Raw genomic sequence first — 72,089 nt, 5'->3', positions numbered from 1 at the left:
CAGGGGGTCTGGGGGGAGCTGCCGCCCAGCCGTGGGGGACCCGTGCTGAAGCAGTTTGCTCCTGACGCATGGACCCCCGTGGTACGGAGCCATGTGGGAGAACGGCTTCTTGAAGAGCTGCTGCCTAAGGGCAGTACCCGCAGGCTCAGTTCAGGAAGGACGGCATCCTGTGGGAGGGACACCACTTGGTGCAGGGGCAGGGAGTGACCGTGAGGGAGTGGCAGAGACTGACTGCAGTCCCCATTCTCTGTTTCCCTGCGCTGCTCGGGGGAAGGCGTGGAAGAGAGTAGATGGGGGAAAAGTGGTTTTAGTTAGCTTTTAGCTTCTCATTGCTCTACTCTACTTGTGATAGGCAATAAATTATATTAATCTCCCTATGCTGAGTCAGTTTTGCCCGTAACAGCAATTGGTGACTGATCTCCCTGACCTTATCTCAACCCTTAAGCTTTTCCATCATATTTTCACCCCCTTGTCCTTTGAGGAGGGGGACCAAGAGTGACTATGCCTAACAGGGCAAAACCACCATAGCATAGAAAGAGGAAATGGCCAGGTTAGGTTCAGGAACAAAACTGGAACGTTTATGATACTTCAAGCAATGCTGGCTCCAGATCTCAATACAATTACAGCCCACTCAGACACAATCACTAGTTAATACTGTGACTAGAGCTACAAAAAGTAAAACTCCGTATGTGGAATTTAAAAAGCATGGAACAAGCAAACACACAGATATCCTAATGCAGTTAGCAGGAATATCAGTAATACCTACACCAATAAACCTGTTTTTTTGCAGGAGGGATCTGTGGTTATCTCTTGTCAATTAAACTGCAAAAATACTGCTCTTTTAAAAAGGCAAGTGACACACTTCTCTAATATAGCACTGTTGTAAGTGTCTGTGTACATATGCTATGTTGAGAGTGTTGATGTGATATGACTTTGAAAAGTCTATTACACATAAACCCTCTTTAGTTTACTCCATGTTGTGGAAATAAAGCACTCCACTGATCTGAGTTATACAAACAAAGGAAAAAATAAGTATAAAGAAAATAATAATAATAATAATAAAAGATTACACATTTATGTATTCTTGGAGAATATAAATGGCAATATGGCTTTATGAATGCATGATTTTTTTTTTTTTCCCCACAGAATATATTCAAAAAAGAAGAAAAAAGTAAAGTAAAAATATGTAAGAAACATTTGGAAAAAACAGCAAATGAAATATAAAGAATTCAAAATGTAGGTAAGCGTAACAGATGTCTATTTGATTAAAACATAAAGACAACTAAAAAGCAGAAGGCCTTTAAAAATGATAAACAATATGCTGAGAACTCAAGATCTATAAAATCAGAGTAAATTAAATGTCTAATTAGTAGAGTTTAAAATAATTCTATCTCCATATGAATTGTGCAGGACTGTTCAACAAATGTTATATAGTTCTTCAAATTTATGGGCAGTAAAATGGTAAATAAAAGACCATTTGTCCACTAATGGGATACTTGGGAACTGATGCTTGAAAATGTTAATTGATGTGTAACAGTAAACTAATTATATGAATGAAGAATAATCCCTGTATTGAGTATTTTCCAAAATATATATATTTTTAAATAAATAAACACTTCAAAAGATCATGAATTATTCAATGAGGACTCCAATAGGTATTATATTACTATAAAATTAGTTGTAGTTTCTTTTCATCAATATGTAATATATCTTTTAAACGTATTGAAGCTAAGCAATATCCTTCAACCTATATTGCGGATTTCAAATAAGATTTTAAAAAGTCGAACAGTGGTAGTTTCTTTTGGATGTAGCTTATTCATAAATTTGTGCGTTTCTGTGTAACTGTGTTTCTAGGAGACTAGAAATTTAGTACAAGAATGTTACCTCTGTTTATACATGAAATTCTATTACTTTGACCTCATTTTGTCTAATATATATTTTGTCTATACATATCGTACTAGTGATCCATACATGTAATAGAATAATCTGTCTTTGCCTGTGTCTTTGTTCCTTTGTTGAACTCCTCCTAGACAGATTTATATATTTTTATAAATGAGGTATCAGCTGAAAATTTATAATCCACAGGTAACAGCTACTGAGACCAAAAAAAAGCTTATTGGTTTCATTAGTAGTGTGAAATGCACTGAGAATGCTTATAGATGTAGGGTGTGAGCCCTTCCTGAACACGCTGAATCTTCTCACTCTTTGCTCAAGGCTAGTAACACTGTTGGCCACAGTGATGTAGATGTAACTTCACACTGAAGGCATTTTCAGACTAGAGGTTCATAATTATGAAGTATATTAACATTTATCTCATTTAATCCCCACATTTTAAATTTCCTGTACTATTTGGTTTATATATTACATATTTTTGCCCAATCTAAGATTTTCTTTCTGTCTTTATATTTTAATTAAAAGAAGGGCTAAGAAAAAAAAAATAAAAGAAGAAAGAAAAAAGAAGTCACTACTCAATTTTCCATCAGTATGGGGAAAAAGAGGGAATGTGCCATGAGATATTGCTTTTATGTCATTCAGACAATTATTTTTGAAAAGAACACTTTACAGTGGTGAATGCTTGACAACGACCAAAATAGAATAGAAATGTCATCTGAGAATCCTTTGAGTTCAAGAGCTTTTCAGATAGGATTGACCATCCTTCATTATTACTGAGGTCAAGTACATCTAGGCAGTCAACAATGATTTGATGGAACCATGTCCTGCTTCCTGTTCGCGGTGTTCCTTCCAAACAGGTGTCCCTCTCTTATGGTGAAAATCAAATATTCATCCAGCACATTCTGCCAGGTTCCAGTAAGTGTGCCATGAGAGTAGCTGACTGCATAGAGCCAGGAAACTGGATAATTTCTGTAAACACTTGTAAACCACTAGAGAATATTACATCTTGCTATCCCATTCTATCTGTATTCCTGACTTGTGTTTGCTGTCTTCTTCCCAGGATTTAGTCTGTACCCTTGCTGTCTGTTGTAATGCTAAATTTGGCAGTGATACTTGCAGTGAAACAGCCACAAATACAGCCTGAAATACATCACAAAGACAGGAATATTGAAAAAATTAAATCACCACAACCAAGAAAACTAGTTTCTTTAACCATGGTTGACTAGATGTCTGTCAATACTCTAGTCTTCAAAGTCTTCAAAGAAAAGAAACAAGATACAAGATGTATTGATGTTCTTTTAATTGCTTTATTAAAGATATTTTTTTCCCCAGAGTTTCTATTAATCCTATCCATTTTCCCCATTCCCTGAATCAAACTTTCACCTTATAAACAACAAAATAGTTCAGAAGCAATTTTTACTACAATGGAGAGAAGTTATGGAATTATGCATGCTATTTCTGTTCTTCAGCTAGGTAATTCTCTCTACACAGTTTCTTTGGTTTGGCCTCGGTCATTACCGCCTTAGTAAAATTTACTGAGTTTTAGAAGATAATTCTAAGCCTATTTACAATTTGATGTGTTCAGCATACAGCTATATATGTTCAGACAGCATATAGCTACAAAGGTTCAGACAACTTTAAAGAAGATTTTGTTTCTATTGGTTAGGAAAAGGAAAAAAAAATTAACATTTTTTGACAAAGAGTATCAAGCTTTTGACAAAGAGTATCAAGCATCACATACAGCTTGGGGGCTAAATTTTGACAGAAGATTTGTGTTTAACTTTTTTCCATGAATAAAAATCAGACATGGCAACAAGGACTCCATTACCATAAGCCATAGGCACAGCAATACCCTAATTAAAATATTTAGGAGTTTCAGTCAATGGGAACTAAGTAAGCATGAGCACGTAGAGTATTGTTAGGAAATAACTAAGTCTCTTTATATCTCTACCTGAGCTTGCCTTGCACTAGATTTCAGCTTGACCATATGAGATATCCTGGTGGATATCCTAATTCAAATGGGTAATTGGTGAAAGAAGAAAGGTATAGCATTGCATTCAATAAAGAGCAGCCAGTGAAAAACAATCTTTTTAGAAGGCATTTTGTGGTGGTTTTACCCTCCTGGGCAGTTGAAAACCATCGTAGGCACTCTCTCACTCCCCCTCCTCAAAGGAAAAGGGGAGAAAATATGATGGAAAGGACTCAAGGGTTGAGATAAGGTTACTCACCAGATATCACAGGCAAAAAAAGCTCACTCACCATAGGGAGGTGCCTGATTTGGGCATTAAAATATACAGGAAGTCTATAAAATAAGGGAGTTGAGTAAACATGAAAATTATTGCTCAAGCCTCACAATGAAGTAGAAAATACTATCACTTTTTGAGACATTGGGGAATAACCTGAATATTTTCATTATGAGTGAAATGCATAGAGGCAAACAGAGGACAAAAATAATGTCCAAATGGATTTTCATTTAGAAATCTATTTTGATGCTGAAACATATCTCTATCATAATACTCCACAACCACTTTATCTTAAATTTCAAAATCTAAAATTGTTCAAAAAAAAAAAAAAAAAAAAAAGATTTGCAATTTGCAATGCAGTTCAGAGGCAAATCTCAAATCTCATTAATTCATCAAAAATAACCAAAATCATAAATTGAGGTTTTAATAAAATATGTCTGGTCCGTCTTTTAAATGTACACAAACACTTTGCATTGGATGTTGGTCTCCTCATGAGTGCATGTTCTGTTACTCTGATCGTTCTAAAATTCTTTATGTTCTTTTCATTTTATACTTTCAGCTTAATTTGTTTCCTGTCTTTTTCTTCTCCTGGTAAGGTCATCTAATATTGTTTCTAGATGTTAGCATATGAATTCAAATTTAGCTGAGATTTATGGAAAACTTCAGTGATTAATTATTGTTTTTATTTGCTATAATTTATGGATAACAATTTAGCAAAATTAAAGTGCATGATATATCATAACAAGCACTAAAATGACCCACTTTGAAGGATCAGAATATTTCAAGAACAATCCATGGGTGAATAGTGAAAATAAATCTTAACTTACTCATTTTTTATGAGTTTTTTGAGATGCAAAAATGTTCCTGAAGGAAATTAATATGGTATGTCATGTGGAAGACAAGATAAAGGTAAAACATGACTAAAGAAATTCCATAAATAATGCAATACATGACTGATTTTACTGTATAATTGGACAATGTTCTCTTACTCTTTTCTCTTTAGTTAAGAGTTTCTGACTCAAAAATCATAGAGAAGATGCTGGAAATTAATATTTATTTTTATGCCATAGCACCGTGGTTCATTTGCTTCAAGCTACTGATAGGAATTCGAAGGTGTACCAGATTTGCTTTACCTGAGACTCCTCTGATTTCAACAGATTTTCTTATGCTATCTGAGGATTGTATCTGTTTTGAACTTTAGTGCACTGATGCAGAAATCAATAGGTCGGGCATCACCCCATGTGACACACTTTTTGTAGATAAAATGTCTGTAGTACAGAATGTTGCCAGGAGCAAAAGAAAGATTTTAGCGAACTCCTAAAATGGAGTGCCAATCTTTCTCCTCACAGTGAGGGATATGCTCCTTATTTGCTATGTCAAAGCTCTAAATATGTTAGTACATCAGACACTTACACCAGCAAACTCAGCACAGGGTAGCATATGACGTACCCACAGGTGACTGTTTAATATAATTTCCTTCATTTTCAATCAAGACATATTCAGTTTAATTTAGGTAGCTGTTCCTTCTCTGCCACTGGGGCTTCTGTCAAACTTATACAGGAGATGCAGCAAGCTGTATTAGCATAGATATTAAAGTCGCTCATTACAAGTGACATAGTATTATGGCTTACCCTGGGCAGCAATTAAGCACCATACAGCCATTCGCTTACCCTCCTCCTCCCTCTCTGGGATGGGGGAGAGAATTAGAAAGAAATGAAAACCTGTGGGTTGAGATAAACACATTTTTTTAGGACAGAAAAGAAAGGAAAACAATGATAATAATAATAATAATGATGATAATAGCACTACTACTAGTAATGTGTATGAAAAAAAGTGATGCACAATGCAATTGCTCACCACCTGTTGACCAATGCCCAGCCTATCCCCAAGCAGCTGGTCCCCCCACCCTGGCCAGCCCCCCCAAATTAATTGTTCAACATGATGCCATATGATATGGAATACCCCTTTGGCCTCTTTGGGTTAGCTGTACTGGTTCTGTCTCCTCCCAGTTTTGGCTGTATCCCTAGCCTCACTGGCATGGAAAATGTGAGAAGCTGAAAAGTCCTTGGCTTAGTGTAAGCACTGCTTTGCAACAATTAAAACATCAGTGTAGTATCAACATTATTCTTATCCTAAATCCCAAACACAGCACCATACCAGCTACTAGTAGGAAAATTAACTATATCCTAGCTGAAACCAGGACATACAGTAAGAGCAAGCAAGACAGGACTTCTGTGTCACCAGGTAAACAGTGAAACAGTGTTGAACTTGATCTGAAACTGCATTTCTGTATCTGAAGATATAATAGCTCCTAAGTACTGGCATCATAACAGATGACTGATTTAAATGCATTATATGTATTTGTGCAGGTAATTTTATCTTTAGGTATATTAAATGTTTAATGATAGCTGCCTGTGTATTTCTAATACTTGCCTGTATTCTACCTTACTTAAAAAGAAAGGTACCTTCCTTACTCATTGCAAATCTCTTTGCCTCATCTAAGAAACTTTACTGTCATTGTGTACCATGGCAACACCAAGATATCCCAGACAAGATTAGGAACCTATTAACTTTGTAATATACCAGCATTAAGTGCAAATAGTGAGAGGCAGTCATATCCTTAAATAGTCTACAATTTCAGTAAGCAAAGCAGATAAATAGACAGGAGAAGAGCAGAGAATCAAAGTGGTGAAGTGGTGCCCATGGACATTGTAGCTCTGAAAGTAGTCTTTATCAAGTAAATTATCTATAGGGTAACCTAATTCAGAAAACAATCATATGTTTTAATATTTGAAACACAAATTTCAGTGAGGTTATTCACATGATTATCTTGAAGCTTGTGAAACATCTTTTGTTGGACCAGATAGAATCATTATAGAATCATTATGACTATAATATGCATGAGCACACACAAGAGTATATATATATAAATATTAAGAAAGAGAAAGACAGAGAAGGATATCATTCTCATAAAATTATAGGAATTTTCATTTTTAATTATACTCTTGTATGTTTTCAATGGAAATATGAAAATTTCACAATATTTTATAAAATTTGTTTCAACAGAGATGGCCTGATTTGGGATTCTGCTTAAAAAAAAAAAAAAATGCTGTGTTTTGGATTTGGGGTGACATTATTGCTGATCACACCTCGATGATTTAGTTGTGGCAGAGCAGTGCCTACACATAGCCAAGGGCTTTTCAGCTTCTGTACTGACCTGTCAGTGAGGAAGCTGGGGGTGCAGCAGAAGCTGGAAGGGGACATTTTTTTGCCTTTCAACTTCGCTTGCAACTTTGCCCTCTTCTGGGTTGCAGTGCCAGCGCAACAGAGGGAGTCTCTTGGAGGGCCCCTGAGGTCCTTAGGGCCTGGGGATGGGAGCCCCTCAGGCTGAAGCTCCTTGCCATGGCACCACGGCCATGTTTGGCTACAGGTGTGGGCCCCCGTCACAATGGCCATCACAGTGGCCTGCTCATGTCACAGTAGCCACCGGCACCGCGCCTTTCCTGCTGGGCCCTATAAATACAGGAGCCCCACAGGCGGCCCACCACTTGCGAGGCTGCGAGGCTTTCCAACGCCAAGGCAGAGCGGAAGCAAGAGGAGCCAGAGCAAGACGACGGGTGGGTGCCCATCATTGTGTGAGGCACTGAAGAGTCTGGTGGTGTTCTCAGACCCAAGGAGGAGTCTGCATCATCAGAAGACCAAGTGCAGTGGGAGACGAAGATCGGCTTTCTCACAAGAGTGATGGCCAGCATTCACGTCAACGGCAGAATGCAGAGCGCGGCTGTGAAGCCATCAGGGAGCAGTGCGAGGCCCCAGCATCCAGCAAACCAGACCAGGATGACGAATGGCTACTATGGCAAGAGGGCAATGGCCAGCGTCCACATGACCAGCATAACGCAGAGCGCGGCTCTGCAGGCAGCTGCAACCAACACAGGGCCCCAGAATGTCTGTAGAATGAACGGTGCGGGACAACGGCCCTACAATCATCCTGCCAAGAACCAGGGACAAAGGCACGTCCGTCTGCCAGCCAACAGGGTGGAGCCCATGGAGGTGGATCCACCTCGAGATGAGCAGGAGCCCATGGAGGTGGATCCTCCACACGATGTGGAAGAACCAATGGAAGTGGATTTACCACTGACACAAGCATGGAGATCCCCTGGCACATCTTTGGTGTCCGTCATCAGAGCCCGGCAAGACCATCGCAAGGGTGCCCGGACAGCTCCCTACGCGCGGCAGAGCCTGCACGCCCACCACTAACGTGGGCAGAACCGCCAGACTGGATGTCTTGCAGGCTTGCCTGTAAGACATTGTATAAATATACAGTTATTTTGATAAGTGTTGAGGCTTGTGTGAGCTCTTCTTACGGCATCATGCTTGGCAGTAAAAGCTGTGATAGAGATAGAGGAAGGAGATGTTAATGTGGGAGTGATTGTGTTTGCCTTCCCAAGAAGCACTTCTTGTCCAAGCCTCCATTCCTCAATTCTAGAAGGATTAATGTTTCCCGTCATGGACAAACCTACTACATGACCCAGGCCTTAAACTTACCATCTTCTTCACCAAAGTATATCACCATCAATTGCCTGAATCTTCTGCTATCTGAAACCAGTTTTGTAGTACCTTGGGTAATGCCAAAAGAACTCACACTATTTTAAATGTCAGAGTATTTGGACCGTGATGTGAAGATAATAGAGCACACATATTAGTACAGTTCATTCTTTTAGGGAGGAAAACTGTACATATGGGTGGAAAGGTAGAGGAGCCATATTTTCCTTCCTGTTAAAGTACATGTATATAACAAAAGCATACTTAAAAATGGCATAAGTATCTTGTAGCTTCTTTTATGTAGCTGCCATAAGGCTGGTAGATCCCAGTAAATGGTAAATAAAAACATACCTAACAATTGTTCTTATTTAAACTGGAAATTCAGTTCGCTATCACCAGCAGTAATATATATATATATATATATATACACACACATATATTTAGTTATATATACCTTATTCTAAGGTATATGTACTTTTGTTGCTGCTGTGTAAACATGCTCATGAAGAAACAGAGCTTAAGGCAAAAGTCATTTTGTCCCCATGAACCTCTTGTTGAAGCCCAAGATATATAAGGTGTATGTATATATATATATATGTATATATGTATATATATATAGTGTATTCTAGACATTCCATACATGCCTTATTGTAGGTATAGTTGCACTTTTATTTTCTTCTAGAGACAAACTCCTTATCTGCCCATAACAGAAGAATTGTTTCCATATTCCATATTTTTTCCAAGGTGTGAACCTAAAAATGAAAGGTGATAGATCTGGTCACTGTTAGAGTCTTATTTTCTTCCTCCCTCTCTGCAGTTCTCTCAGAAGTGAGTTTGTTGGCAGATATTACTTTGGTCAAGTGGCAGTTCTGTCCTTGCTCCTGCGAGATATTTAATTCTCTTGTCAGTTAGAGCAATTGAATGTCCGTTTCTCCTTCATGATGGAAGCGGGTTGATTGCCAAATTCATTTACTTCTTTCATGTCTCATCTGACTTTCTACTTTCTGTTGTCAGACGTGAGGGAAACACAGAGCTCAGTCCTGTTAAGACTAAACAAGTCCCCTTCTTCTCTGCAGTCTTAGACAAAGGTGCCAAGTCCTATAGAAGTGTATATGTGTGCATGTGTTTGTGTGTGTTTCCTGTAAGCAATCTGAAGGTATGACTAGATCACTGATCAGAAGTGCCTCATTCTACATATGGACTTGGTTCTTCCGCCCCGGTTTTTTGCACCATAATACATGCACAGTGATTCCACCAGCCACAGACTGCTATCCATTTTGCTGCAGAGAAGATACATTACTGCAGTAATTCCCACAAGCTGTGCCTTGGGGCTCTTGACAGAAAGGACTTGTGCTTTAATAGCAATCCCTCTGATTCTGCTTTAGCAGCTTATTATATGCATTAAATTCCTAGGGTCTTCTAGAAGTTCTGCTTAAGATCCCTTCTTGAAATGTTTTGTTTTGTTTTGTTTTTGGTTTCAAATACATTAACCAAATATAAAGAGTTGTTCTAAGTAGTTTAACAGGCCATTATAGTTGCTGAACATCCAGGTATATTGCTTTTAAAAGTAGCTCACAGAAAATTTTAATCATGAATCACTGAAGAAGTTATTGATTGCGTACTCTTCTCTGAACCATAAAGATGACTAAAGAGAGACAAAAATTTACTGAATATACAGTTCGATGAAACCCAGAATGATACAAATGTGGAATAATGATTATGTTGTATAAAATTCAATCAGTTACAGCCAGCAATACCTTTGAAATACCAGAGAGAACTAGTCTCTTCCTCCCACTGGATTCCTATTTAGAGACCATGTTTTCTGATTCATAATTCTTCCATGCAGCATTTGGGCAAATAAACTGGCTTATGCTCAACAGCTGAAAATGAGGAATTCTCAATTTTTGCTGATGCCAGTACAACATTCTAAATACCAATTCAGCTAATAAAGATTATGCTTCAAGTTATGGGTGATAGGAGAGAAATAAAGTGGAAAAGAAAAGGTTTCTTCCAGTGCAAAAAAGCCAGATCATCAAGATATATTTCAAATTGCATAGATAACAGTATCTCCTTCTCCAGTCAACATTATGTTCTAATTATTTGAGTATCTGCAACTATTTTTTTCAGATTTTTTTTTTTTTGGGTGAGAAATTGAGAATACATTAAATATCACTTCTGCAGATTTCCTTGATAAATTAAACCAAAATTTTACAGAAAGTGTGCTTTCCACAAATACTTGTTTTTTTTTTTTTTTTTTTTTTTCAGTGTGTCTGTAAAGAAAATATCTGTAGAAACTACAAAAGTCATGCCCAATCATGCACATGGGGCTTCTGAGTCTGACCCTCCCTACAGTTTTGATGTTGCATCCCAGTCTGTGCCATATTGCACTGACCTATAGTGGATATTTACTGGTGCTCCCGGCTGCATCCATCCCCATTCACCAGAGATTATGTCATGTCATACTCTCAGCTGAATTCAGGGAAGAAGGAAACTAGGATAAATGAAAGAAGTCAGATGCTGTTTGGTACTACCCCACTAATACTTTCATAGCCTGATCCACCTTAGTATATATTCAATTAATACTACTGTTTTTTTGAGAAGTAGGAAATTTTAACATGCTGGTTTCTGTTTGTTTGTTTGTCTAAATACCCTGCTTTAGAACATTTTTTTTTATTATTATTATTTTTAATTTTTTTTTTTTTTTTTAGATTTCAAATACACAGACATATTTGACACTTTTAAATTTCTCAGAAGAAACAAAGGCCCTGGGAATTGGGGACTTGCTTCAAAAGCTTCCATGGAGGCTGTAAGTCTGTACATTCTGCAAAACACCAGATTAGATTAGACGCTGGGACACCGCTGTTGGCATTGATTCAAATCCACATGGCTAAATTAGTTTTCTGGTTAAGCAGTATACCAAGAAAGCACATAATGACAACAACAAAAAAATTTCACTCCTATTGAAACTCTTGGAGTAAATAAATAAATAAATAAATAAATCGTGAACCCAGAATGGAAAAAAAAATATAATTTGCAGCCTAGTGCTGGATGGGTGAGCCTTAGAGAGGAGAGAAGGGTAAAACATCAACAATTTTCCTGTCTATTTTGAGTTATTGTCTGTTACTTGCTGAGGGACAGTCTTGAGTAATTCATCTGGTATGAGACATTAAAGTTTCTGTAATATGTAAACACTTCATAAAGAAAGTGAAGAAGGATAATACTGAAAGACTTAAAATGAGAGATCAGTGGGAACAGTCAAAGGACTTGACCTTCTTTAGCCTAATGAAATAAATACCACACATTCAAAATGGTAGCCACAATTTATGAAAGAAAAGTTGAGAGTGAAAGATTTATAATGGAGTAGGACAGGTAAATTAAAAGTTCAATTGAATAGAAGCATGTTAGGAGTGTAGGATAACTAAGAATATTTAGTATAATGGTATCCCAAAGGCCAGCAAAACAAAACTGAGCTTAGGAAAATGAAGCATGAAGACTGTCAAGGAGAACTGCAGGATCTGTCTCTCTGGAGGCTTTTAAACCAGATTAAAAAACAAACAAACAAACAAACAAACAAACAAAAAAAACTCTGAATATAACTATCCTTCCCCTAGGACATGGAGGAGTAGACTAGGTGACTTCGTGAAGTCCACCTGAAACTGTGTATCTACAATACTGTGGATAAGTGAAAAAGGACATGCAGTGATGGCCTCACAGCCCTCTTGTCACCCAGCTTCCTCCCAGCCATGGGCCCCAGGACCCATGGCTGCCCCATAGCAGGGTTACCTGGTCATGTGCCCAGGGCTCAGTAATTGATATTTTTGCTTGCTTTTTTGTAGTCTGCTTCCTTTGTGTGTTTTCTAACTCATATCATCAATGCCACAAAATACATAAAAACATCAACAGGATTTCAGAAAATAATAAGTGATTTATGATGATAATTAATCTAGTGGATGGATTAAGCTACAAATATTCCAAGATTGCCCTCAATGAATAATGGCAACAAGTAACAATCCTTTCTTTTTTCAGAATATATATTGACTGTTTAAGAAGCTAAGTAGAAAACTATCCACAGAACATTTGATGTTTGCACATCATGTGTTGAAGTCTAATGTAGTATGGCTTTTTTGTTTGTTTTATCTTCTAATGGCATAATCCTTAGATGACCTTTGTAAGAGAAAACAAAATGATCAATGGAAATCTTTTGCTTCAGCAGCTCCATTATATTATCATTATGATCCATGGACATATGATAAAATGCAGCCTCCAGAGTGCATCTGGGAGCCTTTTAATGAAGGCATTTGTAGCGTCCAAGATTTTCCAGGACTTGTTTTAGCCCTACAGAGTGTATCAGAACCAAAAAAAAAAAAAAGCCAAGCCTTAAATGCAATAGCAGAGTGATGTAGTAGGCTGCAACTTTATCTCATGCCTCTGAGGTTAATGCCTCTGCAACATCTCCTAATATTTTAAATAATTTCAAATATGTTAAAAAAAAAAAAAAAAAAAAAAAAAGTATATTTATATATTTTGTCTGTGGCATTCTCTGAAGAGTAAACATAAATTAATACTCCCAGAGCACCTATGAAACCTTTTCAAACTTAACAGCCATCACTTGCAGAAGTTTTAAGGGTGGTAACGTCTCCCTAAGTTAGTATTAAAAATATAGTACCTGAAAACTTCAAACCATACGTTAAATGAAATCTGACTTGGCAAAACACACTAAAGATCTGAAGTCAATTTAATACAATTCAACAATAGAACCTACATTTAATAAAACAGGATTTTCATGAATAATAGCTGTATTACGTGATTCAGAAGGAATCCCAGACTAGAAGATGGTATGTGAGGAAAAGCAATATTTCATATATGCCTCATTTTAATTATTCTTTTGCTTATCACCTGTCAGTGCTTCTGGTGAGCAAGGACTGAACCCCATAAATTTTTAATTCCACATCACTATAACAAATGTTATGTCTTGTATATCTAATGGTGGAATTAGGTTAAGAAGATGAATCCTTCCAAAGTTTTAGAACAATTCCTTTAAAAGATGATGGTAAAGATGTAGGAAAGAAGCTTCTCTAAAAACCTAATTACCTGTGTCATACGACACATAGTACTGCAGCTGTTAAAAATTCCACTGTAAATTTTTCAGCCTGTGCTTATCTCATTGAGCTGAAAAATTTACAGTGGAATTTTTAACAGCTGCAGTACTATGTTCAGTCACCAGTGCTGAAGTCTTACACAAATCTTATTGAATCATAAAAATATTGGAAAATATTTACATTTTTAGTTAATGGACAAAAAGAGAGAGTAGCGAAATGGAAATGATGCTATGACACATGCTATCAGGATTCTGGATGGCACCATTCCAGAGTATAATGACAAAGCACCAAGATTTAGAAATATAGATGTGACTGTTGAAGAAAGTTCAATACTATTACCACTCAATAGCAGAGTATGTCATGGTGTTTCTTATTGAAAATTGACTTCAAGCTATGTGGAAATAAATACATATCTCTTGGAACACAGAAGGAAAGAGAAAGAGAAACAAAGAAATCAAAATGCAAAGGCAAAATATCCAGCCCATACACATACTTGTATGTGTAATGATAGGCCATACAGACCCATTTGAATTAATTAATTAATTTGGGGGAAAGAAAGACCTTTGTAATGAAATACAGAATTTGAGAAGTTCCTGAATAGGGGAAGTAAAAGTTTTTTTTTTTTTTTTTTTTTTTTTGTTTTGTTTTGTTTTGTTTTGTTTTGTTTTGTTTTGTTTTGTTTTGTTTTTTTTAAACAGGAAGTTCAGAAGGCCAGGAAGCTTTTGCTGTTTTCCATATCTTTGATGGGGAGCCTAGAAAGCTTGAAAATGAGGACAATGAGTGATTTACTGCCTCAGAGCTCTGATCTTAGACCCAATTCTAACTGCAAGTATATGCATATGAGCACTCTTAAACCTAAAGTACTAGGGAACATTCTGTAACATTGAGTCCAAAGGGACATATGCAGGTTGCGGTCAGACTACCTAAGTCTCCAGATTTCCCCTGGGACATATGTTGTGTTCCCCAAGATAATATATATTTATTATTATTATTATTATTATTATTATTATTATTATTATTATTATTATTATTATTTCTTACTGTATTAAATAATGCTTTATGTGCTGCAGCTCAGCAGAGTAGAATAGTGGCTTTTTTTTTTCTTTTTATTTATTTATTTTTTTTTTTTCTTGGGGGGGGAGGGTGTAGGAGGCAGGAGTGTTATTTATTTATTTACTTATTTGGTTGGTCGTTCTGTTTTTTTAACAGTATGAATCTGAATGTATGCATTACATGCCTAGGGGCATTCAAAAGAGCACACTTGAATCTGCAAAATATAATAAGCTTTTGATGGATTACCACACAAATTGGAGGACAATAAAAATGTTATAATCGTGTCCATACTACCCATTATATTGGTCCCTGGAATGTGCCTCTCCCAAACCATTTATGGCCTCCAGAAATTTTAATTTGTGTGGGCTGAAATAGTGCCAGAAATTGTGGTCAAGGAATCTGTTGGTTGGCCCTATTAGCAGCACCATATTTAAGTTGTCTGTTCAGGGGAGAGGCTAGCACTACAAACACAGACACTTAACTCCATCCACAGGTCTGTCAGATGCTTCATCAAACTCAAAGGCTTCGCTGAAATATTTCACCTTCATAAGTCCAACTTTCCAACAGACCTTTTTGACCCCTGTTAAAAACATTCATTGTTTACTAGAAAGAGGAGCTTGGTGTTGTACAGAGCAAAATAATTTATCTCAGGAAACTAGAACACATGATGACTAAACAAATGACTAAAAAAAATGGAGCAGCTACTATAGCTTTCTCATAGAAAAACCAGTCAATTGCACAGGTGGACAATAATATATAGGTTTGCATCTAAGTTCTTTACTAGTCAGAGTCTGATAGTCTTACCATGCTGAGTGCTGTCTTACTTGTGTACAGTCCCACTCAGACAGGGAACCAAATTATCTGCTCTTTTAACTTCCTGTAGGTCAATAGAATTTATGATGGGACTAATTCATTTTACTAGGAATACATGCATTATAACAGACAAAAACGAGACAAATATAGAGTTATAGGATCCAGAGCTACCAACAGGAAGAAGAATGAAGGGCAGGGATTGTATGCAAGTCCTGTATCTCACTTCCAAAGATTTTTTCTGCCAGACAAAATATGAAGGTTCTGTAGCTGGAAGGCTGGAAAAGTAGTTCAACATGCAAGAAAGAAAGACACAGTAAGTGACTGATGTGCTTTTGCACTTGCAAAGAATAAACTGAATACTGATCAAAATAGGTTGGAAAGAAGGGAGGGCTTCATGTGGAGAAAGAAAGACAGAAAAATGTAGAAGGCCTGCCTGATCTTGCACTGATCAGGCATCTGAGGCTGCTGAAAAGGCCTTTTGGAAAAACACAATTTCAGAGAATCACTGAAGGTCTTCCAGCCACTTGAATGCAATGGGTACAAATTAAATGAAAGAAACATTACCAGTTTGAGTGTGTTGCTCTCTCTTTTACCTTTGGGAGAGAGTGAGTTTTAAAAATCCTAATTCCTTGTATTGCTGGAAACATCACAAAAAAAGGTAGCTGATCGTAAAGGCAGAACATGGCTTCATCCTTGAAACCTTCATGCTGTCTACTTCTGCTTACGTTCAGTAATAGAATTGGGAGTGGATGAAAAAGAGGTTACTACATTTTTTAATTTTTTTTTTTTAATCTGTCAGCACATTTTTTAACTGTATTGGTTCTTGCTGCTTGTCTTGTGAGTATAGGACTTGGAAGTATCTACAGAGAACAACTGAGTAATAAGAATTTAATCCATAAGTCTCCACAGAGCCTTACTTCCATACTATAAAATAACCTTACTATTTTTTTTTTTTCCCCTGAGAGCTTATTTATTTATTTATTTATTTATTGTATGCTTTTAAAGTACAGTAAGAGAAATGGGGGGTGCATTTGTAGACTCCCAACAGTCTTGTCAGATCAGTATATACTGTGCATGGAATGATGGAAGGGAGTAGAGAAGAAAGGCAACTTTTATCAATAATAAAGTCAACATCTTTCTCTTCAAGAGCCCAGAATATCAAAGGAGTCCAAGTCTATAAGCACACACAAAAACTTTTCAGACTAGGACAATACTACTTTATAACAGCCTGTTCTGATGAACTTAGGAGAACAGACCTTCCACATATAGATAGATTGATTCTGACCAGAACAGTAATAATAATAACCAGTAATAATAATAATAACAATAACCATAATAACCATAACAATCATAATGATGATGAACTAAATAATAATCTAATGCATGACATGTTGCATTTCTTTTCATGAGAATGATCAAAAAGCAAAATGTAAAGAACACCCTGAAATTCGTGAACTATTTGTTGGTCCTTGCTTGGGATAGAGTAAAAGACAGTTTGTGAAAATATCAATGGTTCCAAAATAAAGAATATTCTGTACAGCTATGTGGTATCATTTCCTTCTCCTCTACTTCAGCCTACTGCTTTAAGTCCTGTTTACTGTAAGGGTATGTAGAAGGAGAGCATTTTGTCCTTTAAGAGTGCCTGGTCACGGACCTTTTCCAAGGCATCAAGGGATAATAAGAAAAGGAGGCAGTGATGGTAACCAAGTCTTGTCAGTCAAACTAATCAATGAGGGCATGTGAGGATGTGGGTATGTGGATTCCAGCAGGACTCATTGAGGATGGCTTAGTTAGGAGACAATCACCAGATACAAACCTTCCAGTCTAACTAATTGGTGGGCTTTCAAACAGGCACAACTTAGAGAAGTAAGGTTTTTGCAACTGGAAACACAGATTGTGAAATGGGAATGGCCCTGTACTGGGAGGGATGTGGGAAAGTGGAAAGCTCTGCAAATCCATGGGCAGTGTGCAGGGAAAAGGGGGAGCAGGAGAAACAAAGTAGGGGGAATAGGTAGAAAAGGATATAAAAGGGACAGTCCCATGTGAAACAGGGCCAGTCAGTGAGCATGTCTCAATGAGCCCTGTGTCTGATCACACTACAGTCTGTCCTGTCTTATATTTATTCATTAAATCTTTTCTTAACTTTCTCTGCATATTCACACTCTCTGGCATGTGTTTGTGTGCTTGTGTTTGTGTAAGGACTATACATGCCAGCAAACGGTGGGACCTGTGTGTGCATGTGAGTGAAACCAGTGCTACCTACTAGAGTCAGGCCAGGGGTGTTAGGCCTCTATGTACTGTGGTGCCAGCTACTGGAGTGGGTAGGGGTCCTGGCATTGGTAGTTGGAGGGGACATAGCTCTGCACAGCTCTGCATATGGATCTGCCAGGTCCAACAGACTTTGTGCCCAGAGTGCCAGCTGCTGGGAAAATGGGAGTGAGTGGAATTTAGTGAATCCACCTACTGGATTCAAGTGAGGGGTGTAGGCCCTGCAGACTGTGGTGTCAGCAACTGGAACAAATCTCAATGCCAGCTACTGGAATAGGACAGGTCTTGACAAATGAGAGAGCTGGGCAATCACCAACCACATGAAGATTAACAAGAGTAGGTGCCAGATTCTGCACCTGGCAAAGGGCAACCCTGGCTACATGTACAGACTGGGGGACAAGAGGCTGAACAGAAACCCAACAGAAAGGGATGTGGGGGTTCTCATTGACGGCAAGTTGGGCATGAGTCAACAGTGTGCCCTGGCAGCCAAAAGGACCAAACATATCCCTGTGTGCATCAAGCACAGCATTGCTACCTGGTTGAAGGAAGGGCTTATCCCACTCTGCTCTGTGCTATTGCAATCTCACAGTGCTCTGTGCAGTATTGGACACCACACTATAAGAAGGACATCATGCTATTAGAGTGTCCAAAGGAGGGCTACAAAGAAGGTGAAGGATCTAGAGGGCAAGGCATATGAGGAGTGACTGAAGTCCCTTGATTTGTTCAGACTAGAAGAAAAGGTTCTTCACAGAGAGGGTCGTCAGGAGTGGTCACAGCACCAAGCCTGCTGGAGTTCAAGAAGTCTTTGGACAATGCTTTTAGACATATGGTTTGATATTTGAGTGATCCTGCATGGAGCCAGGAGCTGGACTCAATGATCCTTGTGGGCTCCTTCTAACTCAGGATATTCTATGATTCTGTGATTCTACTCCCAGCCATGGGTCAGGAGCGGTGTGTGCTCCCAAACGAGCCAGAGAGGAGGAAGGGAATTGGCTTCCTATACCATAGGGCAGCCGGTATGACTGGTGATGTCAGTGTACAGTCTTTTTGTCCATGTGTCTCTGGGATACATGTTCAGCTTTTCTACTGGCTGACCCTGTGTAGTGGGTTTACATGGCAAGGTTTTGGTAGCAGGGGGCCATAGGGGTGGTTTCTGTGAGAAAGATCTAGAAGCTGCCCCATGTTTGGGAAGGGCCCCATTGTTTTCCAGAGCTGAGCCAATAAGCGATGTTGTTTTGCGCCTCTGTGAGAGCATATTTAAGACAGGGAAAAAAACGCTGTGCCACACAGCAGCCGGGAGAGTGAAGGGAGTGAGAAACAGCCTTGCAGGTGCCAAGGTCAGCAAAGAAGGAGGGGGAGAGGTGCTCCAGGTGCCGGAGCAGAAGTCCCCTGCGGCCTGTGGTGAGGACCATGGTGAAGCAGGATGTCCCCCTGCAGCCCAAGGAGTACCACGGTGGAGCAGGGTTCCATGCTGCAGCCCGTGGAGGAGACCACGGTGGAGCAGGTGGCCTTGCACTGATGGAGGCTGCCGCCTGTAGAAGACCCCTGCCGGAGCAGATTCCGGGCCGGACCTGTAGCCCGTGGAGAGGAGACCACACAGGAGCAGGTGACCTGGCAGGAGCTGCTGCCCGTAGGGGAGCCAGGTTGGAGCAGTTTTCTCCTGAGGGATGGACCCCGTGGTACGGACCCATATCTGGAGCAGTTCTGGAAGAGCTCCTGCCTGTGGAAGCCCACGCCGGATCAGTTCATCAAGGACTGCATCCCGTGGGTGGGACCCCACAGCACAGGGGATGAGAGTGACCGAGAAGGAGCAGCAGAGAAGAAGTGCTGTAGACTGTCCATACCCCCATTCCCCCGTTCCCCTGCGCCGCTCAGGGGGAGGAGATGGAAGAGGGTGGATGGGGGGAGAAGGTGCTTTTGGTTTCTTTCCTTTGTTTCTCACTTCTCTCGCTTGTTAGTAATGAGCAATAAATCTCACTATCTTCTATATGCTGAGTCTGTTTTGCCTGTTACAATAATTATTGCATGTTTTTCTTGTCCATATCTCAACCCTTGAGCCCTTTTCACATATTTTCTCCCCATTCCTCTTTGAGGAGGGGGAGTGAGAGAGCGGCTGTGGTGGAGCTCGGCTGCCCACTCGAGCAGAACCATGACACCCTGCAATGAGGAAAATGGCAGCCACATCCCCCAGCCTGGGCAGAGATCTCAGGTTCCCTGGCATTGGGTTGGGCACCAGCAGCCAGAGAGAAGAAGTCCTGGGAGCGAGTGACTGGAGGAGGTGGCCACGCTCTTCACCTGACTTCACATTTACATTTCTACAAATCTACTTTTTCAGAAAAGCAGGTTATCCAGACCTTTTCTTAAAAAATTGTTTGCAGATGATACTCACTTTAATTTTTTTCTAAAGGAGGAGTAATATAAATAATAATAATAACAACAACAACAATAATTATTATATTTGGTTTTAATAGACTTTCATCAAGGTAATGTATCTGATTTTTACTTTTATTACCCTAGTAGAGAGGTCATCTTGAAACTGGACTCATTACTGAAGGTCAATTTATTGTACATATCATAAACGAATAGATTTTATTACAAAAAGAAAAAAAAAAAAAAAAGGCCACAAATTCTATTACATGTATTCTAAATATTCGATTGAGATAAATTGACTACGGAATATGGCGAAAAAATAAATCATCTTTATATGTTCACTCAGAATACTTATTTTTTCGTCATTCACTGACCCAAATCTTAGGTTATTTTACAGCCAAAATGTCTTAAACAGCATTACACAAATATGCAACAGTGAAACAATTTCACATCTTCAGTAGAATTTTAATACAATTTTATCAGAATAATATTATCACAGGAATCAATTTACAAGTGGGGGAAGTTGAGGATTTTTTGCTTGTTTGTTTTTTCTGTGTGTGTGTGTGTATGTTGTTTTTGTTTGTTCATTTGCTTTTGTAAGGAAAAAAATCATCCATATATCTTTCTTAAACAGCTTCCTATTTTTTTCCAAGGTTAAGAAAGAGTGAGGATAGCACACTGGCCCATCTGTGTTTAGTATAACCTATTGAAGTTACTAAAAAGCCTCATGCAGTTTCCCGACATTCTGCAATCTTTATCAACTACATTTACATTTCCCATCAGAGATGCACCCAATTGTGTGGAATTGGCAATCATTTTTAACAAATCTTTAAAAGTGAGATAGTGATGTTCCATTTATAAAATGAACATTTAGAGGCTGGCCCTGGATTATGCTTTGCATAATCAGCCTAATGGATTAAGAAGCTCATTTACAATATAAAGAACCTAAAATGTCTCTGATAAAACCTTGATTACAGTTATAGTCTGCAAAAGAGATGACAGCTGGTTTTGACTGAGACTAAACCTGTGATTTGGGCCCAGTGGGAAGATACTGTTAGTTCTAAGACAAATTATAATAAAATTTGAGGTTGCTTTCAGGTTCTTTCATGCATTAGCTCACAGCCTAAAGCATCTTCCAGGAAGAAAGAAAGAAAAAGAAAGAAAGAGAGAGAAAGAAAGAGAGAGAGAAAGAAAGAAAGAGAGAAAGAAAGAGAGAGAGAGAGAGAGAGAGAGAGAGAGAGAGAAAAGAAAGAAAGAAAGAAAGAAAGAAAGAAAGAAAGAAAGAAAGAAAGAAAGAAAGAAAGAAAGAAAGAAAGAAAGAAAGAGTTTGCTTCATTTATCACTTATCCTTCCAAAGAATTGATTTTTCTACTGATTCTCATTTGTTTTTTGTGGGAAAGTGAAAGGGCAGTGTAAACAAAATATTCACTTACGTGAAATAAACTCTGAAACATCCAAATAATATGCAGGGGAACTTGAGAATCTCTAATTGCTACTAATTATCCAAATAAAGATACTTTGATAGAAAAGGAAATATAAAGCACTTCATTTTCTTTATACAGTGTTTGTACAGAACACAGAATTTTATTAAAAAATAAAGCATAGCTTTCTGCTGGCATAATTCTGCTAACTTCAAATATTACCTTGAGCTTTGGGCTTCTATTAACACTAAGTCTCAAAGAAAGAGCAATTGCTTTAAAACATATGGTATTCATTTTGTTTGTCATTTTTTAAAACAAATTGCTGTAAATTGGCATACATATCCACAGTTCTGGGTCTGCATTTTCTCCAGAGGTTCCCAATATCAAGCTCCAATGAACACCCAGCTCAGCTTAAGGGTAAACTTTGGAATAAAATTCTCCTCTAGAAAATACTGCTACTCATATATAAATGTTAATTTGTATTTTAAAGTGGCACTACCAACTTTTAATCTTCTTTCTTTACCCAGCTCAGAACAATGGAACTCTGGCAGAAAAGAAAAAAAGGCTGTCATATTTCCATTTGGTTTGTTGTGAAATAAACAAGTGTAATTTTCCTTTGGGGGGAAAAAAATAAAAAATTCCAGCTACTCAAAATTTTTCTTTCAATATAACTGAAAGCTTTCTTTCTTAATTTATTAATTAATCTAGAATTAATTATCAGGAATTTAAAAAAAATAATAATAAAAAAGGTCAACCTCAGCTCCCAAGATGTTTTATTATTAAAAGTTTAAAACCAGCCATTTAAATTTAACATCATGGTTTAGGTGATTTTTCTTTTAGCCAGCACTCTCTTCCCAGAAGTTTCCAATTAAATAAAATTCAAGGGCTTTTTCTTTGTTATTTTTTTGTTGTTGTTTGTAAAAACAACAACAAAACAAACAAACAAACAAACAAAACTAATTTAAATTCTCCAGTAGTAGAGGTTTTATTTGTTGTCTAACCCTCAGACCAGGTTACTATCCAGACACCAGTCTTTGAGATCATAGGGCTTCTTCAGGCTAGACAGTCAAAATTCTAGACCAAGAGGTGGGATGTGCACATTATTTAGCTGAGTCCAGTCTTTCCTGCCCCTGTTGTTGCCTGAAAGATTCCCAAACTCATGATCGTATGAAACCTTTACAGTATGGAAGACAAATGTTTTATTGAAAATATTGAAAAAGCAGATGGACAGGACAAGATTCAGAGAGCGGGCCCCACCTTCTCTGTAAGGGAGAATTCCTCACAAGGCATGTAGCTGTGTCCCACAGCTGTCACTCTGAAACTCTGGTAAGGGCCCTACAAAGTGCTAGGGCTGCAAGAATGTCTGTGGTCATTTGGGGAACACAAGTACTTCACAAGTTAAAAATCTTTGGATCCTTTGAAATAAGTGCTGATGCTGATTTCTGCTGCTTAGACATTCCTTTTCTCTCCTCTAGACAGAGAAGACATAGTGAGAATGGCTGTCAAGCTCCAGTAGATAAAAAAGGATGTTGTCCAGTTCTGCCTGTCAGTCTTGCTATTCAGCATGGCAGCTGGCAAAAGGCAAGAGTTAGTCTCTCTCTGGTGCATCTGTCAAAGCAGTGGAAGAGCAGCTGCATACAAAAAGGGATGTCTGATCAAAGTTTACATTTTTAATGACCTCTGAAGAAAAATGGGAGGTAGTTGGAAGGATGATGTTCTTGCTTCTGGCCATAACAACTGTGTTGATCTGAATGCAAAATTTCAGTTGAAAAATCATAGGTCAGAGAACACACATACCACTGATAATAAAAAACACTTCTGAGCACAGCTAGCCTTGAAGCCACCATTTATTAACTAGATGTCAACTGGAGGCCTCCATCCCAAAGTCTTCACACCACTGCACTGTTATTCCTAGCTAGCCTTCACACCACACACGTCCACATGTGCCATATGAAGCTGTCCCACATTTGACCTTTAAAAAACATTCAGGAGAACCACATTATCTTGGGAGCATGTTATGACACTCTGTCCACGGTCAGATTTTATATACCCAAATCTCGTGTAAATCTTGACCCCGTTTTTGTATAGCTAATGCTCTGAAAAAGCCAGAGAGGTTTGAATGATTGGTATATGTTAGACCACAAATATTGGAAGATATGCAAGACTCCATTAAGTTTTATTTGTTGATGATGAAAATAAGAGGTGACTGTGTTCTTCTTGTACTTATTTTGAAGTGGTTATCTCTGAGTCTGCTGAAACAGGAAAGATTTACATATGGAAGCATTTTTTGTACCTATATATTTTTTCTATTGAAGGGAAGTGACTTGAATATATATTTTTTTCCTTTTCCTCTGAAGTGTTAGAATATTGAGTTACATGTTTTTTCACTGTTTGGTGTGTAGCTGTGGTGCAGGAACAATACATACTGTTTTATTCATTGCTGGAACAAATTGATTATACTTATGAATTGATGAGCTAGGTAAACAAGCTTCTTTGTGTCTTGGGTCAGCACTAGGACCTAATACAGAGCAAAATTCAGCCTTTGGAGCTCTGAACTCAAAGGACAGAAACTTCTACAAAGCACAATGAAGTCTACTCAGGAACTGCAAATCTTCATCATGTGAGATGTAGATCATCTTTTGTAATATCAGGAAATGCACAAACCCACAACACTGTCCAAAGGTAGGTAGTGAAATCCATTTGTGCTCTAATTTAGTGTAAGATGCCCAAGGGAATCTTGTAATTGTTAGTCACTGCAGAAACCTCAAACTTGAAGGATAATTTCAGTAACATACCAGGCAATTCTCAGATATCTGTTACTGTTAATTACAGTATCTGTTAAATGCAGATATCTGGTAATGCTGTTTTCATTACTGCTGATGAATTGTCAGTTGTACTGTACACTTTTCTACATTTGAAACAGGGCACAAAATAGCACAACCTCTATCTTTAATGAAGAACTATCATCATATATATATATATTTTGTGTGTGTGTGTGTGTGTCATTCTTCATAATCAAAGAAAGAAAGAAAGAAAGAAAGAAAGAAAGAAAGAAAAAAAGAGGTTTTGAATCTAACGTTCTTACCTTTTATATAGAAAGAGCAACTGAAAATGTCACTTGATGAAAATGGGAGCGAAGCAAATGGCTGGAGCAAATGTGTGCTTCTGCATCAGGCTTCATACACCACCATACCTTCACCCCATGCTGTGCACAGTTAAAGGAAACATGATTGTGCCAATAAGGTTGTTCTGCATGACAAAGATGGGACAGTCCCTGAGATATTTCTTGGGTATGGAGGAAATGATAGCTAGAATAGTTTTGTTTTTCAGCATAAATTTGTAATTTTTTTTGCTTTTTTTTTTTTTTTTTTTTTTTTAATTCAGACTTTACCTCCAACTTTACACCTTGCTTAATTTTCAAGAAACAGGCATCTAATTTCTCCTTTGTAGGAGTATTTGCAATACAGCCTTCCCTGGATTTAAAGGTTTATGTAAGTAATCTTTTTGTAATATCTCCATTCCCAGCAATTTTCTGTGGCCACTTAAACCATTATAACCCTCAAGTGTAACAGTACCTGGTATAGCTCTATTACAGGTCACTGTGTTATGTTGTTTCTGTAAATTTCCCATGTATTGAAAAGACAACAAAAGAACAAACCAACAACAGCAACAACAACAAAACTGCGCTGCACAGTGAAATTTCCAAACTAATTTCTGACTGTAAATTTCTGACTGTAAAACAATGATTTATTTTCTATTTAAAATAAAATATTTCCCATTAAGACATTTGCTCTTTACTCAGGGATTACTTTTTCTGAGCCTTTAGTGGTGAATGAATTCAAGTGAATTAAAGCAGGTTCCTTTAGGAAATTTAGCATGTGTGTCAGCCAGTTCTTCACCTCAAATGATTTGAAGAGCAAATTATGCAGGCAATTACATCTTTCCATTACATTAATTGAAATATTTAAAATGGCCTATATTTTAAATGGTTGTTAAGAACATGCTTTAATCTCAATTGTTGTACGTAATGGTTATAATTACATGTGGTTTATAGGCTGTAGATTTTTTATTTTTTTTTTTGGTTGGTTGTTGTTGGCTTATTTGTTTGTTTGGTAGTCTGGTTTTGGTTGAGTTCTTTGGTCAACAAATCAGGGAACTCTTCAGGGAGATATTTTGACACTGGAGTTACAATCACCATTCAACCTTGCCTATGTACATTTAATGGCTTACAGTTGTTTCTTGGATTCTGATGATCCAGTTATATGGAAGGAAGACTTTTCACAAGAGTTCACAAAGATTATATATAAAGTTCAGAGATAAATTTTGTTGCTGCATTCAAATATGAGCAGCAAATCTTCCCAAAAGCTAATGCTACATCCTGATTGTATTGTCAAGGATTGGATAGTACAGCTTCATTAAAATGTGTGACAAAACATGGCTCTCAAACAGCAGCAAATCTACTAGATGTTTTCTGTTAACATTTCTTTAAGAGTAAAAATGTATTTTCTGCAAAATTTAAAATGAGTAAATGCAGGAACAGATGGTGAGCATGTCACCTGCTTCAGAAAGAATAGGGAAGAAATGCAGTAGATTCTTACTGTCTTCCTGAACTGAAAGGAAAAAGAGCAATTTATTTCATATGTTGAAACAACAACAAAAAAGATGGTACTGAATCAAATGTAAAAGTGTTGCTCTAACCTGGCCCTTAATTTTGCCTCCTATATAAGGAATGTTTTGTTTCTGTTTCTTATTTTTTGTTTTATTAAAAATGAACAAAAAAACTTAATTATATGAAACAACATAATATACACCAGCTTTAGGACAAAATATTTAGGTGCTATCAGGTGGCATCTCTTTGTTTGCAATCTTTATTCCAAATGTTATTCTTCCTAAACACAGTTAAGGACAGTTTTTGAAATCTGGGAGATACATAAGCCTTCAGTTATTATGGGAAAACAGTGAACCTCCTTGCCCCAAGTTTCAAAGGATAAATACATGTGAAATCATACAGTCATTTCTCTCCCATTTTCCCTCTTCACTTTAGAGCATTAATCAGGGAATTCAAAAAAGAACTAGTGTGCTCAATATTTTCTAATCTAAAGTGTAGCCATTTTCTTTATCACTTTTTTTCAGTTTCCAGAAAATTTCAGAGCATATGTTGTTCTGTCTCATAGCTGACCTGGTACAGATTAGACAATCACAAGAAGTTGATTCTTTCTGAAAACATTCAGTATCGCAGCTAGTCCCAGTGTGCAATATTCACTCATTCCCTTTGTAAGTTGTATAATAAGCAAGTGAGTTTTACTCCGGTGAAGTTTGCTCTGACATAGTCTATATGAACAGCTAGAGAATGAAGGGTGTAGAATTTCTCTTCATACCAACTGATTTTTAGAACAATATATTTTTTTTCCTTTCTTCTGTGTATGCCCATCCTGATAAAACTACAGTATAGATGTTCTACCAAATGTCTGCAGTCACTCAGTTAAGGGTTTTTGCTCTGTGTTTCCCCTAAGGCTTCCAGTAGGCAAAGGGATAGAAATAACACTTTTCTCAATGGAAAGTGCAGCAACAATTTTTTTTCTTTGAGAAAGTTATTTATTTTTTTCCTTTTTGTTGTTGTTGTTTGTTTTCAGCAGAGTAGCTAGCATCTTCAGTCAAATTCAAACAGGCAAGACTACCCAGCTCCATCCTTACGTGATCTGTTAGATCCAGCATCTTCCCAGCAATAACAGAGAGAATTGTTACTGGTACATCTCTCAACCAAACCTCCCAATGCCCAAAGACCCTTTATCTCCAGTTGACTTTGGAATAGTTGTTGAACTTCTTTATAGTGACATTAGAAATAATTTTCCAACAGCCAAAAGCCAGTCCAAAGTTACCATCACTGTATTCCTGCAATTATTGCTTCTCACAGTCTCAGCAGAAACTTTTTCATTGTCTGCATGATCTAACGGCCTTGCTGAGCTCCTTCCTGTAGCATCAGCCTCCACAGAAGGACTCACACACACAGGCATGCACATGGATAAGTGAATACACACTCATGTTTCATTCCCTCACTTTTTGATTGAAAACTTTTTTTCTAATAGATAGTGTGAAGAAATCAATTCCACAGTATTATCAAATTTGAACAGCTGTACAGCAATTTCTGACAAGTTTCCATCTTCTCTCTGTCATGTTAATTGTACTGTCATTCATTTCATGGCTTCTATTGCATGTTGTGACTTATATTTTCTTCTTTCTGTTTGTGACCCTTGGTTTTCTATTATGTATGGCTCAAAAGTAATTTTTCATATCATTCCATAGTGAGAATTTGCTAAAGAGAAGTTTGAGCTAAAGGTGCTGTACCAATTGGACATTTTATTTCTAGTTGTTTTTGTTTTTGTTTTTGTTTTTGTTTTTTCCCCAGTGGTGAGTTAATTGTTTAGGTGTTCTAAATTTAATGTTCTAAATGTTGTATATCTCTGAAGTCACAACTGTCATTTTTTTTTCAGCATTACACTGTACATGAGTTGACGTCTGAAGATGTCCACATTGGTAATGTGGACAATTAAACTATACGTCCCGTGAATTATAATTTTGCATAACAACAGTTTCTCCAAATATTTCAAGGTTAAAGTTCCCTCCCTCTCTTCCTTCCTTCCTTCCTTCCTTCCTTCCTTCCTTCCTTCCTTCCTTCCTTCCTGCCTCTTTGCCTTCACTCTTCATATTTCAGAAAAGTATGATCAGAGTAGCTCTCTGTTTAGAATTATCAGGCATGCCTAACTGACCAAACTTCTTTGTTATTCACATGTGGGCACATATTCATGTTTGCAGTCTATGCCCATCATAATGAATTTTCTTCATAAATTATTGACTGAGTTAGCTGAGAACTGAGATTTCAGTTCATGAGAACCAAAATGACTGCAGCACATCAGCAGGTGGCTTGAACTTCACACTGTATCCGCTCAGAACACAGCCCACGTTAACGTCTGCTGCACTCTTAGATCAAGGAAAAGCAGCAAAAATTGAAACACTGGTGAGCAATATAAACAAGGTAATTGACATAAATGTCATGTAGGCCCTGCTACATGACAGTTATGTATTGTTCCTGCTACAATGCTTTGAAACTACAGTATTGACCCCTTCTTTATTTCTGGCAAATGAAGTAGAAGTTTTGAAAGGATTAACGGGAGATACTGATGTTTGTTCTTTATTGTCTGTTTTCCTTGCAGTTTATTGGAAGAAGAACCTATGAATATCCTCCCCAGGTCAGTTAAAAACAACCAGCTTGAGGATGCTGATGGTCAATAATGGATATGCAGGAACGAACATAATGTCAGGGGAACATCGAACAATGAAAATTTCAGGACTTCCCTGTCCTTTTTTTTACGTGTGCAATCACTAACAGGGATGGCCTTATTAGGGATGTGAAGGTTGGGGGCAGCTTGGGATGCAACGACCATGAGATGGTGGAGTTCCAGATGGAACTAGGCAAAGGAAGTAAGGCTAAAAGCAGGATTGCTACCCTGGACTTCTGAAGAGCCAACTTCGACCTCTTCTGGGACCTGCTTGGGAGTATCTCATGGGATAGGTTGCTAGAAGGCAAGGGTGCTTTGGAGAGCTGGGCTACATTTAAGCAGCACTTCTTCCATGCTCAGGATCAGTGCATCCTGAAGAATAGGAAGTCGGGGAAGGGGGGCAGGAAACCCACGTGGATGAGCAAGGAGCTCATCAATAAGATCAAAAGGAAAAGGAAGAGGAAGGTCTATGAAATGTGGAAAAAGGGTCTGTCCTCTTGGGAGGAGTGTAGATGTGTTGTCAGGGCCTGCAGGGACGCAATGAGGAAGGCTAAAGCCCACCTAGAGATGAGGCTTGCAAAAGAGATAATGGATAATAAGAAAGTTTATTTCAAGTATGTAAACAGCAAGAGGAAGACTAGGGATAATGTGGGTTCCTTGCTGAATGAGAGGGGTGTTCTGGTCACGGGAGACACTGAGAAGGCAGAGATACGGAATGCTTTCTTTGTTTCAGTCTTCAGTCTTTGCTTCAAGGACACTCCCCCGGGACTCCTCGCTCCTGACAATAAGGCAGAGGGTCTGGGAAAAGGAGGGCTCCCCCCTGGTGGATGTGAGAGTGGTTCGGGAGCATCTGAGTGGGCTTGATGGACACAAATCCGTGGGTCCCGATGGGATGCATCCACGTGTGCTAAGGGAGCTGACAGATGTGATTGCCGAACCACTATCATCTTTGAAAGGTCGTGGAGAAAGGGTGAGGTGCCCGAAGACTGGAGGATAGCCAATGTCACTCCAGTCTTCAAGAAGGGCATGAAGGAGGATCCGGGAAACTACAGGCCGGTCAGTCTCACCTCTGTCCCTGGAAAGGTATTGGAGCAGCTTGTTCTGGATGCCATCTCCAAACAATTGGAAGAGAAGAAGGTTATGAGGAGTAGTCAGCATGAATTCATCAAGGGGAAGTCATGCTCAACCAACCTCGTTGTCTTCTATGATGGCATCACCAGCTGGGTAGATGGGAGGAGAGCAGTGGATATCATCTACCTTGACTTTAGCAAGGCTTTTGATACTGTCTCCCATGACATCCTACTAGCAAAGCTGAGAAAGTGTGGGATAGATGAGTGGACGGCAAGGTGGGTTGAGAACTGGCTGACTGGCCAAACTCAGAGGGTGGTGACTGGAGGAGCAGTCTGTCTGGGGGCCTGTGACTAGCGGTGTTCCCCAAGGGTTGGTGCTGGGTCCAGTATTGTGCAACATCTTCATTGACGACCTTGATGAGGGAATAGTGTCTGCCCTCAGCAAGTATGCCGATGACACAAAGCTAGGAGGAGTGGCTGACACACCAGAAGCCTGTGCTGCCATTCAGCAAGACCTGGACTGGCTGGAGAGATGGGCAGGAAGAAACCAAATGAGGTTTAATAAGAGCAAGTGTAGAGTCCTGCACCTGGGAAGGAACAACCCGAAGTATCAGTACAGGCTGGGGGATGACGTGCTGGAGAGGAGCTCTGATGAAAAGGACCTTGGGGTTCTGGTATATGACAGGTTGACCATGAGCCAGCACTGTGCCCTTGTGGCCAAGAGGGCCAATGGGATCCTGGCATGCATTAAAAGGAGCATGGCCAGCAGGTCAAGGGAGGTGATCCTCCCCCTCTACTCTGCCCTGGTCAGGCCTCACCTGGAGTACTGTGTCCACTTCTGGGCTCCCCGGTACAAGAAAGTCAGGGATCTCCTGGAAAGAGTCCAGCGGAGGGCCACAAAGATGATACGGGGCCTGGAGCATCTTCCCTATGAAGAAAGGCTGAGAGACCTGGGTCTGTTCAGCCTGGAGAAGAGAAGACTGAGAGGAGATCTCCTCAGTGTATGTAAATGTCTGAGGGGTGGGGGACAGAAGGATGTAGCCAACCTCTTCTCAGTGGTTTGTGGGGATAGGACAAGGGGCAATGGCTGCAAGTTAGAGCACAGGAAGTTCCGTACTGACATGTGAAAGAACTTCATGGTGAGGGTGATTGGAACAGGCTGCCTAGGGAGGTTGTGGAGTCTCCTTCTCCGGAGATATTCAAGGCCCATCTAGGGCAGCCTGCTCTGAGGAACCTGCTTTGGCAGGGGGGTTGGACCTGATGATCTTTCGAGGTCCCTTCCAACCCCCACAGTTCTGTGATTCTGTGATTCTCTACAAAACTCTATCACAATAAAATTCTTTGCTCCATAAAATTTTTAAACATATTTACTTTTTGTAGAACACAAAAGGAATTGACTATATCTTTTTGACAGGTGGTTCTATTCAGTTTTTTCTTTATAGCTTGTCAGAGTTGCTATTTCTTATATCACAATCATTATAAACATAATCTTAAAAACTTAAAGAAGATTAATTTTGTCTTTTCCACCTTAAAAGAAGTTCAGGACAGGAACTGGTATATCTGAAGCCTAGACAGGACAACAAAAAGTGAATATTCACTCTTATTTTATAACAAATAGGTATTTTGTGAATTTCCCTTTCTTAACTATTAGAGCCTCTGCCTTGTTATTAAGAAGTTGGCGTTAATAAAAAGTGCTTTTTATTTTAAATAAAACTTCTGAAATTTTTCAACTGACTGTGCCAGAGAAGTGCAGAATGAATTAATCTTTCTAGAGAATTTGAACTTTCTGATTTGCACAGTATGCAAGGTTTTGACTATAACAACATTAAAATTTTCCTGCTCCCTTAAAAATCTCTGATTTTTAATTTATTTTGCAAGATTAAACTAAGGAATTTAAGTCCTTCCTCAGATATCTGATGTTTTTAGAGACTTTTTATTGACTGGGAATATCATAGCACAGGAAACTGTCCATAATAATCTATTACAGGTCTGCTAAAATAATAATCTAATAGTCTGCTAAAAAATGTATGGGACAGATTTGCCTCTCATGACCTCAGAATGGTCTCTTGTGATAATGTCTCCAAATCTAATTAAAGAATATGAGTAGATCAAGATTTAGACATAAGAAGATTCTTTAACTTTAAAGGTCCTCCTGGTGCTTTGAAGCACCTTGGGATTTAACCTTCCAGATATGTCACTGATCTTTGACATGAAGGGAAGATAGTTATCTGTCTTAGAAAAAATATTGTGGAAAACCAATTCTCCATATTGACCTACATAGCTAAATCAGAGGGAAAAAAATAAAATTAAAAAAAAAAAAAAAATATATATATATATATATATATATATAAAAAAAAAGGACAGGAGTATACAGGAGTACTGAGTCAATAAAATATGTACATTTGTATCTGGATATTCCTATGCAGTGAGCTATCATTATGACATTCTAATATAGTATTTTCTTCCATGTAAGAAAATGCGTTTAATTTCTAAAAGGGGAATATTATTGAAATTGAAACTCATATTAAAAAGAAACTGAAAAAGCAACCAAAAAGATGGGTAACATATTAGCAGGCAGCATTAAGATTGCTTGAAGACATGACATTAGAGACTCAGAACACTGGTAAAAAGTGTTGTCTGAAAATATTATTTGAAAATATTCAATGCTACTCTGGTTAGCATTATTCCCCTCTGAATGCCTGTGAGGTTTTGTTCAGAAGCAAGTTTCACAAAAGTGAGGTTGGATCCAGTCATCTTTATGTACCTGGGTTTTCCTCATACAAAACTTTACAATGACACGAAAAATTCCTTGAATACGTGATCTTCCAAAATATAACAAGTACATAAGACTGAAAATTATGTTGCCAATGACCTGATATCCTGAAAATACTGTCCAAAGAAGCTGACATACTGTGAAAGATGTAGGTCTCTGCATTTATCTTACTGTATAAAAGAATCTTCTGTGTCTTGTTTGTTTATTTGTTTTTCCCCCTCAGTGAAGAACTGTTTAATAATTTTACTTTAATTTGTGATGGTAAGATATTTTCTTTAAGCAGAATATGAAGAATACATAGAGTATATTCTGTTTGTGTAAATACAAATGAAATCCTATAAAAGCAAATTCATCAAGACCTAAGTATATTTGGACAGGAACTTAATTAACTCAGCTAGAAACTCTTAAAAGATTGAGACAATATTAAGATAGGGAGACCTGAGAGATAACTGGGAAAAAAAAATATATATATATATATATATATATAAAATAAAAGAAAAGAAAAGAAAAGAAAAATGTTCTGATTTTCTACCTGTTAAAAAAAAAAAATAAAATTGATATTTTGAATTAATAACAAAGATTTTTGAGCAAACGGCCCATCAGCATCTTTGTGTTTCTGTAATATTTCTAATACAAAATGAAAAATCATTGATACAATCACTGACAAGAATTAACATTGTCAACGTTCTCTTGATTTGTTGAACATAAGTTTCTTAGAAATTTCTGAGCAATTATGTTCTTGAGAGCCATCATGTTACATGATGGGTTGATAAGTTTTGTTCAAATGTCTGAAAGTCAAATGTCTGTGTTACTCTCAAAAACTGAAAAGTCTTCGTTAAGTAAATTCCAATTCTATCTCAGAGGGAAGGCTAATAACTCGTTCATCTCAGACACATGAATTTACTGTCGAACTATTTATCCCACTGTTACTAAGTTTCGAATACAAATGAAAGAAAAAAAAAAAATCCCACAAAAGCATTTGTCACAAAAATGTCTTTAATAGTTGATAACACTTAAAAAAAGACTTCTGATGTTTTTAAAAATGTACCATTATAAACTTACTGTCTAAACATTTTTCAAAAATGTAAAAACTTTTACCTCGGTGTCAATGGAATGATTTAAAGCAAACTCTGTTAAACTCATAGATATCTTCACTCTTAAGTAATTTACAAATTGAAATAGGGGTTTAAAAATAGACCTTTTTAATGATTAACAGGTATAGCTAATAATAATAATAATAATAATAATAATAATAATAATTTTTAGCCTCCTGGAATATAATGTATATATTACAGGAAAAACATTCTCACAATAAAATGTTAATTCAAATGTGTAGGAAAATGTGGAGTCTTCCCTGAAGAAGTTCTTATGGTTCAATTTTTTGTAGTGGTTTCCATGCATACATGGAATGAGCTGTTACATGTAATTTCAAAATTTGCACCTTTATAGTGCAACATTTTAGGTACCTGTTTAAACAAATCTATCAAATCAGCTTTGATAACTCTTATAGCTATATTGCTGGATAAGAAAATATTTACCAGATTGTCGGAGTCAGAGCTGTACACTGGTACCAGCTTCACCTTAGACCTAAAAGCACTTGCAAAACCCTACATCCTCTTCAACTCCCAACACTTCTTCCTTTATGCTTGCACTTCAGTTAAGTGCATTAAGAAAGAAATATAAGCACATGAACTAGAAGACAATGTAGTTGAACTTTTCCAACATAAATGAGTCTATGAGTCTATGATTCTATGTGGTGTACTTAAGAGAGTTCTTCAAACAAATTATTTGGGGAAATAGAATTAGGGGGCATTCAGATATGATTGCAAACATTGCTGTTCAAACAGCTCCACTGTAGAAACCGCAGCAGAATGAGTCACTATAGCTTCTTCCATGGTTGAATTTTGACATTTAGTTTTGAATGGCCTTGTATTTTTTTAGTTATTGTTCACCTAGTATGTAATTAAACAGCACATTATGAATAACCGCCTTGATGTTGCCAGTTATTAGAATCAAAGTCTGTTGGTTCTCAAAAGTATTTTTTTGTTGTTGTTGTTGTTTTTTTTGTTTGTTTGTTTGTTTTGTTTTTAATTCATTAGGTAATTAGGTTGGATAGTTATAAAAGTCAGAACAACATCTGCCTCTAGCAATGCTTGTCACATAAATGAGTCAACACAAATGTGTTTTCTGAAATAAACACAACTTAACACAACATGGCATTATTTCCCAAATGCAAGATGTGATCTCCAAAGTAAGCTTCATCCTGCCTTGTAGAGCTCTCTAAAGAAATCAGCATTTTTTTTTCTTCCCCCCCCGCCCCAATTCCATGCATTCATCATGTCTCTAATTCACTGTCATATTTTGCTTGTTTTCACATTTAAATTTTACTTCTTGTTTATTTGTGTTTGGTTTTGACTTTGCTTTTGTTTATTCATATCTTTGAGCTGAGCCCTTCACTGCTTTCTAAATGTTGCAAATTACATGTTCTATAAAAGCAGCCCATTTCCATCCTCCCTTTTTTTTTTCCACTACCCTCCAAACTTTTTCAAATTATTTAGAATTAACTTTTAAAAATTTAGAATTAACTTTTAAAAATAGCATTTAGGATGTCATAATGTTAAATATGACATCTATAGTTATATAGACAGCTATATGTTAATAATATGTAATATATGACAGCTATAGTTAAATCTAAAAGGAAATACATAGAATTTCAGGATGTTTCAAATACATTGGCAGCTGCAGATCAAATGTGGTTAGTCAGATCTGTTCAAATGTAAACCACCATCACCTGCAGAGTTTCAGAAATGGAACATTTTGCTCTTTCACATGGGCATCCTCAGTAGACTATTTTGCAGTTTAAATGATAAAATCATAAGCTCTTTCTATGAGCACGTCTTCTTGTACACAAGTTTTTTATGTTCTACTGTGCTTTATTCATACCTCTTTCATCAGTTTTCCATTTTCATTTGTGAATGTGTTCTGAATTGCTTGGAGATACATTCTGATTTGTTTCTTCTACGACTAGTATTCAATTATGTATGTATGTATGTTCTCTATGTATTATGTATGTATGTATGTATTATTATGTTCTCTAATGTCCTTGACATACAACTTTAATGAAAAAAAACAAACTGTCAAGAAGACTATGACATACTGTGGCCCTATACTTGTGACTATTGAACTATTGATTCTGAGTTGTAGTGTAGTAGTACCCAGCTGATATGAATTCAGCTGCAGATAAAAAATTGATATAATTTGCTGGATTTCAGTAGTTTCTTCTCCTTCCTAGCCAGGAATACAAGTCAAATTCCCTTCATATCAGCTGTCTTTGGAAGTGTTACCGTTGTCAAATTGTATTTCTGTTTCCCATGCTTGTCACAGGCATGCTCATTATGCTTCTCTTGTTTCTCCTGTTCTTCCATATGGCTTTGCCAACCAAGTGCAAATTCAACTCTGTCATGGTTCTTAAGGTCAGGTATATTTAGGTTCTCTGATTTATAAGCATGAGTTCCAGTCTCACCAGCTATTTATAGACACAAGAAAATCATTTACATAGTGACAACTACAGAACAAATATAGGAAAAATCTTGTCCAAGGGGGAAAAAAAATAAAAATTAAAATAGGTCAGAAGTAACCAAGCCTTCTTCATTAATCTAGCTCTCTGTTTTGTTATATCTTTTCTAATTGGCCTTCAGTAATTTTACTATTAAAAAGAATGTTGAAAGCACTTGAACTTTAAACCTGAAATAGCATTATGTCTAAACACACTTCAAAGTTTACTACAGCTAGGATGATTGCAACAAAAAAAAAAAAAAAAAAAAAAAAAAAAAAAAAAAAAAGATTGATTCATTTATTTTACCTAGCTTGTAGTCCAAGATTTTGGTGCTCAAAAAGCCTGCTCAGCTTTTCTCAAATCTTTCATTTAATTATTATTATTACTTTCATTAAAAACCCTCAAACATCTCAAATTCTGGCCCTAGTTTTCCCCTGGAGAATCTGTGACCTCACAGTAGCAATATTTTATATTGGATCTTTATAGCTAAATAGTTACAATTGCTTAAAAGCATATTTCAGTTTTAATGCTTATTTCAGCTCCTTCTCTAATGCTTTTAATATCACAGAAGGGCTATTTTAATTTGCCTGATACTAATCTTATTAACTATATGTTTACTTATAGTTATTATTTCCCCTTGATTCTTTGTCTTTTATTGATTTCTCATAGAAAATCTTGTGCCATGAAGGAGGAATAAGACTGCTACATGGTCAAGGATTTTAGCCAGTGCTCTCTGTTATATTTGGAAACGATCAGACCACAAGGCCATAGAACAAGAAGATGTTTTTTTATATTACCTGATGCTCCCTCCTCATTAGGCTATCTGTTGTGATTCTGGCAGTTGTTTCTTAGTTGAGGATCATGGTGCACATTACAGGATTCAGGATTTTATCTTTCCTGGGGAGGTGAGACTGCTCAGTATCACAGAATCACAGAATTTTCTAGGTTGGAAGAGACCTCAAGGTCATCGAGTCCAACCTCCAACCTAACGCTAACAGCCCTCCACTAAACCATATCCCTAAGCTCTACATCTAAGCGTCTTTTGAAGACTTCCAGGGATGGTGACTCCACCACTTCCCTGGGCGGCCTGTTCCAATGCCTCACAACCCTTTCAGTGAAGAAGTTCTTCCTAACATCTAACCTAAAACTCCCCTGGCTCAACTTAAGCCCATTCTCCCTTGTCCTGTCACCAGGCACGTGGGAGAACAGGCCAACCCCCACCTCGCTACAGCCTCCCTTGAGGTACCTAAAAAGAGCGATAAGGTCACCCCTGAGCCTCCTCTTCTCCAGGCTGAACAAGCCCAGCTCCCTCAGCCGCTCCTCGTAGGACTTGTTCTCCAGGCCCCTCACCAGCTTTGTCGCCCTTCTCTGCACCTGCTCAAGCACCTCGATGTCCTTCTTGTAGCGAGGGGCCCAAAACTGAACACAGTACTCGAGGTGCGGCCTCACCAGAGCTGAGTACAGGGGGACAATCACCTCCCTAGCCCTGCTGGTCACACTGTTCCTGATACAAGCCAGGATGCCGTTGGCCTTCTTGGCCACCTGAGCACACTGCTGGCTCATATTCAGCCGACTATCCACCATCACTCCCAGGTCCTTCTCTGCCTGGCAGCTCTCCAACCATTCCTCTCCCAGCCTGTAGCTCTGCTTGGGGTTATTGCGCCCCAGGTGCAGGACCCGGCACTTGGCCTTGTTAAACTTCATGCAGTTGACCTCAGCCCATCGGTGCAGCCTATCCAGATCCTCCTGCAGAGCTTTCCTACCCTCAAGCAGATCGACACACGCACCTAACTTGGTGTCATCTGCGAACTTACTGAGGGTGCACTCGATGCCCTCGTCCAGATCATCGATGAAGATATTAAAGAGGACTGGCCCCAGCACCGAGCCCTGGGGGACGCCCTTCAAATATATATATTTGAAGGGTATAGCCCTTCAAATCCTAGATCAAGGGTTTTAATACCCTTGTGATATTATTATTTCTTTTCCATAGTTCTCTGTGCATTGTAGACACTCATAAGTAGTATCAAGAAAACTACAGGCACAAGGTAAGTAATATCTTCACCACAGCCAAGGAATTTTTAAGGTGTACTAGTGACCTTGGCCAACCAGAAACAGTCCTGGTATACATTTATCTACCACTACCCTTACCCTCATTTAAACAGGTATCTATTCTTAATTATGTTAAAATCTAAATATTGTTCTAATGTTCATATTCTTTCAGTATCTTTAATTCTTGAGGAATAGATAATACCGCACAGTCTTAAGGAATGATTAAGTAATGTCCCTCTACCTTCAAGCTCCCCCCCCCCACTTAATATAATAACTTATGCTAGATAGCCTGCATTGTATGATAGAAGCCTTTATAGTGTCTTGGCCTAAGCCTGTAAGGCTTAACAGCTGAGGGACAAACAAATCTGATGACTCCAGCTCTCTCCAAGATTGCTTCTCTGTGAGAAGAAAAATAGAGCACCTATTTGAAATATATTTTAGCAGTTTTCCTTAGAGTTTTGATATATTTATATAGATTTAATTTCAAACTCCAGTATTAAAAAAATGTACCCTTTCATATATGACTTAAGATTTTTTGAGGTTGTAGTGATTTTGGCTAGAATAGAGTTAATTTTCTTCATAGTAGCCTATATGGTTCTATGTTTTGGATTTGTGACCAAAACAGTACTGATAACACACTGACATTTTAGTTGCCGCTGAGTAGTAGTACTTATACAGAGTCAAGGACTTTTCTGCTTCTCATGCTGTCCTGCCAACAAGGGGGCTGAAAGTGCACAAGAAATTTTGGAAGGTGACAAAACTAGGACAGCTGACTCGAACTGATCAAGGGTTATCCCATACCATATGGTGTCATGCTCAACAGTAGAAGAACAAAGTAAAGAAAGACGATAGGAGGGACATTTAGAGTTATGATGTTTGTCTTCCCACGAAACCATTACACGTGGTGAGCCCTGCTTTTCTGGAAAAGGCTGAACACCTGCCTGACAATGGGAAGTAGTGAATGAATTGGTTTTGCTATTCTTGCACATGCAACTTTTGCTTTACCTAATAAACTGTCTTTATCTCATCCCATGAGTTTTCTCACTTTCTGCCTCATCCCACTGTGGGGAGAGTGACCAAGCAGCTGTGTGGGGCTTAGCTGCCTACTGAGGTTAATCCGCAACAGATACATTCAAAAATCATTCTAACACTGATTTGATTAACTATATTATAATTTTTGCTATATTTCCACTGTAACTTAGTAAGAATTTCACAATCCCAGGTTCACAATTTTCTGCATATATTGGCACAGCGACTGGCTTAAACTAAGAGCTTGTGTGGTTCATTCTCTTTTAGGATTCTGGTCTGTGTTGGTAACCCAGAAATTTTTGAGACAAGGAGTTTTATATATTCTATGTTGAAGTTTGAAAACATTGTCATTCTTTCAGCATGAATGGCCATGAGTGAGATCAACTGATGTCAGCATATGAGATATATAATTTAATTATGACCATATTTGTACATATAAACTAAAGGCGCTAAAAAATGTGAAGGGTAAGCTTGAATGAATCTAAGTTTAGACTTTATATCAAAGACCACCATGGGTCATATTTCACTTGATAATTCTTACATTTAAAATTTAATTTATAGCTGAATTCAAATATATATACAGATGTTTGGGGAATATGTATGGGGAAAATGTAGGCCACGGTTCTTGCTGCAAATGCTTTTCTCTTGAGACATCTTAGACAAAAAGGCAAAATCTCACAATGTTGGACTACAGTGAGACATGCAACACATACAGCAGTATTGGCTCTAGGTAGATACTCATCTTGCATAAAGAAGCAAAATAGGGTTATTTTCATTTATTAAGTCCTGACAACTATAATAACTATATAATAACTAAAGTACAGTTTATATCTCAACTGCTTAAAGTAGTTGTGTATTTGCATATGCAAAAACATATATTTGCATACACAGTTATAATCACTGACTGCTTAAATTATCATGTAATTACGTGCATGTTTTGGGCTTTGACCTCTGGAAATAACTAAGAACCAAAACAGTTGTCAGACCCCCAAACTCTGTGTATTTTTTTCTGGAAGTTACCTTGGAAGTTCAAAAGAAAGTTGCTTTGAAACCTTTATTTTTGTTGAAATTGAAGAGGAGGGTCAGTGCAAAAGAACAGGGCTGCAAAAATTGCGCAGGGTCTAGAGTGGAAACATAAGAGCAGCTGTCGTCACCTGGTTTGTTCAGCCCAGAGCAGAGCAGGCTGAGGGGAGGCCTCATGGTGGCCTGCAGCTCCCTCACGAGGGGAGCGGGGGAGCAGGTGCTGAGCTCTGCTCTCTGGTAACAGCGATAGGATCCAAGGGAATGGCATGGAGCTGGGACAGGGGAGGGTCAGGCTGGGTATTAGGGAAAGGTTCACTACCCAGAGGGTGGTCAGGCACTGGGGCAGGCTCCCTAGGGCAGTGGTCATGGCACCAAGCCTGCTGGAGTCCAAAAAGTTTTTGGACAATATTCTCAAACGTATTGTCTGATTGTTGGGTGGTCCTATGCAGACCCAGGAGTTGGACTTGATGATTCTTGTGGGTCCCTTCCAGCTTGGGATATTCTATGATTCTGTGATGCTAACCTTCTAAAATATATTTTATTTCCCAATAAAATAACATAGACGAGAACCCATAAAAGTTTTCTTTTTTTTTTTTTTTTTTTTTTTTTTTTTTTTTTTTTTTAATGGAAATCCTCTAATTAATAATTATATACTCTTATTAAATAATTATTTACTTTGCTACTGTGTTCTTGCCTTCCTACTTCAATTCGATATTAAGAAGTTCACTGAATTCTCTGGAATAGAAAATGGAAGAATTTATTCTCCCTAATAAAAGATTCACTCTACCAGAATTTTAGTTAACTTTTTGTGCTTGAATCTCCTTTCTTACTGTGATATGCTTCTGATAATGACTGAGCCACTATGAAGGTGGAACTGCTTCTAGAAATGTACTTTCCATCTACTTATGCCAACACTATAACCTCATGTGCACAGGAAGAAATATACAACATTGAGTCCTTTCTCTCTTGGAAATGACTTGTAAAATCATAGAATCATAGAATAGCTTGGATTGAAAGGGACCTCAGAGATCACCCAGTTCCACCCCCAACCCCCCAATGGGCAGGGATGCCACCCACTGGATCAGGTTTCCCAGGACCTCATTCAGCCTGGCCTTGAACACCTCCAGGAATGGGGCATCCACAGCTTCTCTGGAACTTGTGCCAGTGTCTCACCACCCTTTGAGTGAAGAATTTCCTCTTAACCTCTAATCTAAATCTCCCCTCTTTTAGTTTAAAACCATCCCCCTTCATCCTGTCATTATCTGACTGAGAAAAAAGGTTCTCTCCATCTTTTTTATAAGCCCCCTTTAATTACTGAAAAGCTGCAATGAGGTCATCCCGCAGCCTTCTCTTCTTTAGGCTGAACTGCTGCAGCTCTCTCAACCTTTCTTCATAGGAGAGGTGCTCCAGCCCTCTGATCAATTTCATGGCCCTCCTCTAGACCCATTCTAACAGATCCACATCTTCTTGTGCTGCGGGCCCCAGACCTGGATGCAGGCTCCAAATGTGGCCTCACAAGGGCAGAACAGAAGGGGACAATCACCTCCTGTGCCCTGCTGGCCACTCCTCTTTTGATGGAGTTGGCTTTCTCCAGTTGCAGTTGGCCTTCAGAATGCAGTTGGCTTTCTGGGCTGCAAGCACACACTGCTGGCTCCTGGTGAGCTTTTTATCCACCAGAACCTCCAAGTCTTTCTCTGCAGGGCTGCTCTCAATGAGTTCTTCTCCCAGTCTGTGCTCATGTCTGGGGTTGCCCCGGCACAGGTACAGCACCTTACACCTAATGCTACATAGCTCATTTTCTGTTCTTTTATCACACTTAGATGTCAGATAATGATCTATTCATGAATTTATGTAGCCCACTGTGATGCCCAAAAGAGGTACTCAAGATTGATTTATTCAGAATCTCATAACTACAATAAGTAGTTCTAATCAAGACATATTGCTTTCTGAATATTCATATACAGTTGTATGTGTACATGATTTATCTCTTATTATTATTAACTGAAGGAAGATTACAAAAAAAAATAAAAAAATAAAATTTTTATACAACCAAGGTTTATGGATTATCAGGGCTTATGGACTCTTTGTGCTAAGTTTTATACATGCATAAAATGTTCTAAATTCATCTAGTTCTACAGGTCTGAGAATCTGAAAGTAACATAAAGGGAATTTAACAAATGGATGGAAGAAATACAAAGTAATGGGGCTGAATCTTTTCTCACAATGAAAAAACAATCAAGGGAAAATTGAAATACAAGATCTCAATTTCAATATGATGCAATCTATTTTCCTCTTGTCTGTGCATTGGAATAGTTTATAATGTTAGGACTGAAGTGAAAATGAATACTGTAGGAACTCTGAGGAAAAGTAATGTAGTATCAAAACTGATGTAATATTAATATTCAATATTGTCTATAGGGGATCACAGTGCTTTGTCCTGTTCAGAAGAAGGCACAAATATTGAAAAGTTGTATGGAAATTTGCAGTTAACTCTATGAAGCAATCAAAAATGAGTGATCAGAAAATGTCCCTTAAGAATACTGTATTTTATTTTTTTTCTGAACAAATTCACAAAGTAATGAAAGAGTAGCAATATAAGAAATGAGTTTTTCAATAAATTGGAGTATTTTTGATTAGATAACCTAAAATGAATGACTTGAGGCTTTTATGAATATAACTTAGCCTTCATCCTGTTTTAATATTGAGGGTGGACACTCTTTCAAAGTCCCTAAATATGCTTCATAAAGGGACAGAAGTCTTAGACCCCCTTCATCTTAATTGACTCCCTTGGAGTCAATTAACATCAATGTTAGCCTGACTATTAGCTTTATACCAATGTTAGAGCTTTTGACCTTAACGAGTCTCACTTGCATGAAGCAAAATAATAAACATTATGAATTTTTCTTTTCAGGAAAAATGAAGGTCACAAAAAAAGTCAGATTTACAAGTATGTGTTCTCTTAACTTTCAAAGTATAATGAAATAGCTTTGAAATTTCAGGGGTGATTGCCAGATTCTTTTAATTTCAGATGCAGACAAAACAAATCACAACTTTCCAGAATAAAATGGGAGATCTGGTCACCCAGGATGTGGAGAAAGTATTTAATGACTATTTTGCATCAGTATTCACCAAAAAGAGCTCCAGCCACATGATCTGGGCCCCAGAAAGCAAAGGTGGGGACTGGAAAAATGGTGAACTGCCCAATATAGAAGATAAGGTTCATGACCATCTAAGAAATCTGAAGGTGCATAAGTCCATGGGACCTGATGAGATACATCCACATCTCCTGAAGGAACTGGTGAATGCAGTTGCTAAGCCTCTCTCCATTATATTTAAGAAGTTGTGACAGTCCAGTGAAGTTCCCACTGACTAGAAGAGTGGAAATATAACCCTCTTCATATAGGCAAAAAGGGAAAAAATATATTCAAAAAAATATATTCAAAAAGGGGGAAAGGGAAGACCCATGGCCAGTCATTCTTACCTCTGTGCCTGGTAAGATCATGGAGCAGATCCTCCTGGAAACTATGCTAAGGCAAATGGAAAATAAGGAGGTGATTGGTGACAGCCAGCATGGCTTCACTAAGGGCAGACTGTGCCTTACAAATCTGGTGGCCTTCTACGGTGGGGTTACAGCCTTTGTGGATGGGGGAAGAGCAACTGACATCATCTACCTGGACTTTGACATTGTCTGCCACGATATCCTTATCTCTAAATTGGAGATACATGGACTTGATGGATAGACCACTTGGTGGGTAAGGAATTGGCTAGATGGTTGCACACAAAGAGTTTTGTTCAGCAGCTCAAAGTCCATGTGGAGATCAATAATGAGTGGTCCCCAGGGGTCAGAATTCGGGCTGACACTGTTTAACACCTTTATCGGTAACACCAAGCTGCATAGTATGGCCAACACATTGGAGGAAAAGGATGCCATCCAGAGGGACCTGAACAGGCATGAGAGGTGGGCTTGTGTGAACCTCATGAGGTTCAACCAAGCCAAGTGCAAGGTCCTGCATCTGAGTTGGAGTGATCCCAAGTACAAATACAGACTGGGCAGAGAATGGATTGAGAGCAGCCCTGATGAGAAGGACCTGGGGGTGTTAGTTGACAAGAAGCTTGACATGAGCCTGCAATGTGGGGGGGTTTCTTGAGATGGCTAGGGGCCTGATTCAATTTCTATCTTTTTTTTTTTTTTCTCCCCCTCCATTTAACACACTTGAAAAAAGCTTTCTGTCTGGGATTCTTCAAGTGTAACACTGGATTCAAGACCAAATTTATTACAGAATCATAGAATTCAGTGAACACAGTACTCCAGGTAGGGTCTCATGAGAGCAGAGTAGAGGGGGAGAGTCACCTCCCTCGACCTGCTGGCCTCTCTTCTTTTGATGAAGAACAGCATACAGTTGGCTTTCTGAAATGCAAATGCACATTGCTGGCTCAAGTCGAGCTTCCTGTCATCCAACACCCTCACATCCTCATCAGGGCTGCTTTCAATCCATTCTTTGCCCAGCCTGTATTTGTGCTTGGGATTACCCCAGCCCAGGTGAAGGACCTTTCACTTGTCATGTTCACAAGATAGAAAATATGGTATGATCTTTCAGTTATGACAGCAGCAGAACTAGAATAATCTGACCTGTTCATTATAATTTCAGAAATTAAAGGGAGAAGCTTTGCAAGTTCATGGTTAAAATTCTTACATAGACATAATTACTTCAGAGTTATTTAGGAAATATAGCATTTCTTTTACTTCACTCTCTAGAACTATCTAATGTATTGCAAGTAACAATAGATCATGACAATAATTTTATGACTTTTGGACAAGATTCTCTGCACATATAATTACATTAAACATTAATAACTTCTGTCATTGTTGTATGTAGTTTAATATACCATACATTTTACTGAAAATAGTAATATTGTTTAGTAAGAAAAGTATTTACAACATACTTGTTGCCCTTTAAAATCATTTAGTAGCTTTGGAAAAAGAAAGTTAGCATTTCATGATTCACTGTCTTTCTGATGGTAACCAGTAATGCTTTGTAGATCAGTGGTACCCAGTGTAATACAATCAAACATCTTTGACTGTAGAGTATGATTCTTACTAAAAAAAAATTACTTTTTCAGAAACTGAGACTGTGATGCCTCACTAAAGGTCCCAATACAGGAAAACAGGTGCTTCAGACTTAACAGTAAGCTTAAAACAGAGTGTATTTCTCAGTGCCTTTTCTTGAATATGGTTCTTTCCAGAATCAAGGCCTAATAGAATAGAAGAATCTGTCACACAAAGAAGATTTTCAAAATAATTACAAGTGAGAAGAAAACTATAGATATTAAAAATGACTCTCTTTTTAATTTGTTTGGAGTTAGAAATAACTATGTTGATAGTTCTTCAAGTTTATTCCAAAGCACATAATGAGCAATTATATCATGCATTATAGATTCAGCAGTGAGATATGATCAATTGGCAGCTGAGTCTCTTACAAACATAACAGAGTATGAACATGAAAAGGACTAGAACAAACCATCTGCTGAAAAAGACTGCATTACAAATTAAAAGAAAAAAAAAAAAGAAAAAAAAAAAAAGAAAAGAAACCAAAACAAAGTTTAGAATGTAATTTATTTTACATCTCCATATTAATCTTCTGAGACATGCATAAGAAATATATGCAGTAGATAACAGACTGTAAAAAACCATTAACTTGCATAATTATATTCAAAAGGCAGTTAGTTTTGGTTTCAGTGCCACTGCAGTCTTGATAAAGTCTCCACATGATTTATATGCATATTGATATAGGTTATTTATTGACTTTAAAGGCAGCATCACATAACAGTTTGACAGAAGAATATGACATTCTTAGTAGTTCTTAACATTATTCAGAAGAGCTGTGAAAAAATAGAGTGGTCACAGTGTAGGGATGGTGTTCCTCTTAGGTGGAACACAGGATCTCAGGAGCCATTTCAGATGGCAAGAAGCTATCATAAGGCTTGTGGTATGAACACACATTAAGATTATAAAGTTTAAGATTATAAAGGTGAGATGAAATTTTACATGTGTGTAAGCATGGCGCATTGTAACATTTCAAATAAAATGGTATTATTTACTATTAATTATATTACTCAATGTAAGAGAAGTAGAATTGCCAGTGAAAGCATCAGACTAGGGCAAGACTAAGAAAAAGACAAGTTTGGGCAGTACAATATCCTATGAAGAGTAGTATTCAGTTTACAGTACTGGCATTGAAAATCCTACCTACACATACAGCTCTACGTTCTCAGATTTATATTCAATGGCTAAAGACATCCTCATAATTGTCTCATTCAGTTGATGGAAATTGCCCTGTGTATGTCTGAATCTGCTTATTCAAACCTTGCTCAAGACCTTTATAAAGCCTTGAATTTAGAACTCCCCTGATTTCAATTCTTGGTTATAGCTTTGAGATTAAAATGTAGCTTGATGCATACTTAGCAAGAGTGCCTGACATTTATGATAAATATAGCCCCAAGCCTTCCTCTGGTCAGCTTGTAGAGAATTCATGGCAATGAAAATGACTCATACTTAAATAACACGTTTTAAAAGTCTAATTGAACATGAAAGTTCTTCTTCTGAGGTCACTGCTCTTGTATAGTATATGATATAGCACTTCCCAACCTCCATTCAAGTAAAACACGTGTAAATGATTCATACAGCAGCATGTGATCTTTGATAGAATACAAGACTTTAAAGCTGTAACAAAGCAGCTTTTTATACACCATACAAAAATTTCATCTGCTTTTTTAAATTGGTGTTTGATGTGATATAATCACTTTTCACAATAACATCAACAGGATTAGAAATATTCTTGGGGGCATATTCAGAAATTATATGAAAGAAGTCTCCAGATCTACAAGGCTTCTGGAAGAAGGACTCATTAAATTATAAGCCCAAATGCTCACAGTGTTCAGTGCCTTCATATTTGCATATCAAACTAGAAACAGCTGGAACTAATTTGCAAGGGTACTGAGCACCCGTAATTTCAGTTACAGTCAGACTGCTAGTGGCTGGCAAACTGAAAATCTGGATCTGGGTGCCTATGCATATAATTATCTGATCTTTCTGTAGGTCTTGTGTGACTAGCAATGAGTCTGCAAAATTTTCAGAACTATTCTGTAATATTCTGATAGTTTGTTTTGCTGTTTTTCCTGATGAATGCAGACAAATATTATGTTACATTTTTCAGCCAGCACTGCAGCCCCTCTCTTCGCATACTCTTGAATTATGCTTAACATACCTGAGAAAAGTGTGGAAACAGTAATGGTGCTTCTCCACTCACAGCACCCAATCCAGGAAGCAGGTGAAAACAAGGATTTGCTTGGCAGAATCTCACAACCGTATTTCCCTTCTCCTCCCACTCAGCCCCAGGGAAGCCACACAACCAATGTATCTGGCTTCATGATGAACAACTGCTCCAAGTTAAAGATAGCTTGCCTTGATAACCTCTAATAGATGAAGTAGTACCCAGATAGAGAGCCCTAAGTGTCTGAAACAGAAGCCCAAAATTCTGTTCATGGTTTTTCCCAGGTTTGCGGTGGTTTTCTAATCTAGTAGTTGTCACGTATGCATTAACATCTAGGGATGTGTTTGTTCCTGCTTTGTCAGGGATGGATTTGAATGGTAACTGTATGTCTGTGAAGGAATGCAAGTGCAAGAAAAAAACTTCAGTGTGTCTTAGGTACTACATCACTCCTATTTAAGAAAGGCAAGTGGTGTAATTCTGCCTCAGAGAAGAGAAACCCATTTTTTGCTAGGGTTGACTGTCTACATATCTATTTCCACCAGACAAAAATACATTATATCCATCGACATGCATTTCAACATCAAGACATATGATTTTCCATATTTTTCCACTATCCTATTTCTTTGTAAATCATTATGGCTGAATAAGCCAGGAAAACCAGCACCCTGTTACTTTTCTTTCTTTCTTTCTTTCTTTCTTTCTTTCTTTCTTTCTTTCTTTCTTTCTTTCTTTCTTTCTTTCTTTCTTTCTTTCTTTCTTTCTTTCTTTCTTTCTTTCTTCCTTTCTTTCTTTCTTTCTTTCTTTCTTTCCTTCCTTCCTTCCTTCCTTCCTTCCTTCCTTCCTTCCTTCCTTCCTTCCTTCCTTCCTTCCTTCCTTCCTTCCTTCCTTCCTTCCTTCCTTCCTTCCTTCCTTCCTTCCTTCCTTCCTTCCTTCCTTCCTTCTCTACTTTTTTTTTCTCCTTCTGTGTTTTGGGACTAAATCTTTCCAGTGGGGATTAAATCAGTTAAAGGATTATCAATAGAGGCTCAGTTAGCACAAAAAAACAGGAATTGTAGTAAAACAAACATGGCAGGAAAAAGAAATTACCTCAGATTTCACAAAATGTTTCATTGTAACATTAAAATTGAGCAGACTTCCAAGTAATTCTTAAGAACTACCACAGACACCTTGCAGTGAAGTTCCCTTTAGCTAACAGAATGATGGTTTAATTCCTTCCTTAGAAAATTAAAATTATATAAGAAAAAAAAAAAAAAAAAAAAAAAAAAGCTACAAGAGTTAGCAGGAAAATATAATATTAAATAATTCCAGGAGGAGGATAAATTTTTAAATCCCGATCTTCATAATTAACAAGAATAAAATATTACTGTCCTCCTGCCCTGGCCAAATCAGTTTAAATAACCTTATTTTAAGTTACCATAGAAAATATATTAGATCTTTCATACTTAAAGTATCCACAATAAAGTGCTACCAGCTCTATTAATGACAATCCATGAGGAAGATGACAAAAGGTGTTCAGACCTACATGGCATATTATGACTTAAAGCATTTTTATTGTTAATGGCATTATTATTATTATTATTATTATTATTATTAATAATAATAATAATAATAATAATAATAATAATAATAATAATGATAGGACCTGGTGTTCAATACATACACAGACAACATATGTCAGGTAATCTATCTATCATTGTGGTATAGTATTCCAAATAGGATTGAGGTTTTCTTGATCAAAATAGCATCAGAACTCCAAATCTGACCCTTCTTCTAATGGAGGGGGGTGGGAGTGGAGAGAGGGAGGGAGAGAGGCAAAGAGGGAGGAATCCACTATTTTAGGGGCTGAAGATGGACAATAATATGTACTGACACAGAAAAAAAATCTGGAAACTAAGAAGAACTGTCACATCTGATCCATCTGATCACACCTCAGATGGACAAAAATTAAAAATTTGCTACTTTTTATTGCATTTGTTATATAGGTATTCTAATCAAAACTATTTTGTCAGTCTACCTAGAAGACTATAGCTTCTGTTTCCGTCAATATGTAGTGAATCAGTAGACTGTTTGCAAGAGATCCTAAATGGTAGCTAAAAGAAAACTACTGTATATTAAATAATAACTCATGAGTGTGAAATTCCCAAGAGGAAAATGCCATTGGAATTTCTGTAATTGGTAAGTCTGTAAAGTCTAAACATTAAACTGCTGAATTAAAGAGCCATTGATATTGGCCTATAAATGTTTTAGTGGATTTTGCATATTGCATGGAAAATACAACATTAATAATAAATCCTATAACCAAAAAATCTTAAACTGGTGCAATGTAGCCAATTTTTATTGATTTTAATAAGATCATTCTGATTAGCATGAGCTTATCATCTAGCAGTTAGTCTCTTCTTGTGCCAGGAAAGGTTCTCAACTGTACAAGCCAGATGTGTTTGTTTTTGGACTCAGACCCTAAGCTGTTCATCAAAAGAGGATCATTATTTTTACATAATTGCTCAGATGGCTGTGAATGTAGCAACACAATAAAAAAAATAAATCTGCTATAGGATTTTTCAGACTTAACTCTTCAATGGTGTTGTGGTTTAACCCCAGCAGGCAGCTCAGCATCACACAGACACTCTCTCACTCTCCCCAGGTGGGGTGGGGGATTGACTCAGAAAGATAAAAGTGTGAGAGCTCATACAGAGATACAGACAGTTTACTAGGTAAAGCAAACCCATGTGTTCAAGGAATTCACCTTCCATTGGCAGGCAGGTGTTCAACCACTTCCAGGAAAGCAGGGCTCAACACAAGTAATGATTTATTGGGAAAATAATGCCACTGCTCCAAATGTCTTCTCCTTTCCCTTCCATTAGACCAGCTTTTATTGTTCTTCATGATGCTGTATGGTGCGGGACATCCCTTTGGTCAGCCTTGGCCAACTGTCCCATCTGTGTCCCCTCCCAGCCCCTGTTTAGCCCCCAGTCTCCTCACTGGCTGGGCAGCTGGGCAGCATGAGAAGCAGAAAAGTCCTTGGCTCCGTATAAGGACTTCTCTGCAACAGCTAAAACATCGGTGTTTTATCAACAATATTTTCATTAAAAAAAAAAAAAAAAAAAAGATAAAAAAGCAGCACCATACAAGCCTCTGCAAAGAAAATTAACTCTATCCCAGACAAAACCATAGCAAATGGATATTTAAATTCTCAAACACTCGAAGTCTGTGTTCGTAAATTTACTTGGAATATAAGTCCACATCTGAAGCTCTGATCCCAAAAGACCCCTGATGAATCACTGTCTAACTATAGAAGCACTTAAATACCAGTTATCTTGCTATATTTTGCTCTTCCTTATACTATTGTGAGAGACCAGATAGAAAGGTCTCTCACAATAGTATCTTGGTCTCTGAAACTGGTAGCTGTCTTTTTCTCTTATTATGCTGATACTCCTATAGTATAAAATATACTGAAATTATCTCCAGCCCTTCCTTTTTGAACTATAACAATGTGCCAACTAAATGATTACGATATTTTTAGGCTCAAGAAAGAAGAATGAGCAAGAGTAAATACAAGCATATTTCCAGATTTATGGTAGAATAAAAGGGGATAAGTTCTTTTCTACTGCAGGGTCTGTGTTTGCCAGGGTGATGCAATAAACAGTGAACATCAGCAGCCTTGTATTTAGTCACTGAGATTTGTTTAATCTGAAAAAATAAAGAACGAAGGAACAAAATACACACACACAAAACAAACAAACAAAAAATAAAAACACCATGGGCCATGCAGACGGAAAGAAGCTGAATAGTACAGAAAGAAAAGTTTTGAAAAGCTTTTAATTTAATCTCTGATTTCCTGTCTTCAGTTTACCAGACCAGTCAAAGCAATTGAACAGAATGAAGACAGTTCAGGAAAGAGGAGGAGATGACACTTTTAGCTGCACTTTGAATGCTATAATTTCTTAAAATAAGCTTTCAACAAATGGAACTGCTAAAGTCAAATTTTGCAGCTTCTTTCTGCGTGAAGTAAACTTATTGATGCAGGCAGTGAAAGTAGAATCCACCAGGGAAAGAAAGAAAAAAAAAAACAAAAAAAAAACAGGCAAAAAAGAACCATGAAATAAAGTATCTTGCCTTGCATTCTCAAGTTGGTGTCTAGAGGAAACTGGAAGTCTCTCTAAAGTAAGCACATTTGATAGAAAAACAGCAGTAATTACCATCAGCCTCCTATCAAACAAAGTAATCCAAAATTTCTTAGTGTTCCCACCATACACACACAAAGATGAGGATAGAACAGTAGTATCATCTTAGAAACTGGGGATCCTTGGAACTGCTGAGACATAACAGATGAACTAATAGGAAAATGAACTAATAGGAAAACCATGCTTGCATTAATCATTGAACATCTCACTTATGCAGTAAAAGTTGAGGTGGATATAACAACAAGGAAAATGCTGCTCTTGGCTTTTACTAGTTTATGCATCTGTACAACTAGGCTGCAGTTCCTGATTATGTACGTTCCTGTACTGAAGTAGGATTTGGAAGCCTGTATTTATTTATATGTCAACCAGGAAAACTGTCTCTTGAATTCTGGTGTAGTAATGTCATGGTTGTAACGATCAGTCCAAGAATACGGGGAAAAAAGTATGCTGGATTTGAGCACTCTACTCTGAAAGGAAAACGAAATCAAGCTGTAGCCTATTGCCAATCCAGAGCATTTCCATAGGCAGCAAAACATGAAAGGCACCTTAAAAACCTTTCAGAAGGTTTCTGGAAGCAGCCATGCTAGAAGTGATAGGATTAAAAAAAAAAAAAAAAAGAGATAGTATTACTTTTACTATGATTTTTCCAAAGAAAAGGGGCATGTCTGAGAAGCTGCAAGAAATGGATTTATATATAAATGCTGTAATTGTATTACATTTCTGTGAGAGTCCTAAACTTTATCTGTAAAAATAGTCTTTCATAAAGTTCATCTGTAAAGATACTTATAGCTGTTTTAATTGAACTTTTAACTAGGCTGCATAGATAATTGAAAATATTTCCACTTTGATTATGTGTTGAGAAGTGTCTCTTTGCCCATGTAAAGACACCAAACTGGCATTTGCTTCCTATCTCCTTCAGAGCATTCAGATAACAATAATTGCATTAGTTCCTGTCTAAACGATGTTTCAGACTGAAGCCCTAGGGCCAAAATACTGGGTCTTAATTGGCTGCACTACTTAGTTTATTCATGTAGACAAATTAAATTACTTACAATATTTTGAAAATGCTTCAACAACAACTTTTAATCATAAAACAAGAAAAACGTCCCTTGAATTCAACTGAAACATAAACTGTCTTTGGAGAGTCAGCTATGGTACTTGGTATAAAATACTGCTTTTAAAAATCAGAGGCGAGGGCAAGATACTCCTTCTTATTCTTGGATGAGTTTGCCACCAGAAATGCCTGTTTCATGCTATTTTGAACACCAGATTTCTGCTTCATGATCATGAATGTGCTTTTTTTTTGCTTTTTTTTTTTTTTTTTTTTTTTTTTTTATATACAGCCCAATAATTAGCCTATTCATAAGGCAAGTGCCTTGTGGTTGTAATAATCTGTACCTGCACACTTGACCACTCCTTTGACATGATAGTTCTAAAATGCACAAAATAAATATAGTTCACACCACTGACTACTTCTATGAGTTTAGGTTTTGCCAGGCAAGAGAAATAGAGAACAGCAAGCCATAATTTTAATGTAAAAATATGACAAAATTATATATATTTTTTTTCTTCAAAAGCCATTCCTAAGAGATATTTCTGAAACAATACTAGAACAGGTAAACTGTACCTAGCCAAAAAGTGAAAACTTTTTTAAATGAAGAAATTATCTTTTGATCAAATAAAAAAAAAAAATCTAGATCATTGTCCAGTCTATAACCTCGAAACTCTTGATCCTTTCATTTTGAATTTGGTTTTATTAAACATATTGATCTTTTCAATTTTACTTTTATAATCACATTACATTTTAAATTCACATAACGTCATGAGAGATTTTTAGTCTGATTTTTCATGAAAACAAAATCTATCTAATCACCCTGTATATGTGTGAAATTTCGAGTCCCTCTCCTGTGTTAATATGTTCATGTATTTTGTCCAAATTGACAGCTGGGTAGAAACAGCAGTGACTAATAAAGTTTCTACAAATTTTGTAAAGGACGACAGATGAGAATGGTCATAAACCACATAATTCACAAGGGAAAGAAATCAACATAGCAGTGCCAATGAAACCCAAGATATAAGACCATCAGGAATGGGTTTCATTTGTTCTTTGAATCAGGGAAATTCTTGCCTTCACTTTGGTATCTTGGAAAATTAATACATGCATAAATTTTCAGGACAGCAAAATTTATTGTTGAGAGGAAGATGACAGTTGATCACTAATCCCTAGAGTCACCTGTTTCTCATAAAAAGCAGTCTAAATAATCAGGCAAAAAGATGTTTCTTGAGTTGAATTGTCTCCGAGAAGTTCTTCTTTCTACTGATTTATCAGAAAATATTGTGAAAAGTGCCAATGCAAAACAAGGGAAGGAAAAAAAAAAAAAGCTCAAAGGGAAATATGAAATTTAGTTGCTGAGTCAATAGAAATAAGCATTCTGGAAAAGTGATGGAAACCTAAGTTATAGGTTTCTTATGGCCTTTCTAATCTAAAGCTTAGCAAGATACAAACTCTCAGAGAAGGATATATCTTAGAGTTATGACATATACAGAAAAGTGACTGTATGATCTTAAGCAGAGAATATTGTCTTTGTTATCTATGGTTCCTTCAAAAGAAATAAACATATTAATTTAGGATTGAAAGTTTATATAAGCCTGAACAGAAAAGTTCCAGGTTAAAAATAAATAAAATAAATAAAAACGTGTACATATGAAAGATTTAGTGTTACAGTTTTACTTTTCATTTTCAGGTATGTGGCACTACATATGTGAGTAAGCACCATACACAAAGTTTCAGGAATTTATCCTTCTTTAATTACATTCACCATCAAGTGCATCATCCTGCCCTTTAGATTAATTTACTCGCTCATGATCAAGGCTAAAAACTTCAGCAATGTCCCATCAAAACTGTTCCTATTGTACTGAAAAGTATTCACAGAGCTAGCTTAACATTTATGGCTTTTATTTCTGGTACTAACTGCAATGGATGACTCCCAGAAGTGTCTCCCAGCAATGTGTAACTAATCAGTTTTATAACTAACACAATATATTCTTAATAGCTTTGAGACATAGGCTTCCTATTCTGCAGTTATTGCAGAGGGCTAAACTCAAGCTACATATAAAACATTTGTATTTCAGTTGGCTAATAATAATTGGTCAGATTGTCAGAAATCTCAGGGAATAACCTATCCAAGTCCCTAAAAGTCACACATAAAACTGTTATCTCCTCCCTAGAGTAGATGATGATGATGAGCAGGCAACAGTAAAATTGCTAGAACTATCTATTTCACAATTCGTATTTCCTTTTCTGACCACAGGTCAAAGGCAGATCAGTTTAGTAGTGATAAATTTAATTTTAATCAAACAGAACTGGACCCAAACTTTCTCCATGTATCCTTGTCACTTATTCTAAATTGATAATATTTAAATGAAACAATGAAGATATGTGTCCTAATCTGAACTTCTGTTACCGTTAGTGTTTTTGGATGTGGACTTTAGCATTTGACAGATAGTATTTATAGCATGGTATATTTAATATGTTCAGCCTAAAAGCTTATCAGTTTTATAGAGTTTTCTTTAAAACCTTTAAAATGGTTTGAAAGAACTGACTGAACTTACTTATTTTGCTCATAACAGTTACAGGCTTCAAAAAGAACTTTAAATGGGATCATTTTTAAATACGTACATAAAAGTTGCAATTCTACTTGAGACAAGATTCATCTCACCAAGTTTCACTTGTTTCAAAGTTAAGCCTCTAATCTAAGATAGTTATTTACCTGAAATAAATCAAAGTGGAGATATGCTTTTCATTCTTCTAACATATCTTAACTAGAGGGTTGCATTTCTCTAATAAAGCATAAAGCTTAACTTTTGAACAGTGAAAGGTAGGTGAGGTGCATCTCATCTGTTATGTAAACCAAACATATTCTGTCTCTAAAACAGTCTTAGAAGGAAACAAATCAGAGGTATAAAGAGAAGTAAACTGAGTGAAATTCACCATATGCTATATGGTATGGTAGGAAAATAACACCTTAAGTGAAATAAAATAAATTATAGAAAACTCTACATATATAAAGGGTCATATTTAAAAGGTTTGGTTACTCTTTCTGATTGTATTTTTACTAAAGAATGTGGGATTTACAGAAATATTTCAAAAGTAATGTTTTTACTTGAGTATTAGAAAAAGCTTCAAATTATAATTGCAAAAAATATGGTGATAATTGTATGTAATGTAATAACTTTTACTGCAGACTATCAAAAAGTTATCGTTAAAAGGCACACGGCATTCACCAAACCATATAAAATGAATATAATAGCTCCAAATATTAAGGGAATAACTGTAAAGTGTATGAAACTAGCTCTAATCCCACAGATATTCCCTGTTCTTGAAATAACAAATAAACACTGCAGTCGGGTTTGATTTTTTTTTATTACTTCTCTCATTGTATTTTATTTAGTTTAGGATTTTATTTTCCTCTTAAAAAGGCAGCTTTTAAGATCTTCTGACCACATTAAAATGTCAGAACTTATTTTTTAACAGGTAGATTTTGATCTTCCTATATGCAAAGAGACCTTCAAAATGAAGAAACTTGAAGGTGGGAAATCAAAGACAAATAAAAGAAACCCAGCGTTCTCTTCAAAACCTGTTCACTTTTAATCCAGCCTTCCATTATTGAGATGCCTCAGCCTTGTTTCAGATGTCTGTGTGATTGTAGTATCAAGCAGAACTTTCTGAGTACAACCTCTCCTTATTTGGTCATAGCAGAATCAGCAATTTTAAAGGTATCCAGGTGGAATAGCACAGAGGCACATGGAAGAATGTATGCATTGTATACATTCCAGTGCCTGTTCCTATAGTTGCCTGAGTATTTTAGCCCAGGACTGGGAGTTTTAGAAAGGTGGGTTTTGCATCTCTTCAGGGAACAAGGAGAGTTAAACTACTATTTACTGCATCCTGAATAACTCTGGAACCTGAATAACTGAATAAAACTGAGAATTTGCCATTAACGTAGCATTCAATGTCACTCTACTATACCTATGCCTTCGCTTATTTAGTATTCACTGATTTAGGATTTATACATCTGTCATGGTTCCGCTCGAGTGGGCAGCCGAGCTCCACCACAGCCACTCTCTCACTCCCCCTCCTCAAAGAGGAATGGGGAGAAAATATGTGAAAAGGGCTCAAAGGTTGAGATAAGGATGAGAAAATCACACAGTAATTATTGTAACAGGCAAAACAGACTCAGCATAAGGAGATAGTAAGATTTATTGCTTATTACTAACAGGCTAGAGAAGTGAGAAACAAAAGAAAGAAACCAAAAGCACCTTCCCCCCCCACCCACCCTCTTCCACCTCCTCCCCCCGAGCGGCACAGGGGAACGGGGGAGTGAGGGTTATGGTCAGTCTACAGCGCTTCTTCTTTGCCGCTCCTTCTCGGTCACTCTCGTCCCCTGTGCTGTGGGGTCCCACCCACGGGATGCAGTCCTTGATGAACTGATCCGGCGTGGGCTTCCCACAGGCAGCAGCTCTTCCAGAGCTGCTCCAGATATGGGTCTGTACCACGGGGTCCATCCCTCAGGAGAAAACTGCTCCAACCTGGCTCCCCCCCGGGCAGCAGCTCCTGCCAGGTCACCTGCTCCTGCATGGTCTCCTCTCCAAAGGCTACAGGTCCGGCCCGGAATCTGCTCCAGCAGGGGTCTTCCATAGACGGCAGCCTCCATCAGTGCAGGGCCACCTCCTCCACCGTGGTCTCCTCCATGGGCTGCAGCATGGAACCCTGCTCCACCGTGGTACTCCTTGGGCTGCAGGGAGACATCTTGCTTCACCATGGTCCTCACCACAGGCCACAGGACATTTCTGCTCCAGCGCCTGGAGCACCTCTCTCCCTCCTTCTACACTGACCTTGGCACCTGCAAGGCTGTTCCTCACTCCTTTCACTCTCCCAGCTGCTGTGTGGCGCAGCGTTTTTTTCCCTGTCTTAAATATGCTCTCACAGAGGCGCAAAACAACATCGCTTATTGGCTCAGCTCTGGAAAACAATGGGGCCCTTCCCAAACATGGGGCAGCTTCTAGATCTTTCTTACAGAAACCACCCCTATGGCCCCCTGTTACCAAAACCTTGCCAGGTAAACCCACTACAACATCTTACCCAGGGCTGTGAGCCAGATTCTAAAAAATTGAGAAATGCAACACAGAGCTGAAGACTCTTCTTAGATCTTGACTTCATTAACCATATCATCCAAACTTTCAAAACAGATAAAATCTATACTTCTTAGAGTTTACAGCAATATGTTAGCTGGATAGACAAAATCTGGGCTTAGATTCAAATACAAAATTATTCAAAGGGCTTTGAAGCTGCCATATTTTTGGGTTAAAAGACATTTAAAAATGAACTTCATCCCCCTGATAATAAATTCCTTGAAAAATATCCAATCCCTTTTTGTGCCATCCTGTCTGGTATTTTAATGAAACAGAACATTTTAAAAATATTTCTAGTAATGGTATAACATTAGCCTGAAGATTTAAAATGAAAAGAATAGGAAAAAAATAAAAATATTGCCTCCCAACTTCACCATCAAGCATGTTTGAAAATCCTCATTCCTTTCACAAGGAAAGAACTTTCTCCATCCTTGTGATCAATGATCACTCACCTTCTGTCCTGTCACTCTTGAAAAAAAAAAAAAAAAAAAAAAAATTCAAAAGGGAACAGGTGAAAGTTTCTCATACAGAATGGGGAGAACCTCCGAAGTCTAAATTCTGCACCCAAAGATCGATTGCAATGATCTTGTGAACTTATGGAGTAGGGTAGGGAAGAAAGTGTAATGTGGGAGAAAAGAAATATCATCTGAAGGGAATAACAAAGAGAGGAAGATAATGAACAGCAAAACCAAGGCACTCCCACCTCCAGCAAAAGACAATGACAACAACAACAACAAAAAACACTCCTAGCTAATTCAATGTAAAAAGACCAAAGAAAAAACAAATACAAAATGAATATACATATATAATTAAGAGAATACACATTATTATAAATACATATATTAGATATTCAGTGCAGCCCAATATAAAAGTGGAGTCAAATGATATAAAGTGGAAATTGAAATCTTGACAAATAGCTGTACAAAACAGCTGAAATGCGATGGAAAAAATGCTGAAGTATATACTTAAGGCAAAAACAAACAAACAAACAAACAAACAAAAACAGAGAACACTAGCTATTTAATGAATTATTTGTTCCCAAGGGAACCCCTCTTTGATTAAGCCACTGAGAAATAAATAAAAATCCAAATACTTAAATACTTTCTGCAATGATAAATTAAACTCTATGAAATACAAAAGATTAGCTGTGGTCCCAATCTAGTGTTCAACCATATAAGGATAAAAATGAACATTCATTAAATTATCTTCTTTGAATTTTGTAAGATTACTTATGAGTGAAACTACTCTTTTGAGTTTCTAAAAGCTGACTGTGTTCCATGTCTATGCAAAATTCATACTGATTTTTTTCTAAGTTTGACCTAGCAGTCACTGTGTGGTTTAACATTAATAAAAAGATAATTGACATAAACTTTAGAATTACATACTAATGGGTAAGAGGGTATGGCATTGTTATAAAATTATATCAAGAATAAATGCTTACTGGTATGTAGGTATTATTAAATACCTACTGTGCTTCTTTCTTTCAGTAAGGATGAACAAGGATAACCAATAGATAACAATTTAGCTGACACTATCTAAATATGCAGTAAAGTCTCCCTCTGTTTTCATTCTGCAGAAAAGGCTGCAAAATATATTTTTGAGTTGGGCATAATATTCTAAGGATATTGAGATGTGTAAAGTAACATTAATGCCTGAGAGAATATAATTCCTAAGCAATAAGGTATGTCTTCACATAGATAGCAGAAAAACATGGATAAGAAGATTTAATTTTTGCCTTTTATCTTTTAAAAGAGAAGAACACAGCAGACATTATCAATTGGTACTACTATGTTGTATCACAGAATCACAGAATTTCTAGGTTGGAAGAGACCTCAAGATCATCAAGTCCGACCTCTGACCTAACACTAGCAGTCCCCACTAAACCATATCCCTAAGCTCTACATCTAAACGTCTTTTAAAGACTTCCTGGGGTGGTGACTCCACCACTTCCCTGGGCAGCCTGTTCCAATGTCTAACAACCCTTTTGGTAAAGAAGTTCTTCCTAATATCCAACCTAAAACTCCCCTGGCTCAACTTAAGCCCCTTCCCCCTCGTCCTGTCACCAGGCACGTGGGAGAACAGACCAACCCCCACCTCTCTACAGCCTCCTTTAAGGTATCTGTAGAGAGCGATAAGGTCGCCCCTGAGCCTCCTCTTCTCCAGGCTGAACAAGCCCAGCTCCCTCAGCCGCTCCTTGTAAGACTTGTTCTCCAGGCCCCCCACCAGCTTTGTCACCCTTCCCTGGACTCGCTCAAGCACCTCGATGTCCTTCTTGTAGCGAGGGGCCCAAAACTGAACACAGTACTCAAGGTGCAGCCTCACCAGAGCCGAGTACAGGGGGACGATCACCTCCCTAGCCCTGCTGGCCACACTGTTCCTGATACAAGCCAGGATGCTGTTGGCCTTCTTGGCCACCTGAACACACTGCTGGCTCATATTCTGCCGACTAATGTGACTCAGCCAACTAAAGAGACTTGTAGATTCAGCCGACTAAAGAGACTTGTAGTCTCTTTTTATTTAATTGTTCTATTCATTAAAATGTGGAGACCTCCAAGAGCAGTGAAAAGCGCTACGTGTGTGCTTCTAACAGAACAGCAGATATGTGTATAATACCTATCGGTCAATTTGCATGTCAATTAGCAATGTCAGTTTTACACTGACAGTTAGCAGGTATAATATGGTGTTAATGGAATGACCTTTCAGTTATAAGTGATTGAAGAATTAACTTCTTCAGCCTTAAATCATATTCTGCTGAGCAAATTAAGTGGAGTAATATCCTTACAAGTATCTGCAAGCCCTGTAGCCAAACTAAGATCCAGCTATCTCAGAGATGAATTATTAGTATAGTTTTTGGAATTACAAGAATATGAGAAAAAAAATCAGACTAATTACAATATGTTTTTTGTTTTTTGTTTTTTTTTTTTTCCCAAACCAACTACTACTCAAAAAACAGGATACCATTACAAAAACTGAACACAAATACATAAATACATATCAAAAGGTAAATCTGAGAAAATTTTTAGAAACTAGAAGCTGCTATTTATTTATTTATTTATTTATTTATTTATTTTACTTTAGTGCGATATCATTGATATATACTCTCTTTTCCATAAAGCATTGTTATGACTTCAGATTATTTCAAACTAATAAAGTTTCAGTCAAATCTATTGCATTACTTCCAAAAAGCAGACTCTGAAACTTCTATATGTCCAGTTTAAATAAAAAAACAAAAAGAAAAATAAGAATAAGTGATAAATCTGGACTTCAAGAGAATTACAGGAGATTTTCAATATAAACTGTCATCCTTCTTCTGTACCTAGCATGAATCTTACATATAAAGACAGAAAAAAAAATATCTTTAAATATCCAAGATGAAAAATTCCATTCATAAAAAATACAGTTACTTAAGCAATGCTTTCATAGTTACTTGAGCATGGTAGTATGGGCTGATATAGAGTCGTTCAGAAGGCTATGAAAGACTGCAAATACAAAAGTTACCTACTTGTTCCAGGTATACCTATGCTGCCAGTCAAACACCATCTCTCTTCTGGTCTGAGAATGTGTTTAGAGAATGAAATTATACTTAAAATTCAATTGAAGTATATTCAATAGGGGACCAACTTAGAACTGAAAGCATACAGTGGTAAGCTTAACAAAAATTGAGTTCTTGATAGCATATTAAAAAACAAGTGCATAATTAGAAAGAACATGTTTACACTAACAATATAAGTTAATATGTGTTATTTATTGAAGTATGAAAAAAATATATTTTGAAAGGACCGTTTTGGTGATATAATTTAAATGGAGAAATATGTAGCATTTTTATTTAATGAGTCTTTGTGACTGACTGAACAGATGTGAAATAATCAATATTTATATTTATTGTCTTAGGTTTACACTCCTTACATATTTTAAATTTACCACTATTATGTTCATTTTACAAATGATCTTCTGTTTGTTTAAATGAAGAGCTAGACTAGTATGAACGTGTAATAACCATATTAATCCAGTTATCTGTCTAGCAAAATCTCAAGGAGATTGGAAAATTATTATAGAATTTGAGAAAATTGCATAAAGATTTTTTTTTCATTCAAGTCAAAAAAAAAAAAAAAAGAAAGGAAAAAAGGGGAGAGAGAAAGAAAAATAAAATCCTAAAATAAAAGAAATAGGAAAAATATGACATTTATAGGATGATCCACAAACCAAAAATGTGTTTAAAATGACCAGATTATAAACATTTTATTAAGAAATATTAATAATCTATATCACATTCAAATTAACTCAATTTTTACAGCCCCATTGACTCACGGAAAGCTGACTCCACAATCAGTAAGATTGTGAAGTAGGTATGTTTATTCAGCACTGGGCAGCACGGGGGTAGTCCCACCAAAGTCATGCGCACCTAATGTGGCAACTTGCCATGGTTATATGCAGTAAAGAGTTACATATGCATGAAGTTTCCCAATACGCCTATACATATGCATAACCTGTCCCCTCTTAGTATTAATATTAGCTACAAGAAGTCATTTCCATAAATTCCTCTTGTCTGCGCTTGCTCAGTGCCTTGTGGTGGTGGGCGTTGAGGGTCATGGGGATGAAGTAAGATGTCTTCATCAGGGTTGAACTTTTTACCTCATCTCTTTGCGCATGCTCTCTGAGGCCTTGGTCACAATCTGGGCCATAAGGTTGGTTTGATCTGGTTCTTGGGGCCTGAGGGGCTCCTGTTATCTCGAGGCCTTGTATGTTTAACATTCCTTATCTTGTCCTTTTGTAAGCAGTCTCCTTATCTCTGACCCCTTAGTTAAAGTCTGAACCATGAGGGGCTTCTGTTATCTGGAGACCTAAGCGCAGCACAGGTGCAGTACATCACAGATATAGCACCTATTCATTCTTAATCAATCGCTCTCTAATTTCTAATCCCAATGATTCACCCTGTTTTCAATAAGGTACTTCTCAGCTGAAGGAAGAGAATCTAATTCTAGTCATAAATCAAATGTTTGATAAAGAAAATGACAATTGTATTGTGTTTTGTACTAGATAGAAATCCAGCTTTTAGCTGACAATCATGACAACATAATAGCATTAATCTCTATGAATGATACCAATTTTTTTTATCAAGAAAAAATGTATACCAAGCCTAAATCAATATAGGCAGATGGTGAGTCCACACAAAGAGGTTCAGGTTAACAAATTTTTGTTTGATATGTGTCATATGAGTGAGCTGCATGCCAACCAGCATTCTTCAGTGTTCTGTAGTACAAAAATCTTGGGAAAAAAATATGTTAATATATATTTACATTTTTTATTATTTCTGCTATAATTTCTTCCAAATGACAGTTAATATTTATTGTGAAGAGTTTCTGATTGTTAATGACAGAGTTGCCGATTCTCATCACATACTATCAAAGACTGTAATGGATGATGGTTTTGAGTATAGCGCCTCTATCTTTTTTTTTTTTTTTTTTTTTTTTCTGAATACCTGAAAAAACTCTCATTCACAAATGATGGCTATTCAATTCACATTGAATAGCATGAAGGCACTTCATCCTTACCCTTAAAAAGTAAATGAAGGTCCCAGGCAATGTAACAAATGTGGTGGCAATTATTAGAACATACATCAAAAATTCCCTCTAAATTTGACAACTGAGACAAAATGATTTGGATGTTTTAAAGGAGGCTCTGACATCTTATAATAAAAAGTTATTACATCTTGGAGTTTTAATTACTAAGAAAATCCTCTTTAGCATACTTCACCAAAAAATATGAAGACGTATTCTCACAGATTTTTGCTTCTTGTTTATCAAGATAATCTTACCACCTATCACTGGAGAGACCATGAAGAAAAAGAGCTACTATTCACTGAAAATAAGAATGATTTTGCAACACTTGCCCTAATCATTAAATGTCATATTGATAGCTATAGACAATGAACAACTAGGAACATTGTCCTGCTCTACATCTAGTACAGAAGAACACATGATACTTTCAGTAACTGTTCATGTCTCTGGACCACTCTCTTTATTCTTATTCACTATGAGCAATGTAAGTATATAATTAGGTATGATCTATTCAAGGTCCTTTCTACATATCAGAAATCCCAAAGCATCATTAATTGGAGTGAACAGAGCATCTGGTTTCTTGTGATCTTATAACTTCAGTGTATAGGATATTTAATTAAAATAAATGCCCTCCCTCCCTCTCTCATAGGGGAATTAGCTCATTAAAATTTTCAAAAATGAGAATCAGTCCTCCAGCAAACATTAACATTTGGGAAAGAGCAGGAGATTTGGTGGGTAAAGCAGCCTCTCATCTGTATGTTATACATTTATCCTTTGGTACTGGATTACACTTCCACCGCACATTCATCTTAACCTTGAGATTCTTTGATGTCAAAGTTGTTTTACAATCTTTTTATTTTACTTTATTTTATTTTATTTTATTTTATTTTATTTTATTTTATTTTATTTTATTTTATTTTATTTTTTGTCTTTCACAGTAATTTTTTTTTTTTTTTTGGATAATACACAGACCACCACACAATTCTGCTTCATTTAGCTAGTTGTTATGTGCCTAATTAGGAAATATTATTAAAATCTTATTCTGTTTTATGAACATAACAAATCACCTACTGGTCCCTGACTATTCTCTACTCTTCTACAGCATGACATTGGCATCTTGGGGAATCTGCATATACATAGTCCAGCTACACATGATATGAGTTCTCTGAATATTTACATATATGTGTGGCTTTTACAGAGTTAGATGAGGGTGGCTGTGGTGGCTTTACTGTGCTAGGCAGCTAAACACCACAACTGCTCTCTCACTCCCCCTCCTTAGATGAGGAGGGGAAGAAGTAAAGAAAAAAAACAACTCATGGGTTGAGATAAGGATAATTTAATGAAAGCATAATAATAATAATAATAATAATAGTAGTAATAATAATAATAATTAAAGAAAGATTATTATGAAATAAACAATTTAACTAAAGGGAAAAAAAAGGGAAAGGGGAAAAAGGAGGGGGAAAGGAAAAAAAAAAAAAGGAGGAAAACAAACAAACAAAACAAATAAAGGCTATGTGGAAGTGCAGAGGAAAGAAATTACTCTCTACTTCCCACAAATGTTTGACCCCGTGGTCAAATACTTGACTACAGCCTTGAAGCAGAGCCTCAACGCATGTAGCCGGTGTTTGGGAGGAGGACCGACGTTTTCATGAGAGCCTACCCCTCCCCTCTTCTTCCTGTTTCCACCTTTTATTGCTGAGTGTGACATCATATGGTATGGAATATCCCTTTGGTTGATTTAGGTCAGCTGCCCTGGTGATGTTTCTCTTCTCACTTTTTTGCCCACCCCCTAGGAGGTTTAGAGAGAGTCTCAATGCTGTGCCAGCACTGCACACCAGTGTTGTGTGACAACACTGCTGTTCCAGCTACAAGTGCAGAGCATAGCACTGTATGGGCTGCTGCAAGGAAATTTAACATTCCAGCCAGACCCAGTACAGTGGCTTGGACCATAATTCTGTAAGACCCCTTGTGTGAACCATATACACACTTTTATGGTGCCTTTTGCTTCTTTGGTTGGCATCCCAGAGTGTCCTTACCCTTTGTTCAGGAACACCCGGACCCCATTTGATACCAGAGAGATGAGGAACTGAGATTCCTTTATCCCTAAGGACTCAACTATTAGCACAACCTGCAGATTTGACTCTGAGGGTCAGAAGCAGGAGCAGATGGACACATCTGCAATTTGTTTCACAGATTTCCTCTGGTTCTGTCCTGGGTAGCTAAGCATAATAGCCTTCATCCAGTTTGCTGTCATATGAATTATTGGAAAAGTTACACATATGACCTGTCACAGTTTCTGCTTCCATCTCACAGAGACATATATTAGGCAACAGTCATGCACAAGATCAGTTTGCCTTTACTGATATCAAATAAGAATTAAAATGGTGTTCAGATAAAAGAAATCTAATCCAATATAAAGTGCAATGGTGTCAGAGGTTTTGCTCACTTTTGATTGCACTGATGTGAACACAATGGGAGCTTTGTCATTTTCCCTCAGGTTTCATACAGTAACAAATAGCATAGTTATACATTTTTATTTTTACCAGGGTTTCCATGAAATATCAAGTATTAGGAATTGCTGAATCCGTTAACTTCATGGAGGCAAGGCTGCCACAATTCCATGCCTCCAAGTACAGCAGCACACAACACACATACAACACACATAAGCATTGCTGGCTGCAGGGATCAATACAGAAACACTCAGCACTCATGCAAATGTAAACAGAACCAACAGCATCATCTTGTTTCTCCCTATGGCTGATCATGATGAAAATCCGTTAGTAGGAAATATAGGCATATATGCAATGTGGATGTCTCTGGTAACTGGCCTTAGACACTGTCTGAGCATTGGATCCTCACATCTCCAACTGCCTCACACAGAGGCACACATGGGCAAATGGGTCTCTCTGTCAACCTCAAGTCAGTAGATTCAACCAGTATCTGGTTGAATCTCCTGGTCCATCCAACAGCCAAACCACAGAGATGTGCATTGGCGTATAAATAGTAGCTTTTAAATGCTTCATCACTGCATTTGAGGAAAAGTGCAGATTAGTGTTCACATACTCTACACATCTAGGTACCTAACTTGGGTTGTAACTTCTAGTAAGCAGCAACACCCTAAAAATTCAGCTGATTTTAGCTCTGCATTGCTACATTATTTGGCCTTTATGAACTGGCTTTTTACTTAAGCTATGAAGAGAGCACAAGGAATGTAATTATGGAGCCATAAAAGCACTGATCAAAGCTGATGTAAAAGTCAGAACAGCTGGAACTTTTATTGAGAGGTGATAACCAGTTTATATATTATGAAGATCATCACCCAGAACTTAATGCACACATTTCCTGGGATTTCAATTGTTCAGTAAATTTTACCTGCTACATTTCTCTGCCTTTCTCTTCTTTGTTGCAGGACCAGTAAGAACTGACATCAAGAAGAGAGAATTTTGATAGTCCAGGCGGGCAGTGATAACATCAAAGAGAGAAGCCTCAAGGCTATCAAAAGGGACTTTAGGGGGCTGGGTCGGTTAGTGGATGGAGCGGGAGTGCAGGTGGTGTTTTCGTCCATCCCTATGGTGGCAGGGAGGGGTTCAGAGAGGACACGGAAAGCCCACCTGTTAAACACGTGGCTCCGGGACTGGTGCCAACGCAGAAATCTTGGGTTTTTTGATCATGGGGCACTTTACTCAGCACCTGGCCTGATGGCCGCAGACGGGTCCCTGTCTTTTAGGGGAAAAAGGATCCTGGGCCAGGAACTGGCAGGGCTCATTGAGAGGGCTTTAAACTAGGTAGGAAGGGGGATGGGGCTGAGGCTAGGATTGTTGGGGCTGTGCCAGGGGGAACAATGGCAAGGCCGGAGGATAAGGCAATGGCCCAGCTGAAGTGCATCTACACCAATGCACGCAGCATGGGTAACAAACAGGAGGAGCTGGAAGCCATCGTGTGGCAGGCAGGCTACGACTTGGTTGCCATCACAGAGACGTGGTGGGACCAGTCTCATGACTGGAGTGCTGCAATGCCTGGCTATAAGCTCTATAGAAGGGACAGGAAGCATAGAAGGGGTGGTGGTGTGGCTCTCTATATTAGAGAGTCTTTCGAGGTTGTAGAACTCGAGGCTAGGAATGACAAGGTCGAGTCCCATTGGGTTAGGATCGGCAGGGACAACAAGGCTAGTGTCCTGGTCGGGGTCTGCTATAGACCGCCGAACCAGGATGAGGAGACGGATGAGGAATTCTACAGGCAGCTGACAGAGGTTGCAAAATCATCAGCTCTTGTACTCGTGGGGGACTTCAACTTCCCTGACATATCCTGGAAGCACAACACAGCCCTGAGAAAGCAGTCTAGGAGGTTTCCGGAGAGCGTAGAAGATAGCTTCCTGACGCAGCTGGTTAGTGAACCTACCAGGGGTGGTGCCCCGCTAGACCTTCTCTTCACAAACAGAGAAGGACTGGTGGAGGACGTGATCGTCGGGAGCTGTCTTGGGCAGAGTGACCACGCAATGGCAGAGTTCACTATTCTTGGCGAGGCCAGGAAGGGGACCAGTAAAACAGCTGTATTGGACTTTCGAAGGGCTGACTTTGAGCTGCTCAGGACACTAGTTGGTGGAGTCCCTTGGGAGGTGGTTCTGAAGGGCAGAGGGGTCCAGGAAGGCTGGGCGCTCTTCAAGAGGGAAGTCTTAATGGCGCAGGAACGGTCTGTCCCCACGTGCCCAAAGACGAGCTGGCGGGGAAGAAGACCGGCCTGGCTCAACAGAGAATTGTGGCTTGATCTTAGGAGGAAAAAGAGGGTTTATAAGCTTTGGAAAAGTGGGCAGGCCACTAAGGAGGACTTTAAAGAAGTAGCGAGGCTGTGCAGGGACAAAATTAGGAAGGCCAAAGCTCATCTGGAGCTCAATCTGGCTACTGCCGTTAAAGATAACAAAAAACGTTTCTATAAATACATCAACACAAAAAGGAGGACTAAGGAGAATCTCCATCCTTTACTGGATGCGGGGGGAAACTTAGTTACAAGAGATGAGGAAAAGGCGGAGGTGCTCAATGCCTTCTTTGCCTCAGTCTTTAGCGGCAATACCGGATGTTCTCTGGATACTCAGTACCCTGAGCTGGTGGAAGGGGATGGGGAGCAGGATGTGGCCCTCATTATCCATGAAGAACTGGTTGGTGACCTGCTACGGCACTTAGATGTGCACAAGTCGATGGGGCTGGATGGGATCCACCCAAGGGTACTGAGGGAACTGGCAGAGGAGCTGGCCAAGCCACTATCCATCATTTATCAACAGTCCTGGCTATCAGGGGAGGTCCCAATCGACTGGCGGCTAGCAAATGTGACGCCCATCTACAAGAAGGGCCGGAGGGCAGACCCGGGAAACTACAGGCCTGTCAGTTTGACCTCAGTGCCAGGAAAGCTCATGGAGCAGATCCTCCTGAGAGCCATCATGCAGCACTTGCAGGGGAAGCAGGCGATCAGGCCCAGTCAGCATGGCTTTATGAAAGGCAGGTCATGCCTGACGAACCTGATCTCCTTCTATGACAGAGTGACGCGCTGGGTGGATGAGGGAAAGGCTGTGGATGTGGTCTACCTTGACTTCAGCAAGGCTTTTGACACCGTCTCCCACAGCATTCTCCTCAAGAAACTGGCTGCTCTTGGCTTGGACTGACGCACGCTTCGTTGGGTTAGAAACTGGCTGGATAGCCGGGCCCAAAGAGTCGTGGTAAATGGAGCCAAGTCCAGTTGGAGGCCAGTCACTAGTGGCGTCCCCCAGGGCTCGGTGCTGGGGCCGGTCCTCTTTAATATCTTCATCGATGATCTGGACGAGGGCATCGAGTGCACCCTCAGTAAGTTCGCAGATGACACCAAGTTAGGTGCATGTGTCGATCTGCTTGAGGGTAGGAAAGCTCTGCAGGAGGATCTGGATAGGCTACACCGATGGGCTGAGGTCAACTGCATGAAGTTTAACAAGGCCAAGTGCCGGGTCCTGCACCTGGGGCGCAATAACCCCAAGCAGAGCTACAGGCTGGGAGAGGAATGGTTGGAAAGCTGCCAGGCAGAGAAGGACCTGGGAGTGATGGTGGATAGTCAGCTGAATATGAGCCAGCAGTGTGCTCAGGTGGCCAAGAAGGCCAACAGCATCCTGGCTTGTATCAGGAACAGTGTGACCAGCAGGGCTAGGGAGGTGATCGTCCCCCTGTACTCAGCTCTGGTGAGGCCGCACCTCGAGTACTGTGTTCAGTTTTGGGCCCCTCGCTACAAGAAGGACATCGAGGTGCTTGAGCAGGTGCAGAGAAGGGCGACAAAGCTGGTGAGGGGCCTGGAGAACAAGTCCTACGAGGAGCGGCTGAGGGAGCTGGGCTTGTTCAGCCTGGAGAAGAGGAGGCTCAGGGGTGACCTTATCGCTCTTTTTAGGTACCTCAAGGGAGGCTGTAGCGAGGTGGGGGTTGGCCTGTTCTCCCACGTGCCTGGTGACAGGACGAGGGGGAATGTGCTTAAGTTGAGCCAGGGGAGTTTTAGGTTAGATGTTAGGAGGAACTTCTTCACTGAGAGGGTTGTGAGGCACTGGAATGGGCTGCCCAGGGAAGTGGTGGAGTCACCATCCCTGGAAGTCTTCAAAAGACGTTTAGATGTAGAGCTTAGGGATATGGTTTAGTGGAGGGCTGTTAGCGTTAGGTTGGAGGTTGGACTCGATGACCTTGAGGTCTCTTCCAACCTAGAAAATTCTGTGATTCTGTGAATCAAAACTTGTTTTAACATTGTTTTAAACCCAAATACAGCCTAACGTGAGATGTGAATCATGATATATTTGCAGTTATTGCAATGCGGTATATTATATGCAGTATATTTTTCACTGCATCTATCTGTATACAAATGTATATACATGCATATGTATTCTCAAGTGCTTGAATACATATATATATTCAAAAATATGTATCTATGTATAAATACATACATATAAATATATGCATCTAAACAAAAATATTTTGGACAATCTTGGGAAAATGATGACAGGTAAGGTTATTTGGAATTTTCCAGTCAGTAAAGTAAGCATGCTGGCTTTTGGGAATCGTAGATCAGTCTGAAGAATGATATATAACTTGATTGCAGCAAGAATGTACACATACACACACAGCTGCTGTAACTTTTCCTTCTCTTTTTATAGTGCCATGTCTGTTATGAAACTCTGAGAATTATCTCAATCATACTTTAAGGAAGTTTCATGTTATATACACATAAGGAAAAGTTTACTAGAGCTCAGACATGCAACATTAAAAAACAAAAAATAAAATACTTCTAGAGATACTTCTTGCTACAAAATATCCTCAAAAAAACAAAACAAAACAAAACAAAAAAATTAGAGAACCATAAACAGTTTTGTTTTGTTTTGTTTTGTTTTGTTGTTTTTTTATTTTTTGTCAATCATTTTTCATTTACTGTGCATACAGCTGTTCCATCAAAGTAAAGCTAGACTGAGGACTGAATTCCAGCTAATATTCAACTAAAATATTGAATCATACCTCACAGAAAGAATTATAAAAATCTACTGGGAAAAATAAGATGATCAGATTAAACTTCATTTATCTCAGATTGTAACTCTGACCTGTGCAGGCAAATTTAGTGCCTCCCCTCACCCCACCCTTTTTGGAAGTGAGCCTTTCTCTTTCTTTTGATTTACAGATGAATTACATCTGAATACTTGCCTACATTTTTGACGGCATGTTGCTACAAAGCTTGAAAGCTCAGTCCTGACAGTCATTATTTCTAAATGTATGCAACATTTATAAATGCATGCTGAATGAAAATTGCTCTAGAGAGACTTTTGTTGTTGTTTTTAGGTAAAGGTGTTGAACATAGTTTCTTCTTCGTAGTCACATTAATAGTTTTACTGGGTGACGAAGGCTGCATTTAGTTTAAGTGTCCTAGCATCTCTTGGCACCCCTAAGGGGGCCAGAAGCCTGACCAGGAAAGAAGTTAGGTCAAGCTATCACTGCCATAGAACCTGTTGTCAAAGAAAGAAAGGCTGAAGGAGCATATCAACATATCCCCAAGCCTCCCTAAGATGCCAGATTGTAACATGGTCTCTCATGTATTTTCTCAGCCCTACGAATGTAAGTATAGCCAGCTTCTCTCATGACAGTGCAATTAGCACTTTCTACAGCTGTAACATTGTTTTAAAGACTCAGTTAAGAGTCATAATGACATTATGTATCCTGAATATAATACTAATTTCCTCCTGACACTGATCAAATTCATTGTTCCTCTAAACACGTATATTTCAATTAAATATATAAATCCTGTAAGTTTGTTTGTTTGTTTGTTTGTTTGTTTTACTGTTACAATTTGGTTGTACTAATTATACAATACAGGGCCAGTGTTTCTGACTTGGGAATGACATTTAAAGACATGACACTGAATAA

This window comes from Aythya ferina (assembly GCF_964211825.1).
Source record: "Aythya ferina genome assembly, chromosome: 2".
In the NCBI taxonomy this organism is placed as follows: domain Eukaryota; kingdom Metazoa; phylum Chordata; class Aves; order Anseriformes; family Anatidae; genus Aythya; species Aythya ferina.
This window is presented reverse-complemented; position numbering follows the sequence as displayed.